Source organism: Arachis ipaensis, chromosome B8 (genome assembly GCF_059453495.1).
Source record: "Arachis ipaensis isolate K30076 ecotype BB chromosome B8, ASM5945349v1, whole genome shotgun sequence".
NCBI classification, from domain to species: Eukaryota; Viridiplantae; Streptophyta; class Magnoliopsida; order Fabales; family Fabaceae; genus Arachis; species Arachis ipaensis.
Window position 1 is genome coordinate 131,357,117 of NC_142443.1, and position 72,089 is coordinate 131,429,205.

At 37.0% G+C, this 72,089-nt stretch overlaps 3 protein-coding genes across 5 annotated transcripts; 1 reads left to right on the plus strand and 2 right to left on the minus strand.

Moving 5' to 3' along the window:
- Positions 1 to 5,281: 5,281 nt before the first annotated feature.
- LOC107613215 (RNA-binding (RRM/RBD/RNP motifs) family protein) lies at positions 5,282 to 13,066 on the plus strand. 3 transcript variants are annotated; one of them, XM_016315115.3, is made up of 19 exons: positions 5,282 to 5,426; positions 5,803 to 5,953; positions 6,034 to 6,094; positions 6,375 to 6,411; positions 6,847 to 6,977; positions 7,114 to 7,209; positions 7,313 to 7,421; positions 7,633 to 7,766; positions 8,478 to 8,617; positions 9,391 to 9,441; positions 9,526 to 9,608; positions 9,703 to 9,757; positions 9,836 to 9,941; positions 10,295 to 10,802; positions 10,892 to 11,099; positions 11,189 to 11,259; positions 11,750 to 11,918; positions 12,005 to 12,137; positions 12,217 to 13,066. In XM_016315115.3, the coding sequence occupies exons 2-19, from the start codon at positions 5,855 to 5,857 to the stop codon at positions 12,894 to 12,896; spliced, it is 2,871 nt and encodes a 956-aa protein (XP_016170601.1). In that variant the 5' UTR covers positions 5,282 to 5,426; positions 5,803 to 5,854; the 3' UTR covers positions 12,897 to 13,066. The 3 variants fall into 3 exon arrangements, with proteins under 3 accessions (XP_016170601.1, XP_016170602.1, XP_088352855.1); XM_016315116.3 differs by having other exon boundaries at positions 5,288 to 5,426; positions 5,845 to 5,953; XM_088496729.1 differs by lacking the exon at positions 6,375 to 6,411 and having other exon boundaries at positions 5,328 to 5,426; positions 5,845 to 5,953; positions 6,034 to 6,104; positions 6,825 to 6,977.
- Positions 13,067 to 23,812: 10,746 nt separating this feature from the next.
- On the minus strand, positions 23,813 to 60,462 carry LOC107614158 (uncharacterized). Its single transcript, XM_088495822.1, has 3 exons — positions 59,352 to 60,462; positions 24,183 to 24,771; positions 23,813 to 24,140 (listed from the first exon to the last, which is right to left on the minus strand). Exons 1-3 carry the CDS (start codon positions 60,460 to 60,462, stop codon positions 23,813 to 23,815), a joined length of 2,028 nt encoding a protein of 675 aa, XP_088351948.1.
- LOC107613637 (Transducin/WD40 repeat-like superfamily protein) lies at positions 32,283 to 40,787 on the minus strand. The gene is made up of 12 exons (XM_016315732.3): positions 40,399 to 40,787; positions 39,628 to 39,737; positions 39,040 to 39,109; positions 37,466 to 37,613; positions 37,229 to 37,366; positions 36,282 to 36,421; positions 34,689 to 34,736; positions 33,804 to 33,914; positions 33,541 to 33,722; positions 33,309 to 33,430; positions 32,832 to 32,908; positions 32,283 to 32,750 (listed from the first exon to the last, which is right to left on the minus strand). Exons 1-12 carry the CDS (start codon positions 40,651 to 40,653, stop codon positions 32,628 to 32,630), a joined length of 1,524 nt encoding a protein of 507 aa, XP_016171218.3. The 5' UTR covers positions 40,654 to 40,787; the 3' UTR covers positions 32,283 to 32,627.
- Positions 60,463 to 72,089: the final 11,627 nt, after the last annotated feature.

A 72,089-nucleotide genomic window follows, 5' to 3' on the forward strand; every position in this document is an offset into this window, starting at 1 on the left:
TAGTGCGTAACCATTTGGGAAAACTAAGCAATTGAAATCTGAATTGGCTCGACAAAAGAATGTCGAGTACTAGCTCAGAAAGGAGATACAGTGGCAAAAAGAGGCTGGCAAGAAGATTAAAAGAATGGAAATGGAGCTAAAGTAGAAAGGTAGTTGGGAAGCATTTGATGACTCCGATTACCACTATAGTGGAGAGGACCCATTTTCAAAGGTTATTTTGCGGGCAGAAGTTCCAAAAAAAATTCAAAAATTCTAAGATGGCTCTATATGATGAAACCATTAATCCAAAAAACTATCTCAGCAACTTCAAAATTTAGATGTACCTTGCAGGAGCATCTGATGCAACTTGGTGTAAAGCTTTCCTGATTACCCTCACTAAAGCGGCCCTCAAATGGTTTGACGGGTTACCTCCCAGGTCAATCACGTGTTTCAATGATTTAGCTCATGGATTTTTGACCTATTTTTCCATTCAGAAAGAAAAAAGTCCAGTACGCTTCAAGTTTACTTAGAATAAAATAAGAGGTCAGAGAATCACTACGAGCCTACATGGAGAAGTACAACAAGGCTTGCTTGGAAATCCAATTCTTATCCACTGAAGAAGCCATCATGGGCTGATAAATGGATTGATGGATGGACCATTCTCCCAATCCATCTCCAAACGCCATCCAACCTCCATGGCCGATGTACAAGTCAGAGCCAAAAAGTATATCAATATGGAAGAAACCACACATCTCAAAAGTCCACACCAAGGTCGATATAATAAGGAAACTCATGATGGCAACATGGACAAAGACTAGAAGAAGCAAAAGGAGGAGTCTTCTCGTAGCAAAAGGTTTCACTCTTAACCCCCCTTAGAGTTTTATTGGTGAAAATTTAGAAGGATAACTATAATATGGAGAAACTACCACCACCTCAGTCGATCAAAAGTAAGAATGGGAGAAACAAGGCGGAATACTACGAGTATCACTATATCTACCGGCATCACACTAACAATTGTTATGATCTCACAAATGTAATAAAAAAGTTGGCACATCATGGTCGGTTGGATAAATACATCGCTCCTTCTAGGTTGGAACAAAGGAGGAGGCAGGACACGGGAGACGAAAGAAGCTTTCGTGACAAACAAAAGTGAGGAAAGGAAAAAGACCCTGGAAAGACATATCCATGTCATAGCCAGGGGATTTGCAGTAGGAGGAACCTCCAAGTCTTCCAGGAAAAGGCATTTAAAGGAGATATATTAGATTAGAAAAGAAAATCGGAAATTTGCCATTTCTCGAGATTATCTTCACTAAGAAAGGTGCAAAGGAAGTTATACAGGACATGATGATCCATTTGTAATCACGATGGTATTAGCAAACACCAACCTACATTGAACCCTAATCAACTAAGGAAGCTCGGCAGATATTTTATTCAAGCCTGCTTTCGAAAAGCTAAGACTGAAAATCAAAGACCTGAGAGTCTATCCAGACACCATGTTTGAACTAGGAGAAACCCCAATTCAACCAATGGGGTACATCAGCCTCTACACCACATTTAGGAAGGGACCGAGAAGTAACACCTTAAAGGAGGAATATATAATTATCAATGCGTCCACAACATATAAAGCCCTAATAGATTGGAACACACTGAATCAACTTTTTGCCGTAGTTTCAACCCCTCATTTATGCATAAAATTTTCAACCAAAAATGGGATAGCTACAGTAAAAGATGATTAAGCATTAGGCCGAAGATGCTACAATGAAATCCAGAATCTCAGGGGACAAAAGGTCAGAGGATAGGTAACTATCCTTGAGCTTAAGCGACCTAAGGAAAAGGAACAACTCCGACCACAACCAAAAAGAAAATTAGAAGAAGTCCAGGTCAAGGACCTACCAGAAAAGACAAACCAGGTTCGAACAAAATTATAGAAAGGACTGAAAGAGGAACTCATTCAACTTCTGCGAGACAACACTGCCCTTTTTGCACGGAAGGCATTTGACATGCCAGGTATCAAACCTAAACTTATGAATCACAAGTTCATAGTGTTTCCAGTATCCATGCCCATTCAACAAAAAAGAAGGAAGCTAAGTAAGGAGCGGGCACGAGTTATCGAAGAACAAGTGCAAGCACTGTTAGAAGTTGGGTTCAATAGAGAAGTCGAGTGCCCGTTGTGGTTGGCTAATGTCGTTTTAGTAAAAAAACAAAATGGCAAGTGGAGAATGTGCTTAGATTACACGGATCTCAACAAATCTTACCCCAAGGATCTGTACCCACTTCCGAGTATCGACGCTCTAGTGGATTCGGCAGCTAGATATCAATATCTGACCTTCATGGAAGCCTACTCGGGATATAATCAAATTCTAGTGTATGGCCCTGGTGAGGAGAATACATCATTTATTACTCCCAAGGCAAACTACGGCTACGGGATTATGCCTTTCGGGTTGAAAAACACAAGAGCCACCTTTCAGTGCTTAATGAATAAGGTTTTTCAACCTCTCTTGGGAAACCTTATGGAAGTATATGTAGATGGCATGCTAGAGAAGACAACAAAAGCTTCCTTTTTAACGTCCAACCTTACGGAAGTATTCCCCACCATAAGGAAGCACGAGATGAGATTAAATTCCACCAAGTATGCATTTGCAGTGAAAGCTGAAAAATTTCTCGGGTTTATGCTAACACAACGAGGAATAGAAACAAATTAAAAAAATGTACAGAATAAATAAATAGGAACACAAAAAATGTAGAAGTAGGGGAAATAAAAGAGAAAATACCAACCTTAAAATATGAAGACAAAAAAGTATAAAGGAAACAGGCAAAGAAAATGCACAGTGAAAAAAGGACAAAAGTAGAATATGCAGAAAATGGGTGAAGTTGGGAGAGAATTCGAGCAAGAAAAAGATGAAATAAAAAAGAAATACTATTTATAGGCTACTAAGAGTAGGGGCATTAAGGTCAATTCAATGTTATTTTAAATATTTGTAAGCTGGCACAATAATTGATAAAAACTGAAAAGACACAAGAGATATTAAAGTGACACACGTCTCTTCAAAATCACATCGAGTATTAGTCTGACTACAACTCTGACGATGCGACTTTATCAAATGATCTACTATTTTACGGGAATGGATCTTCTCAATTGTTAAAAAAATTGAGTAAAGTATGATCTATAGCCCTTCAATGCTCTGTCTCTCATGTTTTCTCTTGGTCCTACTTATAAAAATTAATGGTGAGAGATTACACTTTACTCTCTCAATTGTTAAATAAAATTGAGAGGATCCATTCCCCTATTTAACCGACTTGTTACTCGAGCTCCGACCAGAGATCAAAACTCAGGTAGGGGTACTGTTTATACCTAGACCTACGCATTATAAGACCAACCCACTTTATTTTTAACATATAAGCTACACACAAAATTGGGCCTGCCAAGATCGGCCCAATTACTCCAAGACCATTACAGAAGGCCTAGTTTACCAAGGTTGAACTAGGTTAGATGCAGGTCTCTGAAACCTGAACCCAATCCGATTTGGGAAGCAAGTTAAACGTTCTCTCTACTATTTCGGTAATCACCTAGAATATGAGGGTTATTTCCCACACTGTAAGGGAGTAACCACCTATGATCTCCATGATTCATCTCCAAAAAATGACCAAGTCCTATACTTCTACTCTATAAATATCTCATCTCACAGGTACTTTTTGCAATCCAATCTCACTTAAACCTGCTCAATTTCTTGCTAACTTAAATATTAGAATCCTTTGCAAGTATCCCCCATTGTCCAGGTGAGGACATCGGACCAACCACTGTATTGGCATCTAGGTCGGAACCTACTCCAAAGGGCGTTTTGACCTCACGTATAGGGGGTGGAAATGGGTCGAGTTGAGCCAAATTTTGGCTTCGATGAGCTTGTCCCATGTTATAAATAGATGGCTCAAGTCTCTCATAGGCTTTTTTTCAAGTTCGAGCCTAGTCTGTTTAAAGCCCGACAAGCCCACGAGCCTATTTGAAAAGCCTATTTCATGAATTAAAGCTCAGAACAATACAGTTAAAAAAAAAACTAAATTGACATTAAATGCATTCTAAAATTTATAATTCATAAATTATAAAGCATAGTTTATTTATATATTAATAATTAGTTACACATAATAACCATATTTACAATCCACAAATTTTTCTTTTAACAAAAAACCTACAATCTTAACTGGTCTTGATTATTGATTATTTTTTTTGTTTTGTTTTGTGTTTAATATAAGTAAAATTAAAAATAATTTTTTTAAAAAAAAATATTTTGACGAGCCAATCCAACAAGTTTTGTAGGCTTCTTTCAAAGCATGTGACTTGATTTTTTTAACTAATAGACTTTTCAAAAAGTCCAAACCTAACCTGTTTAATAAAACAAGCCGAGCCGTGAGTCCCGTCGAGTAACCCGACCCAGTTTCATCCCTACTCACGTATAAAGCCAAAATTTACTTTAATTTCAGATAATACGTCGTAACAATATTTTTCTTATAGTATATAAAATATACTTTTTTTTACTTCTCATTTTATCAATCACTTTTAATTGTATGTAGATTTCTTTTCCCACAGATCTAACTTTCATGCATGTGCATTTGTAATTTTTTTTTAAAAAAATGTGTATTTTTCAAGTCTTCTATTTATATTATTTTGTTACTCTAGTTTCAGTTATATCATTAACAATTCTTAAAATTTTACAAAAAAAATAGATTTAATTACATAATGCCAATTTAAAGAGTTATTAAACGTAAAATATTTATAAATTAATGAAGAAAAATGCAATATAAAATAGTAGTACTAATAAAAAAATACAACTCTGTAAAAATATAATATACGTTTTTGGTCTGAATTATTTTATTTATTTGTATCTCTTTTTGGTCTTTTTTTAATAATTTTTTTAATTCAATAAGTTAGAGACCAATTTAACTCTATTTAAAAATTTGTTACTAACTCATGAGTTGTAAGACAGAATTCGAATATTAACACTAAATCAACTAATGAATTAATCACTAGAAGAACTGAGTTTGGTTTTTTGGTCTGCATTTTTATTTTTTATATGTTTTGGACGGGTGTCTGTAATTTTTTATGTTTGAAATCATATAATTTCTTTCGGGCTAGGCCCAACAAAAGTGCAGATAAAAGAAAGTAAAAGATAATTTTTTTTTTATGTTTACCTGAAAAAAAAAACGATAATATTTTGCCGGAAGAGAGAGAGAACCAAAAACCATAAAAAAATACGAGAGGAACCCCTAAAATCGCGTCCAAAAAAAAAAAACCCCTAAAACCATGTTTGGATGAATAACCCCTAAAACGTTTCTAACTGTCAAACTTTCTTCGCTTTCTCTCTTCTCTGATTCCGCCTCTCACTCTCTCTGGCCGGTGCTCTTACATTAGCATCAAACGCCTTTGCGCTTTTCCTCACACCTTTCACTCTTTGGTAACTGCCTCCATACTCAAGAGTCTTCCTGTAACTCTCTCTCTGTGCTACGTACCTTGCCGTTTAAGGCTGTGTTTGGTTTTGATTATTCAAAGAGTGCTTTTATAATTTGATGGTGTTCCATTTTGTTGGAAAAAGAAGATGAAAAACCAATTTAATTAAAAAGCTGCTTCTGTTTAGCTTTTTCAAAAATGTTGAAAATATATTGAGTTTTTGTTTATTTTATAAAAATTTATACAAATATGTGAAAACTCAATTTTCCAGTGAAAGAAAGCTGAACCAAATGCACCCCAAGTGAGGGTAGTTTTTTGTCTGAATTTCTAAGTCGCCAAGCTGTTTATTGATGAATCCTCAATGCATCGGTTACTTCTTTCAGATAGAAGAGTTTTGTGTTGAGATTGTATTTTCTTCGTTGAAGGTTTGCTGAGATGGGGAAGAAAAGTAAACTGAAGGAACATAGTGGCAAAGAGCATTGTCCCTCAACTCTTTTTGTATCCAACCTGCCATACTCTTTTTCCAACTCCCAGGTATTTAGTCTTGTTCATATGTATTCCACTTGTGAATACAAATATCTTTGTGACTTTGCTAAATTTTTCTTAAATATCAGCTTGAGGAGGCATTCAGTGAGATTGGACCTGTCAGGCGTTGCTTCATGGTCACTCAGAAGGGTAAGGAGCAGTGCATCTACCTTCTATTGTTTACCTGTGTATAACATTAGGATTTAGAACTGCCTGTTTCTATACTTTTGTGGGGAAGTTTACTTAATTTTGTGTTTATAAAATTGGGTGGATAAAATATGTCAGTTTCTGCTTAATACCTGTTTCAATGGATGGAATTACCAAGCAAGAATAAGAAATTCTGCCGCATGTGACCCAAGCTGAGTTGTACACTTGTTCTAATTTAACAAAACACTGACTTGTGATGCTATTTTTGATCAATTATCCACAGGGTCAACCCAACATCGTGGCTTTGGTTATGTTCAATTGTAAGTGTTTTAGCCTTTTAACTATTTAATGCTTCGTCTTCATTGTCACCGTCATCTGCTCGTTAAGTGTGAAATCTGATAAGAAGAGCCTTAGCTCAAATAGACAGATACAACTAAAAGTTTTTGCATTTGGAAAATAAGGATTCCATAATATCTCATTGCAGTATTTTTTGAGACACAGATATATACAAACACGCTGTATGTGTTTATATGGTGCCTGTGCTGTATAACCATGGTGTTATACTGTTATTAACTTTTAATTGGTAAATTAATCAATAACTATAACTTATCAGTTGACACTGTTTTTATGTACATAGGCAGACTCCTCCTTTTTCCGGTGTGTCATACATATTAGAAATTGAATTTGTTTCTTAGTTTTCTCTAGTCTAGTACCAAAGGTTTCTCTAGTTTAGTACTAAATGTTGCCATCTGTAGTGCTGTCGAGGAAGATGCTAACCGTGCTATTGAACTAAAGAATGGTTCATCTGTTGGTGGCCGGAAAATTGCAGTGAAGCATGCAATGCCACGTCCTCCCCGTGAAGAACGACAATCGAAACCAATTCAAGGTTGATCCACACTTTAATTCTGGTTCACTGTTCTGTGATAGTTTTGAATGATATGCATTTTGAAATATGAGCACACAATGTAATCATATTTTTATTTCTCTGGCTTATTTTCTCTCTCTATTCTGTCACCCAATAGTTGGTAAGACAGAAGATGACCCAAAGTCAAAAAATGATGATAAAGACAGCAAAGATTCTGGAGAAGAAAAAGCTGTTTCAATTTCAAAGGCAGAAGGTGGAGAATATGTTTATGGTTTTACTACACATGAAATTGTTTTTCTTAGTTGCTTACAATTTTATTTACTTGTTTATTTAGTATTATTTTTATTGTCTTTTAGAGGTACAAGTTTCAAATAAACAAAGAAGCTCAAAGAGGCCCATGGAAATGAGAAAAGCAACTCTTTGTAGTGATATAGCAGATGATGGAGGTGGCTCAGAAAAGCAGAGGTACTTACTCTTCTACTTTTATGTATTGTGCATAAGCTAATTATGCACTCCAGTTTGGAGGTGAATGATAATCCCTACAAACTGAATGTTACATGGTTGAGAATTGCGATTTAGTTGGTATGAGATAATCTGATCTGGACTTATGGTTGTTTCTTTTTTTATTTGTGGATGTATATTCCTAAAATGCTGGTCCTTGTATTGTGTTTGGCAGGGTCGCCAGAACTGTTATATTTGGTAGTCTCATAAATTCCGATATGGCTGAAGATGTTCACCGTCAAGCCAAAGAGATTGGCACTGTGTGTTCTATTAAGTACCCCCTTCCAAGGAAAGATATTGAACTGCAAGGTAACTGCACATTTGAGCTTTTTAGCCCATAGGATGTATAGTGCAGATGAGTTTTCTCCGCACTTGGTTTATTTAAACTGTGGTAAACCAGTTATATTAGAAAATGTAACATTGATACTTTACGGGGCTGTGTTCATGTTATTTTTGAGTCAGGACTTACCATTTTTTTTTCTATTTTATGTAAATTCATCACATTATTAAGGTGTGAAACAGATTAATGTGCAAGATTTGCTCCTGTCTATACCATTCTAAGTTCTAAGGGAGTTTAAATCTTATTATTCTACTATTAAGCTCCTTTGCACTAGGCAAACATTTAATTTGAGTACTGTTAGAAATCAGGTAGGATCATACCATATCAAAGAGTATCAAATATGACTTCTTAGGATTAGCATTAAAATTTATCGTTATACCATTAGTAGTGGTAGGGTTTTACTATTGTTATAAATAGATGCTAGTATTCCCCTCATTTAAGAGCTAAGACACATCACATAAATGTTATATATCCTTCCTCTCATCTGTCAAGTCACTATCTTACTCTATTATTTACCTGGTTAATCATGGATTTTAACAAGTACTGACAAGGACATCGAAGCTTGTTTGTCCATTCCCAAAGAGTTGGTTTTTCAGCTAGGATCTAAATATGTTTTATCAATTATTTGAGGTTATTGTTTGTTGCTTGGGATGTTAGTGGTCATTACACAATTTTTCCAGGTCTCCTGCAAGATGGCTGTGCTTTGGATGCTTCAGCTGTACTCTTTACAAGTGTAAAGTCAGCTCGAGCTGCTGTTATGGCATTACATAAAAAGGAGATCAAAGGGGGAACTGTTTGGGCACGGCAACTGGGTGGAGAGGTAAAGTGCTTGTGTCATATAACCCACAAAGTATAATATCATTTTATTACAGATAAGTATCTGCTTTATATGTGTCAAAATGATTATTATCCGCTAGACAGGCTTTATTGTTTTGCTTTCATAAAATGTAGCCTTTTCCAATGTCATAAAAATTAGATTCCATGGTATCATATTGAATGTGTTATTTATCTTCTGACTTCTGAAGATGAAAATACTATTCTCCTCAAATTTCTGTTATGAAATAAACCATCAACTATAAGTTTCTTTGTGCTCTGTTCACAACATATTCATTATGTTCATATTATAATTACATACTGGGACTTTGTGATATGTGATGCCTCAAAGCCTTGATAGGTTTTAGTTCTTTTAGTTTGGTTTTTGTTCTTTATCCAGTTTATATTTGTACTTTTGTAGAACAATTACTCTGATGTATTTCATTCTCTCATTTTATCCAATACCATGTGTCTGCTATGCGACAATCTGTTGAAATTAGAGTTGGTTTTGTCTACCATGCCCAACATTCGGGCTGAAAGACTATATACATGAAGAAAGCTTTCTGCTGGGCTTAGTGACTAGTTGTATTGGTTTTCTAGAATATATAATGTGTTTCTTGTCAGAATCATCAAATAATCTGTTAAGTGACAGAAGATCGATGCTTTGTTTCATGCTCTCTTGTATTGATCTTCAGTTGACCATGTAGATGTAGTTAACTTCTCTATAGGATTCCCTATAACTACTGGTTTCTTAATTCTTATCTTCTGTATGTGGGCCAGGGTTCCAAGACTCAGAAATGGAAGCTTATCGTCAGAAACCTTCCTTTCAAGGTTTGGTGCTTATAATTAGAAGACATGAAAATCATTATTATCTGGCAATATTGACTTTTGACTAGTTGATTAAACATGATACAGGCTGGTGAAAAGGAAATAAGGGATGTGTTTTCCTCTGCAGGGTATGTGTGGGACGTCTTTATTCCACACAAGTCAGATACAGGGTATATTCTTACTTGCCAGACTTAAACTGTTTTTAATATTGCATAAATATATAATGTCTTTTCAAGCTGGTTTTCTTTCCCTTTCCTATTTTAGGCTATCCAAGGGTTTTGGATTTGTGAAATTCACCTGCAAGCAAGATGCGGAAAATGTATGATCTGTTGCTAAAGTTTTACATTGAGTACCGTTTGTGTTCTAAAATAACCTGAAGCTTTTGCTTTTGATTCAGGCCATTCAAAAGTTTAATGGATCGAAATTTGCAAAACGGCTCATAGCTGTTGATTGGGCTGTTCCAAAAAAGATATTTAGTAGTGATTCAAATGCCACTGAAAAAGGTAAGCTTTATAATTGGTTGAAGTGATACTCCCACCAGCAATTATTATGTGTATGTGTATGTGTATTTGATGTGAGTAGGTCAAATAAAATAATGCTGTGGAAAGGTGTGTTCTTTACCCCAACTTGCTTATTTCCTGGAGGTAGATTACAATTGGATATTATTGTGAAGGAAAGTAATATCGTTTATAAGATCAGAAATTATATTTGTGGTTAATTGTCTCCTGTTTTTACTTCCTAAGATTAGTATGTGACGTAAATTTGTGATTCACTTTGAAAAACATTCTTCATATAGTTGAATACAAATGAGATAATTCATAGCTTGAGTAAGAAACTTCTTTTTATACTTATTTAGAACAAGAGACAAAAGATGGAGATAGTAGTGCCACTGACGACGATGTTGAGAACATTGGTGATGATAACTCTAGTGATGACGATGATAGTGATGAAGACAACCCTAGTCCCATGGAGAAGGAAGGTGTTCCTCCTGAAGTTGATTTTGATATGGAAGTAGACATTACTAGAAAGGTTCTTAACAACTTGATTGCATCCTCCACAAAAAGAGCATCAGCGCAGAATGATTCTATGTTGCCCAAAGAAAATGAAGAGCCAGAGTCAGAGTCAGCCGAAGATGTGGATAATAAAGGAAATAATGAGTCAGAAAAAGTTTCAGGTGTTTCTAATCCTGAAATTTCCAACATAAGCAATTTATCAAATCCTAAGCAAACAGAAGATGTTGATTTGCAGCGAACAGTTTTCATAAATAATCTTCCTTTTGATTGTGATAATGAGGAAGTGAAGGAACGATTCTCTGGATTTGGGGAAGTAGAATACTTTGTTCCAGTTTTACACCAAGTCACCAAGTATGCTCTGGTTCTTTATTTATTTATTTATTTTTTTGCATCTCTATATCACTCCAAACATTATTTATCATCCCGTTTTTGCTGTGCAGACGTCCAAGAGGAACTGGTTTTCTTAAGTTTAAAACCACAGAAGCAGCTAATGATGCAATTAAAGCATCAAATGCTGCTTCAGGTATTCTGCTGAAAGGTAGACCATTGAAAGTTTTGAAGGCTCTGGATAAGAAATCAGCCCATAGCAAGGAACTCGAGAAGGCAAAGAATGAGGTTAATGATCATCGCAATCTTTACCTGGCAAAGGTTTGTGTTCTCCTGTGTACCAGCACTATAGCAACTGATGTGCAATTGTACTAACATTTTTTGCTGCTACAATCTACATTATATGATAGGAAGGACTCATTCTGGAGGGAACTCCAGCAGCTGAAGGGGTTTCGGCCAGTGATATGTTAAAACGCCAACAGTGAGTAGTTTTTGGTTTCAAGTGCAAGTGCCATTGTAATTTTAACTAACATCTATCATTTGGTTCTAATTTTTGTGTGCTGTGATTGAGGTTGTCTTTTATCTCACATTTGCAATAAGGTTATGGCTATTGCATGTGGTACTTATGTCCTATTTAATATGTTCATGTTTATGTTACTTTGTTCAAGAGTGGTTTTCTTTCATGTTCACCTGATAATGGAACAATCCCTCGTTGGTCCTTGCAGCGTTTGCTCTCATCTGAACTTTTATAAACTGTTTCCCTTTTCATATTTGCTCATCTATTTGACATCAAAACAAGTGGGCAAGAGAAATCCAGTCTCTTGAAAATTAAATAACAACATATCTTATATACTATCTTGATTTCCGTATTTTGGGTCCTTTCATCTTCCATATTTGCCAGTGGTAAATATTCTCTAAGTATAATTTCTCTTGGTTTTTGTGATCTAACATTATTTGTTGAAATTTTTTAGGTTAGAAAAGAAAAAGAAGACAAAGCTTCAATCACCAAATTTTCATGTTTCAAGAACAAGACTTATCATCTACAATGTACCGAAGCCAATGTCTGAAAAAGAACTAAAGAAAGTTTGCATTGATGCAGTCATCTCTAGAGCTACCAAGCAAAAACCTGTGATTCGGCAGGTTGGTTAAATATGTTTTGATTTGGAGTCATCAAATAGGTTCTACACAATTTTATGAATTCAATTTTACGAACACTTACTGTGCAGATAAAGTTCTTGAAAGATGTTAAGAAAGGAGGAAAGGTTGTCCGTGAACATTTTTCACGTGGAGTTGCGTTTGTTGAATTTTCAGAGCATCAACATGCCCTTGTGGCTCTGAGAGTTCTAAACAATAATCCTGGTAACATCCTTCATTTCATTGTTAGATATGGGGAACGTTACTCTCGCTTCTCTTTAAACTGATGTTTCATTGATTACAGAAACTTTTGGTCCTGAACACCGGCCAATTGTGGAGTTCGCTCTTGATAATGTTCAAACACTGAAACTCCGGAAGACAAGGCTACAATTCCAAAAGCAAGCCTCTCGTGATGAAATCGAAGCTAGTGAAAATGGCGTATCCAGCAAAAACGAAGTTGACACACATGTGAAGGACAGGAAACGGATAACTCGGGAGAGTGGCAAACCAATGAATGATTCGGATAGAAATGGTGAATCAGGTGTTACAGTGGCAAATGGAAACACCCCAGAAGGACACAAATTCAAGAAACAGAAAGGCAAAAAAGGTAGAAAGGCTGAAGAACTACCAGAGAAAGAGAATTTGGATGCCTTGGCCATGAAACCAAAGAAAAACACACATGGCCGGAGCCGCGGTCGTGCACAACTTGAAGGTCAAAACCCTTCCATTGACACCAAGAAAACAACATCAGGAAACAAGGTAGATGTTGGATCAAGAAAAAGGAAGATGCAAAACGAACCAGGAGACCAAAAGGTTTCTAAGAAACGTCCAAAAAAGAATAAACAATCAGTTGGAAAAGACGTGGTAGACAAGCTTGACATGCTTATAGAACAATATAGATCGAAGTTCTCACACAAACGTTCCGAAGCGAACGACGGTGACAAAAAACCATCCAAACAGCTTAGAAAGTGGTTTGATGTATAGATATCACCATGCTAAGAAATTTTACTTGCAAAAAGTATTTTTGTTTTCCCTTTTTTCCTAAATTTTTTTTTCATTACCTGGTAGAGATGTGATGATGTAACTTTATACGTCACCTTGCGATTGTTTTATTATCATCTGATATAAATTTTGCTGCGTACTGCTTATTGCCATCATAGTTTGTATTTGGGGTTAAGCAAAGATTTTAAGAGTGAACAAAATGCTTAGTTTATTTTTTATACTAGCAAAAACTCTCATGGTGATTTGATGTGTAGTACGGATGGTTGCTAGTGTGTTGATATATTAGGGAGTAGGCATGCAATTATACCTCTATTCAGCAATCGCAGTGCGAACGTGAGGCTGAACTGGATTTGGATTTTTAGGCTGTATTTAGAAGAGAGACTAAGACAGATATTAGAAGATAAAAATGGAGAGATTAATATTAAATTAAATTTTTGTATTATATTTTGTGTAAAGTGTATAAGATTGAGTTATATTATAGTATTTTGTTTGATTTAAAATAAATATAAATATAAAATAAGAATATTTATTAAAATATTTTTAATTTTTAAAAAAAATAGTTAAAATTTTTATTTTTATTTCTAGAAATTTTAGTTTCCTTTTTGGAGATATTGAAAGAACTAAAATTTATGTCTTGGGAGATTATCAAATATAATATTAAGTTGATCTAATCTCCTAATTTAAGTTCTAATTTCTAGAAATAAATACTATCTTAAAAAACAAAGAATTTAGTTTTTACTTGCAACGTATTTTATATTTAGATCTGTTACAAATTCAAGCATTATTGTCATTCAAGTTCAACTAAGTAGATTCCACCAACAAAAATCGCTCATTAAAAGAGCGTGATTATACTAAGTAGATTCCACCAACAAAAATCACTCATTAAAAGAGCGTGATTATACGCACGCATGCCATTTTTCCAACCAAGTCATTTACGTTCACGCGCGGAGCTTTACGTGATCATCGTCGTCTTCTTCTTCCTTGCATTCCTTCTTCTTCGCATGTTTTCTCCCCATCGTCATTCTAATGTTGCTGTTGCTGCATTTTTTTTTCTTTTCCTCCTCCTTTCTTTGGTGATTTTGCAGCATTATAAAGAATTATAACAAAATGAAAAAAGAAGAAGATGAAAAAGAAAAAAAATGAAAAAGAAGAAGAAACAATAGAAGATGAGGAGGAAGAATTTTGAATTGTACAGAATAACGAGACTGAATGCACCTTAATTTGCTCAGAAATGAATCAAAATTACATTAAAAAAATCGAAAATTAAATTCTGAATTAACCGAAATTATTTAATGATGATGATACACAAACAAACTCGTTTCAAAACAAGCGCAGACCAAGTGCACCTTATTTAAATTCAGAAAGAACTGAAATTAATTAATGATTGCGTTCAAAAACAAGCCCACAAACAAAATTGAATGATCAGAAATTCAATAAAAAATGAACCGAAAGTTAAATTTCGAATGAACCGAAATTACTTAATGATGATACACAAATAAATTCGTTTCAAAACAAACACAAACCAAGTCAATTTTGAACAAAAACACATCCAAATCAATTTTAGATTAGACAATGTTATCAATATGGCAAAAATTTGATGATAACGATAACAATAACGACGATAACAATAACGATGATACGCATTATAAGAAGACGACAATGACAATAACGATGATGATGATGGAGGAGAGAAATTCTAATAAGAAAAGGAGAAAGAGGAGGAGGAGAAGGTGATGGTGGTGGTATTGGCGACGACAGTAACAAATTTAAAAAATAATGAAAAAAAAAGAAAAAAAGAAGACATAGCATTAGGGGTAAAGAAGAATATGCGTGCATAAATTTAAAAAAAGAAAAAAAAAGCATAAAAAAATGCGTGAATAAGCAGCAAATTTTCGTTGTTTAGTAATCAAATATCAAAGGAAATTCTTTTACGAAAGAGAAACTGGTATAACAAAACCCTAAAAAATCTAAGCCTAGCTTAAGATTATAATTATGTAGGAGTTAATACTCAAATTGGCCCCTAAAATTTGACCTCCGACTCAATTTAGCCCTTTTGGTTTCAATTGACTCAAATTGTACCCTGAAATTTTGACCCACGCCTCAAATTGGCCCTTTTGGCGTTTTCCATCACCGGAGAGCTGACCTGGCAATTTTAAATGACACCTGGCAGTATCAAAACGACGCCGTTTTACTATTGGCGCCGAAATGCTTAGAACGACGTCGTTGACATGAAAAAAAAGGGTTAAATGAAATCCAAACAGTAACCACTTTTGAAGTGAAACCCAATTGACCATTTCTCTTCCTTCTCTTCTCGTCGTATACGTTCCCTTCCCTTCAGAGAAGCACCATGGGTGTCTCAGTAATGGAGGTTTGAAAATTTTCTTACTTGGTTCGCTCTCCTTTGTGAAGATTAATTAACTGGAAGTCATCTTTTGAAAAACAGGTTAGTAACAAAAACGCTGCTCTCAACTTTCATGCTCTGTTTTTTCTCAAAATGTTGGTTGTGGGTTGATTTCAATTTTTTCAGTCCACTTCATCATTGTAACTTTGGGAGAATGTGGTTGATTATGGTTGTTGATGATAATAGAGTTTTTGTTTGTTAGGGTTTAATTTTTTTGCATGTGTGTGACTGTGATCAACTGAATCGTTCAGTTCTTTGTCTGTTTGGGCAGTCCTTGATTCTTCATATTCTATTTTAAAATAACAAATTTACTCCTTCATATCCCATTACTAATGAACACACCTGACAAGTTTGCTTTCATGTGTTTCCTTGTTTCTTCTTGTACTATTGTTTACAAGAGTACTGATATAGTGTAAAGAGAGTACTACATTATGTAATGATCATAACAAGAATATAATTTTGATTAAAAAATCCTATTTTTATACATGAACTTTAAAGGTGTGATTACTAGTTGGAATCTTTGAGGGAAGGAATGACTTACTAATTAAAGGAGTCTATTTTATTTATCAAGAATTCTTCCTTTAAAATAACAATTTTACTCCTTCATATTCCACTACTAATGAACACATCTGACAAGTTTGCTTTCATGTGTTTTCTTGTTCCTTCTTGTACTATTATTTACAAGAGTACTGATATAGTGGAAAGGGAGTACTGCATTATGTAATGATCATAACAAAAATATAATTTTGATAAAAAAAATCTTATTTTAATACAAGAACTTTGAAGGTGTAATTACTAGTTGGAATCTTTGAGGGAATGAATGACTTAATGATTAAAGTGTAGTCTATTTTATTTATCAAGAACCCTTCTCTTAAGCTGTTAAATGGGAAATGAAATTGATTTTTTTTTGCTTCTGGTGTCTGAATTACTCTGCCATTAATTATCCTTGTAAAAAGCATAATCCTTCATGTTTAGGTATTTCAGACACTTGTGACTGTTAGTTATGTAATTGATTGTGTGAAGATTTTAATTACTTTGTTCTATTTTGGCAATCAGTTGTGAAAAATATTTGCCCTTTTATTTTCTTGTCATTTTTTTAGATAGGACAATGAGTTTCTCTTATTTGCTTTTCTACTTAAAGATTGAAAATAATGTTCATTGGTTTTAACAATAATTAAAACACAGATGAAAATAGTATGTTTTGTTGATTATTTCTCTGTTTATTATTATTAGGGCTGGAAGTGAGTCAAGCCAACTCATGAGCCAGCTCGAGCTCGACTCGTTAACAGCTCGATAAGCTAAGCTCGTGAGCTGGTGAGCCAAGCTTGAGCCTGAAATTGAGCTCATAAATTAAATGAGTCGAGCTTGAGCTTGGATAAACTCAGCTCATTAGCTCGTGAGCTGGCTCGATTATATATATATATATATATATATATATATATATATATATATATATATATATATATATATATATATATATATATTATAACTTATTTAATATTTATATTTATTTTTACATATAATTTTAATATAGGACATAAATAAAAAATTTATAATTTATTGATAGATAAACAATATATAAAATTGATCTTTTCAAATATTTTTAAAAATATATAAGTTATAATTTATTGATATAAAATTATAGATTATGTATCTATGTTTCTCTTATTTGAGCCGGCTCGTGAGCTCGAGCTAGCTCGTGAGCTTTTGGTGAGCCGCGCTTGAGCTTAAGAAATAAGCTCGATTGTTAATAAGTCGAGCCGTGAGCCAAACTCAATTTTCGTGAGCCGAGCTTGAGCTTGGTCTAGCTCGACTCAGCTCGGCTCACTTCTAGCCCTAATTATTATTATTATTATTATTATTATTATTATTATTATTATTATTATTATTATTATTATGGTTAAAGATCTCTGGTCTCTTAGTCCTTATTCATTTTGGCCATTCATTTTTTTTGTGAGAATTTTGATTTTAGTACTTTGTACATAGTTTTGTTTTGACTAGGATGAGTAATTCTTTTGGTACCTGGTGTTTGACCGATTCTTCCAGTGAACCTTGTAAAACAGCTCTATATTATTCTTGTTGTGTTGTTATTATTTTAGTTTTACCTTGAATTTTGTGGAATGAAATGTTCTGATTATTGTTGTGTGGGTTTGTATGATTGTTGTATTCAATGTTCTTATTTTAATTTTGCCATTTCATTTGATTTCTTTTTTTTATTCCTTGGATTGTGTTACGGCCTGGCCCAAACTCACGCGGGTTAACCCGACCCGAGTTCCCGCCGGCCCAACAACGCGCCCTCCACCCGACCCGGACACGCGTCCCGTACGGCTTGCACACAGCCGTGGGACAGCGCCCTTGAGGGTATGGGCCTGACCGCTGGAGGGGCCCACTACTGACATGTATATAAGGGGGAGACTGGCTCTTCCCCCAAGGTACGTCACATTCTTACACCACCTCCTTTCCGCCTGCACATATTCTGACAAGAGCGTCGGAGTGTCTTTGCAGGTGGCACCCCCCCTCTACATACGAAGTGCTCGGGACCTCGCACACCCGGGACCAGGAAACCACGGCCAGACGAGCCTCTCCACCATCCCAAGCGTTGACTTCAGGGTCCTAACCCGAACCGTCCGGTACCCGACCTACCGAACATTGGCGCCGTCTGTGGGGATCACTCGTCCATGGATTTCGTGCTGGTCCAGACTGGGACAGGTTCCGAGGTAGCGCCTCCCGTGCTCGGGGGAGGCGCCGTCGCGACGGAATCCCGGCAACAGCAACGGTCGCCCCTGAGGGATGCAACACAGACTCACGAGAGACGCCCCTTCGGGGGGACAGGTGATAACCACGCCAGGATAATGCAAGAACTACGCCACAGAATACAGGACTTAGAGCGCAGGTTGGCAGAAAGAGAGCGCGACCAACGCTCCCCAGAGCGAAGCCCCACCCGTTCCCGTTCAAGGAGCCGCTCGAGGCGCACGCCGAGCCCCCAATACGAGTCGGAGAGCACTGGGGGCGGGTACGCCCCAGAAGAAGAAGTCGCGACCCCATTATCTACGCCCGACATGAAAGGTGGCGCGCGTCGAACAGGGGCGACGAGGAGGCTCACCGCGAGAACAACGAGTCGAGAAGAACTGCCCGAGGACCCGTCATAATAGGAGCGACTCCTTTCCACCGCTCCGTACTCGAGGTCCGACTACCGAAACACTTCGACAAGCCGTCAGACATGAAGTATGACGGAACGCAAGACCCCCTGGAACACTTGACGGCCTTTGAGGCCAGGATGAACCTAGAAGGGGTGGGAGACGAGGTCAGATGTCGCGCTTTCCCGGTCACCTTAGCGGGCCCGGCAATACGGTGGTTTAACAACCTCCCGCAAGGCTCGGTGACCCAATTTTCTGACATCAGCCACGCCTTCTTGGCTCAGTTCACAACTAGGATTGTCAAAGCCAAACACCCAATTAATTTGCTGGGGGTGACACAGAGACACGGAGAGCCGACCAGGAAGTACCTGGACCGTTTTAATGACGAGTGCTTGGAAATTGACGGTCTGACGGACTCAGTGGCAAGTTTGTGCTTAACGAACGGGCTCTCGAATGAGGACTTCAGGAAACACCTCACCACAAAGCCCGTCTGGACAACGCAAGAGATCCAGTGCGTGGCCAAAGAATACATTAATGACGAGGAAGTCAGCCGGGTTGTGGCTGCCAATAAACGGCAGCCGGCCTATAACCAAGCCCGGCACTTCGAAGCCAGAGAAAGACCAAAGGAACACGCCAGGGACGGCGGTCCGAGTAAACCACCCAAACCATTCCCCCGAGTTGGGAAGTTCACCAACTACACACCCCTCACGGCATCGATCACAGAAGTTTACCAACAGATAGCAGAAAAGGGGATACTGGCGAAGCCCCGACCACTGAAGGACAGGACGGGAGGAAACAAGAACCTCTACTGCGAGTATCACAAGGGTTATGGGCACAAGACCCAAGACTGCTTTGACCTAAAGGACGCCCTCGAGCAAGCTATCAGGGACGGCAAACTCGCCGATTTCTCCCACCTTATAAGGGAACCAAGGAGACGCAACCAAGACCACGACAGCGAAGATAGATCCCGGCCAACGAGGCGATGACAAGAACCAGAGGGTGACGACCACGGCCTCACGGTGGTAAACGTGGTAACGGCCAGAAATACCGCCCCGAAGTCGAAATCGGCACAGAAAAAAGATGCCAAGGTCCTAGCGATCTCCACCTCACCCGTTAGAAGTCTTAAGGGTCTCCCAACTATCTCTTTCGGCCCAGAGGATCAGTGGTTCGACGAGGCGCCGGAAAGTCCGCCCATGGTCATCACGGCTAGGGTCGGAACTGGCCTCGTCAAACGAATCCTGGTAGACACGGGGGCAGACTCAAATATCATGTTCCGAAACGTTTTCGATGCCTTGGGATTGAGAGATTCCGACCTGACGACCCACCAGCACGGTGTGGTAGGGTTAGGTGACCACTTCATCAAGCCGGACAGAATTATCACACTCCCGACCTCTGTGGGACAAGGGCAAAGACGGAGAACAGTCATGGCAGACTTTGTGGTATTACGAGATTCGACAGCTTATAACATCATCCTGGGGAGAAAGACCATTAACGGCTTGGGGGCAGCTATCAGTACGAAACTATTGGTGATGAAATTCATCACCGATGACGGATCCGTGGGATCCCTCAGGGGCGACTTGGAAACGGCGGTCGCTTGCGACCACGCCAGCCTTTCTCTCAGGAAAAAATCCAAGGAAGCGTCAGGGGTCTTCCTGGCCGACCTGGATGCCAGGGTAGACGACAAACCCAGACCAGAGCCAGAAGGAGACTTGGAAAAGTTTAGAGTCGGCGAGGAGGACGATAAATTCACATTCATAAACAGAAACCTCCCGCACGAGATAAAGGAGCCTTTGATGGAAATGATCAGGACCAATGCCGACCTCTTTGCCTGGACACCTGCCGACATGCCCGGGATAGATCCCCAGCTCATGTCGCATCACCTGGCCGTAAAGGCAGGAGCCAAACCAGTGGCCCAGAGAAGGAGAAAAATGTCGCAGGAAAGGGCGGATGAGGTGGCCAAGCAAACGGCCAGCCTCTTAGAAGCGGGATTCATCCGGGAACTGGACTACTCGACTTGGTTGTCGAATGTGGTTCTGGTTAAAAAACACAATGGGAGGTGGAGAATGTGCGTGGACTACTCTGACCTCAACAAGGCTTGTCCCAAGGACTGCTACCCCCTACCTAATATTGATGCACTCGTCGACGCAGCGGCAGGGTACAGATATCTGAGCTTCATGGACGCCTACTCAGGGTACAATCAGATACCGATGCACCGACCCGACGAGGAAAAAACGGCGTTCATAATGCCAGGGGGCATCTATTGTTACAAGGTAATGCCGTTTGGTCTAAAAAATGCCGGAGCCACATACCAAAAGTTGATGAATAAGATATTCATCGAACTCATGGGCAAAACAGTAGAAGTCTATGTGGATGACATACTCGCAAAGACCACACGACCTGACGATCTCCTGAGCGACCTTAACGGCGTTTTCTCGTCACTACCACAACACGACATGAGGCTTAATCCGCTCAAATGCGCGTTCGCCATGGAGGCCGGAAAGTTCCTGGGCTTCATGATCACTCAAAGAGGAGTGGAAGCCAATCCCGAAAAATACCAAGCGGTCCTTCAAATGAAGAGTCCGGGTTGTATCAAAGACGTCCAGAGACTTGCTGGGAGGTTGACAGCTTTGTCCCGTTTCCTCGGCGCATCGGCAGCAAGGGCCCTACCTTTCTTCAATTTAATGAGAAAGGGAATGACGTTCGAATGGACCCCAGCGTGCGAAGAGGCATTCAACCACTTCAAGGAAATCTTGGCGGCACCACCAGTCCTCGGGAAACCCAGAGCCGGAGAACCGCTCTACCTCTACCTGTCAGTAACCGAGGAAGCGCTTGCCGCGGTCCTCGTTACAGAAGAAGCAAAGACACAACAGCCCGTCTACTTCGTGAGCAGGGCACTCCAGGGACCAGAGCTGAGGTATAGCAAACTGGAAAGACTGGCGCTGGCACTCCTAGTGTCCTCCCGAAGGTTAAGACAATACTTCCAGAGTCACCGTATAGTTGTGAGGACAGATCAGGCGATTCGACAAATACTGCAAAAACCTGATTTGGCTGGTAGGATGATGACCTGGGCCATCGAGCTCTCACAATATGACCTACAATATGAACCCCGACACGCAATCAAGGCCCAGGCAATGGCAGACTTCTTGGTGGAGGTAACGGGCGACCCTCCCGAGGAAACGGGCACACGGTGGAGGCTTCATGTGGACGGAGCCTCCAACCAAACGTCCGGAGGAGCAGGGGTCATCTTGGAAAGTCCAGCAGGGGTCATCTATGAGCAATCGACCAAGTTCGAGTTCCCAGTGTCGAACAACCAAGCAGAATATGAGGCTTTCCTAGGCGGACTAATGCTGGCTCGGGAAGTCGGGGCGACGAGGGTCGAAGTATGCAGCGACTCCCAAATCATCACCTCACAGATAAACGGAAGCTACCAAGCCCGGGACCCCCTCCTCCAAAAATACTTGGAAAAGGTTAAGCAAATGACAAGCCAGTTCCAGGAGGTCATCGTCCAGCACGTTCCAAGAGAAAGGAACACACGAGCAGACCTCTTGTCGAAGCTTGCGAGCACAAAGCCAGGATCGGGTAACCGGTCGCTCATCCAAGGCATGGTGAAGGAACCAACGGTCGCCCTCCACTTGACGGAGTCAAGCCCCTCATGGCTGGACCCCATCACCAACTTCCTGGAACTCGGCAAGTTGCCCGAAGATGAGAAAGCAGCCAAAGCTTTAAGAAGGGAGGCGGCCAGATATGCAATCATACAGGGACAACTATTCAAAAAGGGACTTAGCCAGCCCCTATTGAAGTGTTTGCACCCCGACCAAATGGACTACGTGCTTAGAGAAGTCCATGAGGGGTGTTGCGGACACCACATCGGGGGCAAAGCCCTAGCAAGGAAGCTCATCCGAGCAGGATACTACTGGCCGACAATGATGAAGGACTCAAAGGAATTCGTCAGAAAATGCACGAAGTGTCAACAAAACGCCAACTTCCACAAGGCACCGGCCTCCGAGCTAAGCTCGCTAACGACTACACGACCTTTTGCACAATGGGGAGTCGACCTCCTGGGACCTTTCCCGGTCGGCCCAGGACAAGTCAAATACCTCATTGTAGCCATTGACTACTATACCAAATGGGTGGAGGCTGAACCACTAGCCACGATATCGTCCTCCAACTGCCGGAAGTTCATGTGGAGGCAGGTGATAACCCGTTTCGGTATCCCGGAGGTCGTTATCTCGAACAATGGGACCCAGTTCACCGACAAGAAGTTCATGGAATTCCTCTCTGGCCTGGGGATAAAGCAAAAGTTCTCCTCAATAGAACACCCCCAAACAAACGGGCAGGTAGAAGCCGCAAACAAAGTCGTCCTTCTTGGTCTAAAGAAGCGCCTAGACAGTAAGAAAGGAAACTGGGCTGACGAACTCCCCTCCGTCTTATGGTCCTACCGGACAATCGAGCAAAGCGCCACGGGGGAAACTCCCTTTCGCCTAACATACGGGGTCGATGCGGTAATACCAGTCGAAATCGGCGAACCAAGTCCCCGACTACTACTCGCGGGCATGAGCGAAGCGGTCGAGAAAGACCTGATTGAAGAAACAAGGGAGATGGCCCACCTAACAGAAGCGGCGCTGAAACAAAGAATAGTCCTGCGTTACAACGCAAAAACCCTCAAACGAGACTTCGAGAAAAGGGACCTCGTCCTGCGACGCAACGACATCGGCGTCCCGACCCCAGGAGAAGGTAAGCTGGAGGTAAATTGGGAAGGTCCCTACAGGGTAAGGGAGGTACTCGGCAAAGGCGCTTACAAACTCGAAAAACTCGACGGCAAGGAAATACCCAGAACATGGAACGCAGGTAACCTAAAGAGGTTCTACTCCTGACCCACCGGCCCGCCGACCAGGGAGCCTAACCAGATAGTTGATACTTGCCCTATCTACATGTTAATTCATCTTGTTTACTTACTTTGTCAAATACTTGCCCAACTGACGAGTAATTTTCACTTGTTCAAATTTTTTACTTATTAAAACTTTCTTACTTCACATCTGTTTCACATGACCAAAACCTAAAACGGCACCTCGGGATTGATCACCCCGGGAGCCATACGGCTCATAGGCCTCAACCAATTCGACGACGACGCGACCAAATCAGTCCGAACTATTGCCAAATGTGAAAACGGCGAGACGGGCACAAGAAATAAGCCCGCTCAGAATAAACGGTAACACGATAACGGCAACACGACAAAACAACGAAACAAGCACAAATCACAGCAATCAAACGACGATAACTTATAAAGCGTCAAAATATGGAACGGACAAGTAAATTGTTCAAAACAAACAAAACGACAAAATATCCTAAGTTACAAGACTTCACTTCCTCGGCATATCAACAATTTTTCCGTCCTGGATAGTCTTGAAAACGCCAATTGACGACGTCTCGAAATCAGGAGCAGCGATCCTCAGCTGAGCCTTCAGGGCATCTTCGGTCATCAAGATAGCATTCTTCCCTTGCTCCTTGGCCACCTTAAGCTTCTTCTTAAGCTCAGCGGCCTCTGCTTTAGCGGCCTTCGCCTCCGAGACGGCCTGCTCCCGCTCCTTTTCCAAGGCGACAACCCGACCCTGAGCGGCGTTCAGTTGACCCTCCAATGTCATCTCGCGCTCAAGAAGCCGGGCCACGGTCTCATCGGACGCCTTCAACCTCTCCGCAACAAACGACGACTTCTCCTCAGCAGCACTAAGCTTTCCCCCCATCTCGGACAGCTGACCCTGGAGGAGTTCAACTTGAGCCTTAAAGTCATTGTTCGCCTTAGCAGAGGACTCAAGCTTCCTCCGGAGCGCCTCCATACCGGATAACTCGAATTCGGCCTTCCGAGCTATCACGGCCCCACGAAGCAAGGTGCGATACATCCACCTCGCCTGCCCGGACAGTTCGGTCTCATGAAAATGCTCTTCTGTCCCGGGTATCAGTTGGGAGTCAATGAATTTGGTAGCATCAAAGTTCCTCTCCATTATGGTAAGGGCCCCTTCCGGGCTGGAAGACATCTTTCGCTTCTTGGGAGTATGGATAAGCTCCACGTCACTATCCGGATGAGGGGTGAGAGTCACATGCCCATCAGCGGGCCCTTCCTCGCGGGTAGGGGAAGCCTGACCCCCTGCGCCCTGTTTTCCCGACGCTTCGGTATCCCAGGTAGGGGAAGTCTGGCTCTCCTTCTCCCCTGAAGGACCCTCCGACTTACCGATGTCCTTCTCTTCGGCATTCTCGTCATCACTTGCCTCAAAAAAGGTCTTCATCAGATTCTCAAGACCGGTCACGGTGGCAGACATTTCCACTGCAACAAGCAACAGGCACGATTAGTCGTTAGATCGGAAAGAGAAAAACAACGACAAAGAAACATAGGCAAACAAAGAAGACAACTCACGAATATAGCTCCTGGCGGCCTCCCGCTCACCCATAAGAAGATGTGGGTTCACGGGATTCTTTTCAAAGATAGCAAGAAGGACGTCAGCTATCTGCTTATCTACAGCCGACAACCTTTTGTACGACACTTTGACGAAAGGATTCGACCCCGCGCCAAAACTCCAGTAAGTCTGGATAAGGCGCTCCCCCTCTAACGACAACCAGAAGGGGTGACGACCCTTGACGGGACGAACCTTGAAATACTTATCCTTAAAACCATGGTAGGAGTCCTCAAAAAGGCTAAAAATCTTCCTACCCTGGGCAGCACGGAAAGAAAGAAACCCTTTCCTCACCTTCCCCTGTTTGGAGGGGTTGGTAAGGTTGAAATAAAAAAGAAAAACGTCCACCGACATCGGCAGCTCCAAGTACTCGCAGACCATTTCGAAGCAGCGGATCGAAGCCCAGCTATTCGGATGAAGCTGAGACGGGGGGACGGATATCCGGTTCAGCAGCGCCATTTGAAATTCGGAGAACGGTATCCGAACGCCAACTTGCGTGAACATGGACTTATAAAACCAGATCCCATCAGGGACACGAGGGGAGTGAAAATTGAGCTCATAAATACGCTCATGGGGAGCAGGGACAATGGCCTCGTAGTTGGCCTCTTCGTCAGTCCCCCCACACAAGTAGCCGGCTTGCCGGAACTCCGTCAATTCCTCCAAACCCATCTGGTTGGGTGAGCTCCTTATATCGTCAGTCACCCAAGCATACGGGTCGTAAGCCGCACCAGATCCGGAAGACCGGGAGACAACGCGAGGCATACCTACAGCGGGGTACCACTCCGTTAGTTTATGAGGTCGGGAGCCCGAAAAAACTCAGAAACTACGCCTTTTCAACTCAATCATGACCAGACACGGCTAAAAACTACGCCTACCACACAAACCACCCAAAAAACCTATCCTGGAATGGTACCCCTTCCCTAACTCACCTACCCCAACATTGAAAAACCTTTCAACAAAAATAAACTAGCCATGCAACAAACGCAAGCAACAATCGCACAACAACAGGACATAACACAGATGCCAAAGGAAAGAAACCAGAAAATTACCTGGAACGATGAAGGAAACTTGGACTGAAAGTTGAAGCAGGAGGGAGTTCGCACTGGAAGCTTTGGATGTTAGGGAGAGAAGGAGTTGGAAATAGTAAGAGTGGGAGGTGGATAGGGAGAAAACTGTTTAAAAACCACCTCCAAAAGCGCAAAAGGAAGCAGGGGCAAGATAGTCTTTGCGCACAGATTTTTTTAAATCATTATGAGCATTAAATGCCCAGCGCGGAGAATGAAACGGCAAACAGATGCCACAGCAGATCAAGAGACACGCGCACAAGAGACGCGTCTCTCCCACGATCAGCCGACCCAACGACAACGTACGAACGTAGACATCACGCGCCACCAATGGCCCTCACGGCCATCGCTGACGCGTCGGGGGCACTGTTATGGCCTGGCCCAAACTCACGCGGGTTAACCCGACCCGAGTTCCCGCCAGCCCAACAACGCGCCCTCCACCCGACCCGGACACGCGTCCCGTACGGCTTGCACACAGCCGTGGGACAGCGCCCTTGAGGGTATGGGCCTGACCGCTGGAGGGGCCCACTACTGACATGTATATAAGGGGGAGACTGGCTCTTCCCCCAAGGTACATCACATTCTTACACCACCTCCTTTCCGCCTGCACATATTCTGACAAGAGCGTCGGAGTGTCTTTGCAGGTGGCACCCCCCCCTCTACATACGAAGTGCTTGGGACCTCGCACACCCGGGACCAGGAAACCACGGCCAGACGAGCCTCTCCACCATCCCAAGCGTTGACTTCAGGGTCCTAACCCGAACCGTCCGGTACCCGACCTACCGAACAGATTGTTTTTTAACTCTAAATTAAAGTGAAAATGCAGAACTTTAGTGTTTTCCAAATTATGGATGAATTTTATGGTGTGCCTGGTTTTGTAACTGCTCCATTACAATGGAGATGAGATAGTTTCAATGATGAGCCTATGATGTGTAATGGAAATTCTTAACGCGTGTGATTACTTGGCCAAGTTCGGGGTTTAATGCATTTTGAACAGCAAAGTTGTAATTGTATCTAAATATTGTTGATTTTACTTGTTTTATTCTTTCATGTTTAATGATTAAGTATTGTACGAGACAAATTGAAATTAAACCAGATATCTGTCTTTAATAAAATATTCATATTTTTTAATGGTAGCCAAAACACTTTTAATTGATTAACTTGTTTAACATATTAGAACTAAGCCCCAACTGAATTGTCTATAATCTTTTTTTATTATTTTCAATTTATTGAATTTAGTGTTGTTTTTAACCATTGTGTCTCCTGAATCTTATTTATAGATGGATGAAGGTATAACGATTGTGTATCATCATGGAGGCAGTTTTGTCACCAAACCAAATGGCAGTTTGGTTTATGACAATGATCACACTGATGAGTTGACTGGGCTGGATGAGGACGTATTAGATATACAGAGCTAAGCCAATAATCACCTTGTTAGAGAAGGTTCGGATGTTTGCGATGCGGTCCATTGCAAAAAACAAGGTTAAGTTATCCCACCATGTTGGTAAGCTCCCACCAATCCAACATAGTAGATTGCAGAAAATCCGAAAAGAATCTCAAAAATGGACACCGATTTGGAGTGGAGATGAAGAGTATCAAAGATTTGAGATCCACGATTGGCCTACCAACATGGCTGTTGACTTGGGAAAGAGCATATGCACCTGTAGGTTTTGGCAAATAACAGGTACTGAGGTCTACAATAATTTCTTATTTCTATATGTTTGTATCATTTTATTAAACATAGTTTAGATTAAATAGTGACTGCTTTGTATTCATTTAAGTGTTGTTATTTATTTTACTATTTTATTTGTCTCTGGTGATTGGTCTCTATTTAAATAGATTGTTGGATAATGTTTCACCACATCTGTCTTCGTAGGCATGCCATGTGTCCATGCATGTGCAGCCATCTCCAAGATAAATCGAAATTCTGAGGATTTTTGTCATCATTGGCTGACCATGGAAGCCTATAGAGATACTTACAAGCACTCTCTCAATCCAATACCAGGACAAGATCTTTGGGAGAGAAGTGAACAAAATAGGCCTCATCCACCTAAAATGAAGCGAAAGCCAGGGCCGATAATCCAAAAAAGACGGAAGGATGGTGATGAAGAGCCATCTAGTGTTAAGAAGTCAAAAACTGAAACCAAGTTGAAGAGGAAATACAAAGAATTCACATGTACTTACTGTGGTACGAGAGGGCATACAAAGAGAAGTTGCTCTCATAGGAAAGCTGATGACCTTGCTAGTGCCCTTGTTAGTGCAGCAGCGGCTGTAGTTGCAAAAGAAAAAGGTTCTAAGGCTGGAGAGACTAGAGATTCAGCAAATGCTGCTACTAGTAACACTCAAGCTGCTGAGATTAATGAAAATGCTCCATTAGCACCAAGGGAAGGTGTTGATGATGCAAATGCTTCAGAGATTGATCTCACCCAACCCACTTACTCACAACCAGAAAATCAAGAACAGGTAGTGATTGGTTTCTAATATTTGATTAACTGTTAACTGGTTTGTATTGGTTTATAATACATGAGTAAATGTTGGGTAGATCCAATTGATTGATACTATTTTAATAATATATTGACTGGTTTTTATTGGGCTGTATTGGTCACTAATTCTGTTAACAATTTTAACAGGTCCCTCCATCAGACCCACCTCCACCTCCACAACAGGTCACAAGGCCTGACAAGCTGCAATCGAAGAGGAAAAAAATTTTCAATGTGGACCCAATGCAAGGAGCAAGTTCTGGGACAGCTGCACGCTTGGCAGAGTTTATGACATTCGTCCCCACCCCGGGCTTCAAACCACCAACAACAAAATAGAAAACGATTTGCAATGTTGACTGGAAGTTGTGTAGAACATATTTTGTAAAGAGCATTTGATCAAACTATGCTCATTTGATATTTTATTACTATGTTATGTAGAGTAATCTGTTTTGGTTTAGGATATTTGAAACTATGTTATTTAAGGTATTTGAAGTATGATACAGATACTGCTATTGCTAATGCTGTGATATTGACAATGATTAATGACTTTGAATTGCTTAATGAATTACTTATTTCTGGATCCCCTGTCAAGTGCAAGAACCACAAAAGGTTCTATTAGATTTTCTTTTGTAACTAATGGAAGTGCATACTACATATATCATTATCAGAGCTAGCTCTTGATTTGTCTTCATATACAGATTCAAAACAATTTGACCAATTTGAACAAACTATGCTCTTCTGATACTTATTTGGTCATAAGTTATACCTCATCTTTTGTATAATCTCACTTTTAAAGAATTTTTACAAGATATATCATTACCAAGAGAACATAAAATTCCATTTCTATTTTGTCATTAAATACATAACAATGCTTCATTCACATAACTGACATCATAGTTACATATATTTCATCCCACCTAATCCATAAGCTACAATCACAATTCCAAAAATAATAACAAACACAGACAACATAATATTCCACATTTTTAATATTCTAATTTCAGCTTCAACTGCACTAATTTTCCATCCCAGAGATATTTTCCAATGGTCTTCACTAACTGAACTTTCATTTCTGCCAACTATGCCTTCTTCTTCTTCAACATCTGCCCATTTAAAAAAGCCACACCATCTCTTACCAGTAGTCTACAACACCAAAAATCCAAAAGAAAAAAAAATTGAGAGGAAGAACAACTACAAAACCAACAAGCATTTGAGAAATAAGACACACAATCAGCTTGCAACAATTTAACTAACTTACATTATAGTTAGAACATCCATAGAATGATCTTTTTGGATTGGAATCTGTCCCAGACCATCGAAGAATAGGACGCAACCCACAACCGCACCAATGCGGAACCTTTCCACCTCTGTCACCTCTGTCACCTCTGTCACGGTGTGCATTCTTCACCCACCCACCATGCGAACGAGCTCTACTAGAGCTACCTGAGCCTTGGCTGCTGCTTCCCAACATTCTTCTCAACTCTTCGAGACACTCTTGCGATTTGGAGAAATTGGGACTTCTAGGTTTTATTTAAAATTTTTAGGGGTTAAATTGATGCCTTCAAACATTTTGCCATGTCATCTAACTGCAAGGGTGCCAGGTGTCAACGAAAATTGACAGCTCAGCTTTCCGGTGACGGAAAACGCCAGAAGAGCCAATTTGAGGCGCGGGTCAAAATTTCAGGGTACAATTTGAGTCAATTGAAACCAAAAGGGCTAAATTGAGTCGGGGGTCAAATTTCAGGGGCCAATTTGAGTATTAACTCAACTATGTAGTTTCAAGTTTGATATATTATTATATTTAAGTAATTTTATTAACAAAATCTAACTAAGTTGTTATAACTTGTTTTATATTTATACACTATGTAACTGATTTTTAAACATAAACAACTTCTCATTTTTAACATAAACGACAAATTTTTTTCTTCTTCTTTTAAATTTGTGCACACTTTTTCGATATTGCGTCTTCTTCTTCCTTTTTTTTCGTTATCTTTCTCTTTCATTATCGTCATCACCCATAACACCAATATTTTGCAAACATTTTTATTGGTTTTGATTTTTTCTATGCCATCATTAAATAATTTCGGTTCAAATTTTAGTTTATTTCAGTTCATTTGTGTGTGAATTAAGGTTCATTTGATACTGCTGATAAGTATTGACCAAATTTTTTATTCTCTAAGTAATTTCGGTTCATTTCTTAGTTTAATTGAAGATCATTTGGATCCAAAAATGAATTCAATGTGTTTTTACTAATGATTGAGTCTTTTTGACTGTTTGTTCAAATCTGAACTAATTTCGGTTGGTGCTAATTGAGATTCACTTAATACTGCTGATAAGTATTGACCAAATTTTTTAGTAAAGAAAAATGAAATTAATCATTATCACTTTATTCAATTGCATTAGATTCCACTCCATTTCATTCAATTAATTCAGTTTTGAACAAGCAGTCAAAAAGACTCAAGCATCGACAAAAATACATTTATTTCTAAATACAAATAAATCTCAAATAAACTAAGAAATGAACCGAAATTACTTAAGAAATAAAAAATTTGGTCAATACTTATCAGCAGTATCATCTAAACCTCAATTAACATATAAATGAACCGAAATTAGTTCAATTTTGAACAAGCAGTCAAAAAGACTCAATCATCAACAAAAACATATACAATTTATTTCTAGATCCAAATAAATCTCAATTAAACTAAGAAATGAATCGAAATTACTAAGGAATAAAAAATTTGGTCAATATTTATCGGCAGCATCAAGTGAATCTCAATTAATTCACAAATGAACCGAAATTATTTCAATTTTGAACAAGCCATCAAAAAGACTCCATCATCAACAAAAACACATTGAATTCATTTTTGGATCCAAATGAATCTCAATTAAAAGGAGGAAAAGAAAACACGCAGCAATAAAAGAATGACAATTGAGAGAAAACACACGAAGAAGAAAAAGGAACGCGAAAAAGAAGAAGGAAGAATGCAAAAAAAGAAGGAAGAGCGCAAGGAAGGTATGTGTTACGTTATTAAAACGCGCGTGTGTACACGCTAGTGTAATGAAAATAGTTTTTGTTGAGTTTTGACCAATTTAATTAGATTTAATTACCAAAAACACTTGAATGTGTAACTGAACTCATTACCTATATCTGTAAATAAAATATATCTGTAAATAAAATAGATATTGTTAAGCTTTTTGTTTTATCAATTTGAATATATTAATTTATGGCCACCACTTATTGAGTTCTTAATATTTTGATTATTTTCTTTTCTTTTTCAGGAATGAAGCACACGTACATTGAGAGAGAGAAAATGAAAGAGAAAAAAAAATTAACTGCTTTACTTTAAAAAAAGGTTAGAGAAATTTTTAATTAACAAGAGTTAAATTAAATCTATTTAATAAAGTGTTTACCTAAAAATTAAAAAAGTAACTCTATTATGAAATTAATTAAATAATATTATTAGATTAAAAGACTAAATAAAGGCCGAAATTAAAAGGATGAGTAACATTTTTTCTCCAGATAAAAGTTTTAAATTTTAATCCAGCTTAAAAACCAAAAACATTTAACAAAAACTCATTCCATTTTACCTATACGTATACACCAAAATCAGCTATCAATATAAAATATATGTTAAAATATAAACATATATTTAAAATAAATTAAACCACACATATATTTATACACAAATACAAATAATATTTTTGTTAATAATAAGATGATATCAAGAGAAGCTACTCAAAGAATTTACAAAAACGAATTGATATCATTACAAATTACTTAACCACCACTTTCGTATATAGTATTAATCACATTAATTCATCATAACTCACATTTGCATCTTTATCTCTAGCTCCAAATATCTTATTCTTTAAATTGTCTAAATTACATGGGGCACAACGTCGATGCAATGTTTACAATACAAAATCCCAAATCTTGTTTCACTAATACATTATCTTCCTAAAAAAAGAAAAAGAAGGAATACACTTTCGGGATATGCTTTTTCTTGATAAGCTACGTACTATCAGTTGGTTAATTTCATTGATACAAAAATTTTAAAAATAATAATAATGAGTAAATAACACGAGATACCAAGGATTGAAAAAAAAAAAAAAAAAGAAGACGCAAAGCAAGGTATAGAAAACTAACTTCACAAGCCTTCAACTATATTCTTTGAACTTCTATTGCTATGTATTGTTTTCATGCGTTTTTGCTCTCTTCCAAACAATTACTATGCCATAAAAATCAGATGTAGCCAAAAAGTTTTCTCCATGGTTCCAAGCAATTCCGAGGACAGGAAACCGATGACCCTATATAATATAAATTCCAAGTTATATTGAGCTTCTTGATTTTTCATCACGTTGAAGAGTCCACTAAAATAGAAAACTAACCTGCAGCTTGTTTACACAAGTATGCTTTGGCCGCGTTAAATCATAGAAGTAGACATTTGAGTCTTCACTTCCAGCAACTTCACATGACAACAGGATAATATTAAAAAGATAGTAACTTAAATACTGCTATGTAATACAAGACACTCGGGAAAACTTATGGCCTTTTGGTTTTTGTTTTCATTTTAGTATCTTTCGTTTTCAAAATTTTGTTAAAAGAAAATATCAAAAGTGAAAAAGAAAAACCAACTAGGCCCTAACATGCTCGCAGAAAATTGGTCTCTAAGGCCTATCAACTATCAAGTCTCAATAGAGCATTATATATTTTATAGCAGTGTCAACAAAGCTTAATTATTGAGATATGGGTGCAAGTGCCAACAAAGCCAGATTTTGGGTCAAATTTACAAGAGCAACATAATTTAAATTTAAACTATGCAAAGAGGTCGTGGAGAAAAAGAGAAAGCAGTGACAATGATATACCTATGAACTCTCCTTTTTCTAAGGAAAGAAGGGGGCAGAAAGAAGCTTGAATTTTGTGTGTACGTGGGGCTAACTTGAGTGAGCATCGTATAGTTAAATAACCTTGTGTCTCCAAAGCCACACTACAACATAACAACTTCAGTGATCCAAAGAAAAATAAATAAACAAAGAATAAGAGTTTCACTAAAAAACAAGGAAATGCACTGAGGATTAACGGCAGTTCTTTATAAACCTGAAGAAAGACAGGTTTCCGTCCTGAGTACAGGTCAACAATACGGGTCCTCCAGCCAGTAAAGAAAAACTCCGATACTGCACTGTTGTTACAGGAGATTTGTGTCTGCTGCTACTTCGGTAACGATGAGCGCGGGATAACACACCTGTGTGGGAGTTCATATTTACTGAGTATATACATCCCTGCATACACAATCCAGTAAGTAAAGAAAATCAGATAAAACTGAAGAAGGATATACATATGCATGTATATTAGAGGCACACCTGTGCATCCCCACAAAATATGAGGTTTCCTGTATGATTAATGTCCATTGCGGTAACTTCACTGTCAAATACTGATGTATTAATTATCCTTCCAGTGCTAAAATTGAACACCTAGTACAAAATATAAAGTTTAAGAAAAGTGAATTGAAACAATTAAGTTACGATGACAGTTAACATATGGTAAGTGAAAATATATAGTAGCACAGAATTTTAGAGGAGAAATTATTCAAGGTAATAGAGTATCCACAAGTCACGAGTAGCTGATGGCAAGAATATTGACCGTATCATGAATTTACATGTTCATGAGAATAAATGACTCTCCTTGCTTCTTTTCCAATTCCACAAAAAAGAAAAAAAGAAAAGATTATTTCTTCTCACTTACATGGGGAAGTGACAAAGGGAATAATTCTACTTATCTGGGACTTATATGGCAGGGTATTGACATTGTTGATAGAACAAAGCATAGTTGTATTTGGGAGTTTTGGAGTGATTGGGATCTGCTGAGAGTCATTTACACTATGAATGGGTTCTCCCTCATAATAATGAGGATTATACCAAAAACATTTACATAGGCTATACTGAAATTTAACAATATGACAATTTGTAAGCCACATTACCCTTCCAATTGCTTAACTCAAATTATCCAAACACAAATCGGGTAACTCATTTCTGTTCCCTTTCTATCTTATGCCATTACTCCCCATTCCACCCCAGTCTCTCCAAATCTTTCCACGAATAACCTTGGATCCAAACTATAAATTCTTCACTATACTATGTGAAGAAAGAACATGATGCAATTCATGACATTTCAGAAAAGGATCTGTCATATATGATGCTTCCTTTTTGTTTTGAAAGAGTAAAAAGAGAAACAGGCAGCATATTTACATTGATTTCCCTGTGTGAATTGCCAACTGAAAGGAAGTTGTTATTTACCTGCACCATATAGAGAGAAACAGACTTCCATCACAACCAAAGATATATGGAAAGAATAAATTTATTACCCATATAAAAATAAAAATTATGCAAGCATATTAAATACAGAAAGTTGCTGAGAACATATCGTTTTTAAGATTAACCAATTGAAATATTTTGAAATTCACTAGGAGTGACCATGGTTTGAGTTACTGTAAGAAACAATCTGATTTAATATGATTTAGATTTTTAACCAGACTAGTTGAAAAACATTTGAACAGGTTCAGAATCAGATTGAAACTCATGGAATTGGTTTTGAACCGGTTTAGACTTTATCAAACCAGGTTGAGAAGCGTTGGTGATGGTCAAAGACAGTGTAGACACTATTGATCATAGGGAAATATCATTGTGGTCGATGGATGTCATGGAGGACAAAGTTTAAGAAAAAATAAATAAATCCTACTCACGCCACCAACCCCCCAACAGCAACTACTTTTCGACAAAACAAGAAAAAGAAACTTACAAATAACCCAACATATATTAGGAGGTAGTCCCAATTCTTTACCAAACTCAATGAAACAAACTGGCTATTGCCTTATCATTCTCTTCAAAATAAAAATTTTAAAAGTCAATCTATGCAACTACCAGGAAAAGGGAAAAACAAAAGAAAAAGAAAAAAAAGAAACACACAGACATAAGTAAATCAAAGCTTAAGGGCTTGACTTCCTCAAACTGTGAGGGATTCAAAACCACCCATGAAATATCTAGTCTTTAGTCTACAAGTCAATTTTATCACCTCTTTCATTAGTATAGGGTACGAGGAGAAGGAAGACAGAAGAGACTGAGGATCTAATACAACACATACAAAGTCATAGATACTTGGCATAGAATTTTAGGATTTCTTTGGTGTTAGATAATATTTCGTTTACAATGAAAAGTACATTAATTTTCATTCAATGTTCAATGGAACAGCTAAAAAAACTGAAACTTATAAAGATAAAAAAAAATCGATCTAAAAGTAAGATAGAAATAAAATAGAATAATATCTGTGGACCCTTGGGGTGGGTGTGATCATGAATTTGGTTTTGGAGAGGAGGAAAAGGCTTTGGAAGGTTAAATCTCGTTCATGGGTTTTGTTTTTGGAGGTCAAGGGTTTTGGAGGTATTAAATTTAATTTACCTTTTTATCCTTAATATATTATTATTTTAGAATTTATTACCATTTACTTTTATTATTTCTAATATTTAATAACGGATAAAATTGTAAACATATATAATAAGCCCTCCAAATCCCTATTCATTACATATTTTATATTTGTGAAACAAAAAAGGGCTTAAAAATATTAATCACTTCCCCCTTTCCTTTCTCTTGCAACTCGCAAACACACCCTTAGTTTTTTACCTAATTATAAAATCCAAGAAAAACTTAAGGAATTCGAACATTTTAAAATCTAGGATAAGTATTTTGCTATCCAGCTATCAATATCAAAGATAGCAATGCTATCAAGCTATCAACTCGGAAACAAGGTTAAGATACACTCATATATATGCAATATCTTGTACTCACAGGGTGAAAACGGATGCATAATTGCGAAGAAACTCCATATATCACCCGTATGCAAATGCCTTTTCCTATCTCCCATACTCTCACAGTTTTATCCAATGAAGATGACGCAACATACTGGTTGTTTGATGTAAAATCAAAATCTGTAAATAAACCATCAAAAAGAGAAAGCATTGATTGTAAAGGAACAAACTAAAATAAGGTAAACATAACAGTGAAAAATAACAATTATTTGGCATTGACCTTCTAATAATCATGCTACATGTACATCAAAAATCAATTACAAAATCAGCCACCCATATAAAATACATGTTGAAATAAAACTATACATTGAAAATGAGTTAAACAACACATGTATTTATACACAAATATATGGTGACTAATTTGGTGGCTGGTTTTTGGTGTGCACATAGTATTTTTTTATCCTTAATATATATAAATTGCAGCAAACTCTATTATAAAAGCAAAGTAACCATTAAGGTATGAACTTGGCCTAAAATTGTAGGATAGCCTATCATAGTCTATAGGTGAACTAGTTGATGATTAATCACAGGTTTATATTTGTCAAAATTCTTTCTTTGTAAAATCATAGTTGATAGAAAATAAATTTAGTTACAGATCTTAAAGAGGATGAAAACTCCTCTATAATATAGAAAACAGAGGGAGAGAAAAAAGGCAAGGCAATCAATAATAGCATATTAGATCTTGTCGTCTAAGTAATAAAACTTTGGCTGAATCACATGTTGAAAAATGGTTAACCAATAGCAAAGCTATTTTTCCTGAAATGTCACAACTTTCCTCTACAATACGAAATATGCAAAACACAATTTTTTCAAGCATAATCCACATTAAAAATAATACATTGATGATATTGCCTTAGTGAACTTATAATAATACATGTGATACAAGATGAAATAAAAGACTGAAAAAAAAATACCAGTCTATCCAACCTGTAACATCTTTGGAGTGCCCATTTAACTGTTTGATGACCGTAGGTGTCTCAGAAACACTGCAAACAGTCAAGGTTCCATCTGATGCTCCATAAGCTAGTAGATCAGAACTCATGTGTCCAAACTTTATCACAGTAACTACACATAAAGGATTTAGGCATTATTCCTTCCAAACCAAGTGGACTAGATATAAATCAGTGGCATAATGGAAAGAAAACCAAGAGCTCTAGATATTACCAGCAGCTTTGCACTGATCAAAGATGCAATGCATGCCAATAAAAGAATAGCCAGGCTCAACCCCCCGATGCCGTGGACGATCAGAATCACTTACACTTGAACCAAAACTTGCTCTATTATTGGATGCTGGATTTGGAGTTTGCACATCCTAGAATTAAACGAACACATGATTTGGTCATGACATGTCAAAAGGTTAAAGATCAAGAAAATTAAACCACCATTTGAAGTTTTATAGAAAAATTTAACGAACCTCCTCCAATTTAAAAAACTGAACACTGCATGTTTCAAGCAAAACCACGTTTCTTTTACATTCATTAACTGTAACTATCTAATATACATGTCGCTATCCTATTGCATTACCATAGTTTCCTTTAATAATTTGAAACCTGAAACACAAGGTCCGGTAAGGTTTTCCAAAATCTAGAAAAGACGGTTGGGAGATACTTCAACTTTTGCCCATTGTAATTTCGGCTAGAGAAGCATTGAACTTGCTAATGTTACATACAAAATCTATTCATGTGCTTTCACTTAATTATTAGAATTTGTGGAAAAGATGGTTCACAATATGATATCAGTCCCGCCAATTCAGTGGGGCACAATTGGATCTCTGTAACCTCATTCTTCTAATGAAAAGTTATATTCCCATGCAAGATAGGATAGATCAAAATATTATCTATCCTTCAAATCCAGAGGACTCTTGCATGAGAGGAGGGTCAGTTTGTATTGGCATTTGAAAAAAGTACTTATTTTTTTCATCTTTTTAAAAAAGATCTTTTTTAACAGACAAAATTATTTTACATTTGGATAGGCTTTTTAAAAAGAGTTTTCAAGTATGAAAAACGTCTTTTGCTTTTGCTTTTTTTAAAAGCAAAGTATTGTTAGCTTTTAGAAAAAGCAAATAATTTGCTTTTTTAAATAAAAGTACTTTTTCTAAAAGACGTATCCAAATACGTTTTAAATTGAATAAAAGTACTTTATTTTTTAAGAAAAGTATTTTTTTCACTCAAAAAAGCCAATCCAAACTAGCACATATTAGATATAAAATCATTTGTGTGAGTTTAATATTTACTTTTCATCCTTTCGCTAGCATGTTTGGTTGAACATTTTGAAAGTTTGAAGCTATATACTATAGCCTTTTAAGAATTAAAACGGAAAGGATTCTTCCAAACAAAAAAGCTGCTTAAAGATACAGCAAACTAAATATTAGATTCTTTTTTTTTCCCTTTAAAAAAAGATATTTTAAAAGAATATATAAAAGGAAAAGAATATAAGACCTTTGAGAAGCTCCAATTATTGTGAAGTCTAGGATAGTTAGATAAACAAGCATGCATCCTGAGAAGTTTCAGTAAACAGAGCCTTACGGTCCAGACCAAGAACTTATCTAGTAATTTTTCCTAATATACCTAATTCAATTGCTTAAGGATTTCTTCTGACATTCCCTTTCTAAAAGAACAAATAACAAAATAAACCTAGGTATCCTACATCCTCAGGGGTGCTTCGCAACTACAATCTTTCTTCAATGACAGCACACTCAATGCAAGTTTATCACAACATCTATAGGGAACTAAACATACCCGACTAGAAGTCCAGCTGTCTGCCTCAGACCAGCGGGAGAAGGGATTTGGAGATGACATCCATCGACCACTGATGCATCAACCAGTAAATTATCCTGATGTCAGAATTGTACCGAAACAAATTTAAGCTAGCACAATATATGAGAAAGCTGCATTGGCAAAATATTTGGTCATATTTGACTAAAAGTAAAGAATTAACCACAAAGAAGTACATATGAATATCAAAACAGAAGGATGGCAATTGAATTGGGAAAGAGAAAGGTCTTATAACAACATTTTATTATAAGATGTGATATCATTTTTAACCTAGAAAATAATAGAAAAGGATTGGTGAAGAAAAATACACCAGATTAAAAGAGCTCCCGGTTCTTTCAGCCAAAAAGTCTGAGATATTTTAATACATATGAATAATGTCTGAGAGATATTAATGTATCTAACTATATATCCGGATCATTTGAACTGAAACTCCATTTACAACCATGCCTATCTTTAGGTCTTCAAATTTTGTCACCCTTTTGATGAGTTGAAAATCATGGAGTTCAACATCAAACATCTATGCTCATAACTTCAAGTAAAAAATTCCAAAACCTGTTTCCTGGAGTACTCTGCAGACTTGGGACACGTGAACTTTCCCAGTTCTTGGGCCTAGATATATAATTCCTGTATGCCACATAAGTTTTTCCATTGCATCTCCAATCCTTCAACACAAATATTCCAACGTCAAAAATGTGCTGAACTTCATCCAAAACAACACAATTGAGAAGAGCATAAAAGACAGCCTACAAACAAAACTGAGTAGAAAATTCGTGGAAAAGCAACCAAATTGTAATCGATTAGGTGACATTCATCCTATTGTGAATCATATGTAAATCATTTTTTATTCCTCTCTTTTTTTTCTTTTTTTTTCCACCAATAGGTTGTTTTCTTTTTCCTCTATCTTTAGTCATCGAAAAGGTAGTTTCCACACATGACCAGATTCTATCATACTTTTCACGGTACTTCTACCTTGCTTTACAATTTTCTCTCAAATCTATTGCTTACAGAGCACTGTAACAACACGCGAATCAATGACCGAACTGCAAAATCATTCCAAAACTCCAAAAGTAACAGCACCAACTCCAAGAGGAAAAATCATATATATATGATTTTAAACCAAAATTCAAATCTAGCACGATTGATCTGAGCAAACATGAAGTTCCAAAGAAACCAAATGGAAAAACAGAATAGAATGAGATTAACAAAGAAATCGCATAGAGAATTTAGAAGCAGCGAACACTGTAACAATGTGATTTTTCAGATTTGTGCGATAAATTTGAAACTATGAATCGATGAAGCGCAAATTTTCAAAATGGAACGTACTCTGCGGCTGAGAAGTCCGGCCTCGGCCTTCCGGTGAAGGAGGAGGCGGCGGATGCCGATGTATTCGGGATCGCCTTCGGCGGTTGCGGGTTGCAACAAGCAGCAGAACAAGTCTGGATCTGAGCTGCTCTTCTTCTTGTTGCCGCCGTCGGCGTTGTTGGTTTCGATTTTGTTGTTGCTGTTGCTGTTTTGGTGTTCGTTCTGTTTGAGCTCTGGTTCGCGGTCGTTCATGGCGGCGCTGCTCTGCTCCGCCATCGTTCCTATGAATCCTTCATCGGAGAGCGGTGGCCGAGCTCGATTCTCCGGCGTGGTTGACCGTTTTGGAATGAGAGGAGAAGAAAGAGAAGAAGATAAATAAATGGAAACCGTACTAGCCGGTGATCGTGGGAGAAATCGAGGAATAATAATAATAATAATAATAATAATAATAATAATAATAATAATAATAATAATAAATAAAAATGTCAAAAATGTTTTTTTTAAATATTTTTTAAAAATTAAAATTTAACATATATAATCAATTAATCTTTGTTATTTTTATTAATCTTTATTATTTTTATTAAAATTAGACCGGATAAATCAGTTTAGCCAAAACTATATATATATATATATATATAAATTTTAAAAATTTTAAATTTTAACTCTATTACCACAGAGAAGAAAAGAGTTAGAATTTAGGATTCTCAAAACTAATATATATGATAAGAATATTTTAATCATTTTCTATAATAGGAGTATTGTAGTCATTTTTTATAAAAAGTAATATTAATTTAGATCGATTTAAAATTTAATTATCATTTTTCAGTCAAATTAATTTGTCTGGCCTAATTTTGACAAAAATAACACGATTTAATCGATTATGTATTAAATTTTAATTATTAAAAATATATTTTTTCCTTCTTTGTTTGATATTCTCCTCCCAAAAAGAATTATGAGAATATAAAATAAGAAGATGAAGAAGAAGAAACAGCAAAAGAAGAGGAGGAGGAAGATGAAGAGTTCTGAATTATGCAGAACTTATCAGAATAAAAATACACCCAAATATTTTCGTTTTACACCCAAATTTGCTATAAATACAGAAATGAGTTATGCTACGTGTACACTAAAATCAGCCACCAAAGTATACTGGAATACAAATATACATTGAAAATAAATTAAGCACACATGTATTTATACACAAATACATTGGTAGCTGATTTTAGTGTACAAATACCATTTTTGAAAGAAAAATATTTTTTCTAATGCTGCATTTTTTTCTTCTTCTTCTTTTTCTTATTTCTTTCTTTTTTTTAGCTAAATGAATGTAAATTTATCCTCTTCCAAATAATTTTACAGCATTATGTGTTTCTTCTTCTTCTTTGTTTGATTTTTTTGTTTTTATTCTTGTTAAGAGAGTAAAATAAGAAAAAACTTAAGAAGGTAAAACAAAAAAAGAAGATGAATAAAAGAAAAAAGAAGAAAAAGATAATGATGATGATGAAAAAAAAAAGAAGTAGAAGATGAGGAAGAGGAAGAGGAAGAGTTTTAAGTCATGCAGAACTTATCATAATAAAAATACACCCAAAATTCTTATAAATACACCCAAATATCTTTGTCTTACATACAAATATCTTCGTGTTACACCCAAATTTGTTGCAAATATAGAAAAATATTTCCTCTAATACTATATTTTTTTCTTCTAAATTGAACCACACCTCAATCACTTGATGTGGACTTAAAACAATAAAAAATATTTCGATTTTCTTACTTCAAATCCAGCTGAGGGATTTGTCTTCTCAGTCGGAGATATTTTCAATTTCCATTTTCCTTCTATGCTACATGTAATCAATTGATTCTTAATTTCGTTTCTCTTTTTATTTGTGCTCCGAACTCTTGTAGAAAAACCTGCAGCCTTCGCATAATCTTTGTAGAATTTTGCAGCATCTTCAAGGGTGTTAAAGGTCATCCCAAGCTTGGATACAAACTGCTCATCAACACCACAGATTTGCTGCAAAATACACCCAAAATACACCATATTAAAATAAGCATAAATTATAGAATGCAAATACAACTATAAAACCATTATAAAAAATAATAAAAATCAAATTCATGAATTATCAATAAACAAAAACTAAAGCAATTCAATTAAAACAATAAGACAATTCACCCTCAATGAGATGAAATGTCATAAACTGTAAATACACCCAAACTTTCCTGAAATACACCAAAATATTCTTGATTTACACCCCTGATATAAAATGCAGAAAATTCATCAGAATTAGTACATTAGATTCAATTCAAACAAGAAACAATGAACAGCAAATTTCACAGACAAGGTTCACATATTATTCAGTTACATAATCATAAACTACTAATTGGATTCAAATTCAGATTCAATTATTAATTGGAATTAAATCACACCTCAGAAACTTCATTGAATTTAAATTTAAAATCTACTTCGTTCTGGTTCAGTTGATAATCTGAAGTTGAATCATCCATTATCTTCAAAACGATTTCAGAACTTGATTTTAGAAACAATGGAAACGAAAAAAACGAAGAAAGAGAACAGAGAGAAAACTTATGTAAACAGCGAAGGAAAAGGGAGAGAGAAACGCACGAAAGAGATCGAAGAGAGAAGGTAAGAAAACGCAAAAGAAATTCAAAAAAGGAAACGAAATCTTTTCAAAAAAAGAAGTTATATATTCGCGCGTTAATTGATTAGAAAATCTGTTAAGGAGGCGCGTGAAACATACGTGTCATAAGAGGCGCGTTCTAGGAATTAGGAATTTTCAGGACTTGTATATCTTGTATAATGAAAAACTTGTATGTAGAGATTAATTCTTACTTTTACATGAGATAAGAAAAACGTTAGGGTTGAATACTAAATATACTATATCTACTCTTTTATTATAATTAATTAACAAGGCAAAAAAATGAGCTTTGTAGACTTAATACAAATATCTTTTTCATCGATGTAAGGCTCATTAAAGACTTTTTGGCCCAACAAGAAAAAGAACAAATAAAAATCACACGTCCAATGGGGACTCGAACTCTCAATTGCCTGATTAGAAGTCAAACACCTTCAAGTCCAAAAAAAAAAAGAGAAGTCAAACACCTTATACAGTAGGCCATGGGCGCTTTTCGATGCTTGCTTTCATGAAATATTTATGAGAGTAATTGACATAAAATGTTTTCACATAATATAACACGTGTGATATTTACACTTATTATGTTAAGTGATTTAATAAAATATGTCTAATTATTTAGTAATTTTTATCTGTTATTTTTATGTGAATACTCACTAATATTTAGTAATTTTATTCAATAATATAATTTGGATAATAAAAATTTAGTTGCGCCCTAAATATATAAGTGTACTAGATAAACATCTTTTAAAATATGAGAGTTAATAAAGTAATAAAATAAAAAATTAATCACTCTTAAATTAAAATAATAAAATTTATATATGATAAAAATTATAAATTTAATGATAATTAATCACTTATTTTATCATTTTATTTATTTTTTTTTTTACAAATTTAAGTGTAATAACCTCTCATTTTACTAATTTTATCACCCTTTTTTTTTGCTTTCTTTACTTTGGTCAAACAGTCTTGATATTTTTATTGGACTCTTAAGGGGGAGGGTTTTACATGGTCCAGAGAATTTATTTTTTACGTACAAATCACATCCGTTCTTTTGTATGATTATTCACGCAATTAATATAAAAAAAAGGACAAGTTATCGAAATAAATTATTTGAAAAATAATATTATCATAATACAACATATGAATAATGAAGATGCAAATACAACTTTTATAATTCTATAGAAATACGGGAGAGATATAGCGAATTAGAGATTGCACGTAAACTGTTAGAAGGTACAACGATTTACGTTAAAACACGTGCAAGTAGAAACCGCTATATCCTATAGTAATTTCTGAAAGAGCTGAACAAAGAAGAAACCGCGGCACTCCTACAGCAATTTCTTCGCATATATCATTTCAATTCAATCTATATCTTTTATTTGATCATCATATTATCCTATATACTATATAAAATATATTATTATCATTATTCTATAATATCATCACTATTATATAATAAATTTATATTATTTATTTTATCCCTTTTTTTATACATTATTCATGTTCCAATTTAATATATTCTTAGTTTTGTGTTTCTTTCTTCTTTTTGATAATCATTTTATTATATATCATAAAAAGTATTTCAAGTATTATAGTAATTTTAATTATTAATCTCAATTATAATATATATAATATATAATTAAAACCAATAGTTAAAATTACTAAAATGATTAAAACATCAGAGTACTCAAAATATTTTTTATATAGTAATATAATATATCAATATATATACAAATTATTTCGTATGGTTTTAGACTTAGTTTCTCTTCAATGCATGATTTATTTTATCCGAAAGAATTTATAAAATTTAAGGAATATTTTTTTAAGAGTATATAAAGAATAGCTTTTTGAGTTTTTGTTCGAATATTCTTTTAATTATCTTACCTATATAAAGAATTTATAAATATTTATTTTAAGAGTATATGATAAGATTATTATTATTATAATAAACATGTTTTAGTTTTTTTTAATAAATACAAAATATATTAGAAACTTAAATTTTGTACATTGAAGTACATGCTGGCTAAACCTTTTTTATAAATGCAACTAATATTTTGATTTCAATCAAATGAAAAATTTTATAATTAATGAAAATTCAATTGAGGCATTTGAATTTTTTAGTATTTGAAATTTTGTGAAATTTAGAAATATATACCTTATTTGTTTGTTTTTTTTTATTGTAATTTATGTTCATTTATCTTATTCAAATAATAACGTTGTTGTATACAAATATTAAAGTTGATCTAGAAAAAATATATTTTTAAATTTAATTAAATTTAAAAAAAAATAAAACTTGTGCAATATAATGAAATTATAAATTCTTTTTATTGGTGTATGTTATATATATGGTAGTATTAATTATAGAGGCACATGTAAACCGTTAGCGGAATGTCACGATTTTCTCATTGTTGTATTTGTGAAAAAACCGCTACAAAGGCACCGCAGTTTCTTTTTTGTTCAGCAACTGCTATAGGATGTCCGCTATACCCCTCTCACGATTTCTATAGTTGCGTCTTCATTGTTCAAATGTTGTATTTTGGTAATATTGGTTTTCAAACAATTTATTTCGATAACTTGTCCTAAAAAATAGTTATTTTTGCACGTGTAATAATTTAATTTTCTTATTTCGATCGCCTATTTTATTTAGTTTTGAACACCCCTATTTACTATTATTTAAATTTTTTAAAAGAAATTAAAAGTCTTAAAATTTCAATCAATTGTTTGACGAACTCAAAAAATGCCTTGTAAATGTTGTGATAAACACAAAGGATATGGATGCCCATTAATATCATGGGTGACTCGTATTCATGTTACCAAGAAAGAATTTACATTTAATGAAGGTTGAAAATATGAACCCTATACATATATAAATAGGGGATATGATACGAGATAATACACAGAGCAATATTAACAACAAATATTCTCTCTCTCTTTCTTATACAATAAAACACTTCTTTACTTTCTCTCTTCGTATACTACGAATATAATATTAATATATTATCTTTATAGTAGTATAATAATATTGGTAAATACTGATAGTAGTATTTTTCTATTTATACTTTATTTTATTACCTCTTCCTTATTTATTTATTTAGTTATTTTATAACACGTTATCAACACGAAACTCTAACGATATTTTAGGAAGACTTCAGGTAACAAATTTTTATTATATCGAAGTTCTTTCATCTTGAATATAATGCTTTTGATATATCTGGAAACAATTATTTATCATGGATACTATATGCTAAAGTCCATCTTGATTCAATGGATTTTGGAGATACCATTAAGGCTGAAAATAATACATCCCAGAAGGATAAAGCCAAAATTATGATTTTCCTTCATCGTCATCTTGACGTATGATTAAAAAATGAATATCTCACATTAAAAGATCCTGCAGATCTGTGGAAAGGCCTTAAAGAAAGGTATAATCATCAAAAGACGGTGATATTTCCTCAAACCCGATATGTTATAGAAAACTTTCTCGACCTTTCATGCCTCGAATGTGCTCCTGCAGTAGCAATCGAGAAAAAAGGATTTAAAAAATATTCTGAGTTAATTTCTTGATTTCTTGTTGCTGAACGCAACAATGAGTTGCTCTTAAGAAATCATGAAGCGCGCCTAGCTGGGGCCGCCCCATTTCCTGAAGCAAATGCGGCAACTTATAACCCCAGAAGAGGTAAATGACAAGATTTTGATAACAAGAAAAATTATGGAAGGAAAAGAAATTATGTTCACAAGAAAGGATCTCACCAGAAGTGGGATAAAGAAAGAAATATTGGGCAAAATAAATCAACAGAAGATAAGTGTTTCCGTTGTGGTGGAAAGGGTCATTGGTCATGTACCTGTCGTACCCTAAGGCACCTAGTCGATCTTTACCAGGCATCTTTGAAAAAGGATGACAAAGGAAATGAATCAAATGTTGTTTCAAATGATGCTGAAAATTCCACCACTCATTATGATGTATCTGACTTCTTTAAGGATTCTGAAAAAAATATTGGCTATTTGATCAATGATGGAATAGTTTGATATGTGTATGTGTTTGTTAAGTATTCACGTGAATAATTTTACTGTGCATGTACTTCCACTCATTTTATTATTATTATCATTTGTCTTTGAAGAAAAATGGCAAGGACATATTCTGAAGATATTTGTCTTGCGGATAGTGCAAGTTCGCACACTATTCTTAACAGTGATATATATTTTACCAATCTTGTGCCAAAAGAAGAATATGTTAATACTATTATTGGCTCAAGCAATGTGATAGAAGGCTTCAGAAGAGCTATAATTTTATTTTCTGGAGGAACAAAATTTATAATAAATAATGCACTATTATCTACCAAGTCTTTGAGGAACTTGTTTAGTTTCAAAGATATTCGCCGAAATGGATATCATATTGAAACAATGAATGAGGAAAATCATGAGTATTTATGTATTACAACTCATGATTTAAATAAAAAGGTTATATTAGAAAAGTTACCCTCACTTTCATCTGGGTTGTATTATACCAAGATTAGTGCAATTGAATCACATGCCATTGTAAACCAGAAGTTTACTAGCACAAATGAATTCATAACTTGGCATGACCGATTGGGTCATCCGGAAACAACCATGATGCAGAGAATTATTGAAAACTCCCATGAACATTTACTAAAGAACCAGAAGATTCTTAAAACTAGTGAATTTTGTTGTGCTGCATGTTCTCAGGGAAAGTTAATTTTAAGGCCATCACCAGTAAAGATTGGATTTGAGTCCCTTGAATTACTAGAAAGGATTCAAGGAGATATATGTGGACCTATTCATCCATCGTGTAGATCTTTTAGATATTTTATGGTCCTAATAGACGTATCTTTGAGATTGTCACATGTGTGCTTATTATCTTCTTGCAACCTGGCGTCTGCGAGATTACTGGCTCAAATTATTCGATTAAAAGCACAATTCCCAGAAAATCCAATCAAAGCAATTCGTCTTAATAATTCTGGTGAATTTACTTTCCAAGCTTTTGATACTTATTGTATGGCTAATGGAATAAGTGTTGAACATCCAGTAGCTTATGTTCACACACAAAATGGGTTAGCAGAATCACTTATTAAACGCCTCCAATTAATTGCTAGACCTTTACTTATGAGAACAAATCTCCCAACCTCGGTTTGGGGGCATGCTATTTTACATGCCGCAACACTTATTTGTTTGAGGCCAACGAGTTACCATAAATTCTCTCTTATGCAATTAACTTTTGGCCAGCAGCCAAATGTTTCCCATTTAAGAATATTTGGGTGTGCGATATATGTTCCCATTACACCACCTAATCGCACCAAAATGGAACCCCAAAAAAAATTGGGAAAATATATTGGATATGACTCTCCCTCTATAGTGAGGTATCTTGAGATACAAACTAGAGATGTATTTAAAGCCCGATTTGCAGATTGTCATTTTGATGAATCAAAATTTTCAACATTAGGAGGGAGAGAATAAGTTTCCTGAAAAGGAACTTAATTGGAATGCATCATCGTTGATGCATTTAGATCCTCGATCAGAGCAATGTGAACTAGAAGTTTAAAAGATTATACATTTGCAGAGAATAGCAAATGAATTGCCTGATGCATTTTCCGATACAAAGAGGATAACCAAATCTTATATACCAGCGAAAAATACCCCAATTCGAATTGATGTCCCAGTAGGACAAGTAGCCACTGAAGCAAATTCACGCCAGAAGCGTGGCAGGCCTGTCGGTTCCAAAAACAAAAATCCTCAAAAGCGAAAAGAGGTGAATACTATTCCTGTTGAAAAAGACATAGTAAAGACACCTGCAGTTGTCCAAAATTCTGATATAGTTTTAACGCCAGAAGACATTCAGATACCTGAAATTTGTGAAAATGACGAGATTTCGATAAATTATGTCTTTATCCGAGAAAAATGGGACTGAAATAAGACAATTGTCAATGAAATATTTGCATATAATGTGACATTAAATATCATGCATGAAAGTAAGGATCTTGAACCAAGATCAGTCGAAGAATGTCGACAAAGAAATGATTGGCCAAAATGGGGAGAAGCCATGAAGGCTGAATTAGACTCACTTGCAGAACGTGAAGTCTTTGGGCTTGTAGTCCGTACACCAGAAGATGTAAAACATGTTGGATACCGATAGGTATTTGTGAGAAAACGAAATGAGAAAAATGAAATTGTGTGCTATAAAGCCCGACTTGTGGCACAAGGTTTTTTACAAAGGCCCGGTATCGATTATGAAGAAACGTATTCCCCTGTAGTGGATGCGATAACATTGCGTTATTTGGTCAGTTTATCTACATATCATAAACTGCATATGCATTTAATGAATGTGGTAACAACCTACTTATACGGCTCATTAGATCGGGATATCTATATGAAAAGTCCCTGAAGGACTAAAGATATCTAAATCATCCAATGAATATTCACAAGGGTTATACTCAGTCAAATTGCAAAGATCTTTATATGGTCTGAAGCAATCTAGACGAATGTGGTATAATCGTCATACTGAGTATCTGGCCAAAAGTGAATTCAAGAATGATGATATCTGTCCATATGTTTTCATAAAGAAATCTGCATCTGAATTTATTATAATTGTTGTGTACATTGATGATTTAAATATCATTGGGACTCCTGAAGAGATTCCAACAATTATAAAAACTCTAAAAGAAGAGTTTGAGATGAAAGATCTTGGAAGAACTAAATTTTGTCTCGGCCTGCAGATCGAACATATAAAAAATGGGATCTTTATTCATCAAACAACATACACAGAGAAAATCTTGAAAAGATTTTATATGGATAAGTCACATCCCTTGAGTACCCCAATGATCGTAAGATCTTTGGATGTGGAAAATGATCAATTCCATCTTCCATCCTAAAGAAGAAAATGAAGATATCCTTGATCCTGAAGTACCATATCTTAGTGCCATTGGAGCGCTAATGTATCTTGCAAATAATACACGACCTGATATATCATTTGCTGTGAATTTACAAGCAAGATATAGTTTCTCTCCAACCAGAAGATATTGGAGTGGAATCAAACAGATCTTTCGATATCTTCATGGAACGGTTGATATAGGATTGTTTTATCCCTATTGATCCAAATCACAATTAGTTGGCTATGCAGATGTTGGATACTTGTCTGATCCACACAAAGGAAGATCTCAAACAGGATACCTGTTCACATATGGTGGTACAGCTATATCATAGAGGTCCACGAAATAGACGATAATAACAACCTCCTCTAATCATGCTGAAATACTAGCAATACATGAAGCTAGTCGCAAGTGTTTTCCAATATATTATGTCATCATGTGGACTGATTGATCATAAGATAGCTCCAACTATCTTGTTTGAAAATAATACAGCATGCATTGCTCAAGGCGGATACATCAAAGGTGATAGAACAAAGTATATTTCTCCCAAATTCTTCTTCACTCATGATCTTCAAAATCAAGGGACAATTGATATCAAACAGATCCGCTCAAGTGACAATCTAGCAAATTTATTCACAAAGTCACTCCCAAAATTCTCATTTGAAAGATTGGTGTATGAGATTGGGATGCGTCGATTTCGAGACATTAAATGATGTTGATAAGACGGGAAGATTGTACTCTTTTTCCCTTGGTCAAGTTTTTTTTCCCATTGGATTTTTCTTGACAAAGTTTTTAATGAGGCAGTCCCCATCACAAAGGATATTGTACTCTTTTTCCTTCACTAAGGTTTTTTTTCTATTGGATTTTTTTTAGTAAGGTTTTAACGAGACAATAATCCTAAATAGTCATACAAGGGGGAGTGTTGTGATAAACACAGGATATAGATGCCCATTAATATCATAGGTGACTTAGTATTCATGTTACCAAGAAAAAATTTACATTTAATGAAGGTTGAAAATATGAATCCTATACATGTATAAATGGGGATATGATACCAGACAATACACACAGCAATATTAACAACAAATATTCTCTCTCTCTTTCTTATACAATAAAGTACTTCTTTACTTTCTCTATTCGTATTGTCACAGTAAATTTTAGAAGGTTAAATTTAACAGTGTTTGTAGAGTTTTCTAGAGTATTTGAGAATGCTCTAGATGGTTCTGGAACGTTCTAGAATGTCCTAGAAGTTCCTGGAATATCCTAGAAGGTTCTAGAAGACTCTAGAAGATCATAGAGTATTCTAGAAGAGTGTAGATGTATATAGAAGTATAAAGAGTGGTATGGAATAATCTAGAAACAATTGAAAAGTTGTGGTAGGATAGATATTTGTAAAGAAAGTTCTGGAGGATTAATCTGGACCGTTGATTAGATTTGATCTTAACCATCCATTGAGGAGGTGGATGGCTATAAATAGGAGATAAGAGTTAGTGTAAGGTGTGTGAATCATTTGTAACCACACTTAAGCAATAAAGTGTTCTTCCACCAAAGCTTCCTTTCTCTTGTGTTCTCTTGTATTCTTAGCCTTCTTGCTAAGTATTGAGGGTTAGGCTGACTTGGTCTTAGCTCAAGAGGTTGAGTAAGTCCGAGTGCCGGCACGGTAGCGTTGGAGTGTGTCCAAGGCCGTGACAATTTGGTATCTGAGCAAGGTTCGAGAGGGAGCACAAGTCGCTTGTGGGTATGGCTTCTAGTATCACCATGGAGCATGTTGAGTCTCAAAGGGGAAGGGATACTATTCCTTCTCAATGGGGAGGCAAGAAGGGCCGTTCTTCAAGTGAGCCTAGAGGTAAGGACTCTAACTTCTTAGAAGAAAGAGTTTCTATGTTGGAAAATGTTCTATCCTCTATGGATGAGCGGTTCCAAAGGATAGAACATGACAAGGAGACCCTCGAGGCTCACGTGTTAGGAGAACTAGATGCTTTCAAAGAAAGCATGCTCCAAATCGAAGAGAAGCTTGAGAATTCCTTGAAGCTATTTGAGGAAGTTCGAGTTTGGTTCGAGGAGGCGAAATCTCGACCAACCATTATAAGGGAGACGACAAAGATTGATCTCCCCAAGCCAAAGGAGTTCAAGGGCGTAAGGGACGCTCGCGAGGTGGAGAACTTCCTATGGCAAATGGAGAGGTACTTCGAAGGCCAAGGGGTGGTCGAAGAAGCAATAAAGGTACGCACTGCAGCTCTCTACCTTTCTGATAATGCTACTTTGTGGTGGAGGAGAAAGTGCGTAGATATGGAAAAGGGTACTTGCAACATAGTCACATGGGAAGATTTCAAAAGGGAATTGAAAAGACAATTCTTTCCTGAGAATGTGGTTTATGAAGCAAGGAAGAAGTTGAGGGAGTTGAAGCACAAGAGTACGATTAGCGACTACGTAAAGGACTTTACTACTCTCACGCTTCAAATCCCCAACTTAGCATCAGAGGATGCATTGTTCTTCTTCATTGATGGACTCCAACCTTGGGCAAAGCAAGAACTACAAAGAAGGAATGTTAAGGATGTCGATGAGGCCATCGTGGTGGCCGAATCACTCACTGAGTATCATAGGGGAGACTCTAAACCCAAGTCTTCCTCCAAGCCTAGTTCTGCTAAAGGTGGGGGAGACAAGGGGAAGAGTTTCTCAACCAAGAAGGAAGGAAAATACTCTTCAAAGAAAGAGTACGAAGAAAAGAAGAAGGCTTTCGTGCCCAAAGGAGGATGCTTCGTGTGCAAGGGACCACACCAAATGAAGGATTGTCCCAAGCTAGGGACTTTGGCATCTATCGCCGAGGAACGAGAAGCTCAAACTCAAGTAACTGAGTGTGTTGGATCTATCCAACACATAAATGCTGTGAAGAGCAAAGAGGCAAGCACTGTAGAAAAGAAAGGCTTGATGTATGTCAAAGCCTTTATCAATGAAAAACCTGTCATGGCTATGATCGACATTGGTGCTACACACAACTTCATCACGCCTGATGAAGCAAGGAGGCTTGGGTTGAAGATCACCGAAAAGAATGGTTGGTTCAAACCCGTAAATACCAAGGGTGAACCCCTTAAGGGAGTAGCAAAAGGGGTTGAGATGACTCTTGGTTCTTGGAAGGGCCTTGTAGATTTCTCAGTAGCACCCATGGATGATTTTAAAATAGTCATCGGGCTCGATTTGCAAAGGAAGGCAAATATAATACCTATGCCATACTACGACGTAGTATGTGTCATGGAGAAAGGGTCTCCATGCATGATCCCTACAGTCTCTAAAGTTGGAGGACCACCGATACTCTCTGCTATGCAACTCAAGAAAGGGTTCAAGAAGGGAGAGATTACATATTTGGCTCTATTACAAGAGGAGTCAACATCTGAAAGAGAAGACGTCCCTCCCAAAATCAAGGAAGTCCTTGAAGAAAATAAGGATGTGATGCCTCCCGAGTTGCCAAAACAACTACCCCCTAGGAGGAAGGTGGACCACAAGATTGAATTGGAGTCAGGAGCAAAGCCGCCCGCCTCAACACCTTATAGGATGGCACCGCCAGAACTTGAGGAGTTGAAGAAGCAACTCAAGGATTTGCTAGATGCTGGGTTCATCCGTCCATCGAAGGCACCTTATGGCGCACCAGTCTTATTCCAAAAGAAGCATGATGGTTCATTGAGGCTATGCATCGACTATCGAGCACTTAACAAGGTAACCATCAAGAACAAATACCCCATTCCTTTGATAGCCGATTTGTTTGATCAACTTGGTAGAGCCAAGTGGTTCTCAAAGCTAGATTTGAGGTCAGGATATCACCAAGTGAGAATTGCCGATGGTGATGAGCCTAAGACCACGTGTGTCACGAGGTATGGATCGTATGAGTGGTTGGTGATGCCTTTTGGCTTGACCAACGCTCCTGCGACCTTCTGTACCTTGATGAATGAGATCTTTCGACCTTACCTTGATCGGTTTGTAGTGGTCTACTTGGATGACATTGTTGTCTATAGCAATACTTTGGAGGAACATGTAGAACACTTACAAACCGTGTTCAAGATCTTGCGAGAGAATAACCTATATGTGAAGAAGGAAAAGTGTTCCTTTGCAAGGGACGAAGTCCACTTCTTGGGACACATCATTAAGGGTGGAACTCTCTGCATGGATCAAGGAAAGGTGAAGGCTATCAAAGAGTGGGAGCCGCCAAACAAGGTATCTGAATTGAGGTCATTCCTTGGGTTGGCTAATTACTATCGGAGGTTTATCAAGGGATACTCCACTAAGGCTGCACCATTAACTGATCTTCTCAAGAAGAATCACTCTTGGGAATGGTCAAAGGAGTGTCAAAAGGCCTTTGATGAGTTGAAGGCTGCTATCACAGAAAGACCAGTACTAGCACTACCCGACTACTCAAAGGTATTTGAAGTCCACACTGATGCTTCTGACTACGCTATTGGAGGAGTTCTGATGCAAGAAGGACATCCTATTGCCTTTGAGAGTCGCAAGTTGAATGATACAGAGAGGCGATACACTGTCCAAGAGAAGGAGATGACTGCGGTGGTGCATTGTCTGAGAACTTGGCGTCACTACTTGCTTGGTTCACACTTCATCGTCAAGACAGACAATGTGGCTACAAGCTACTTCCAAACTCAAAAGAAGTTAAGCCCCAAACAAGCTAGGTGGCAAGACTTCTTGGCTGAGTTTGATTTCGAATTCGAATACAAGTCAGGCAAGACTAATGTGGTAGCAGATGCGTTGAGTCGCAAGGCTGAGTTGGCGGCCATTTCTATGGTTGAAGGAGATATTGTGCATACCATCAAGGAAGGGTTGCATCACGATCCATTAGCCAAGAAGTTGGTGGAGTTGGCTAGAGAAGGTAAGACCAAAAGATTTTGGCTAGAAAACGACCTTCTCTACACTAAAGGGAGAAGACTATACGTCCCTAAATGGAAAAATCTAAGAAGAAAATTAGTGAGAGAATGCCACGACACCAAGTGGGCTGGTCACCAAGGTCAGCGAAGGACCTTGGCACTCATTGAATCTTCTTATTATTGGCCCCAAATGAGAGATGAAGTGGAGAGCTATGTGAAGACTTGTCTTGTGTGCCAACAAGATAAGATTGAAAATAAGACACCAAGTGGGTTGTTGGAACATCTGCCTTCTTCGGAGCGACCATGGGAAAGTGTCTCTCTAGATTTCATCTCTGCCTTACCAAAGTCCGAGGGGTTTGGATCTATTCTTGTGGTAGTAGATCGATTTTCGAAGTATGCTACCTTTATACCCGCCCCTACTGATTGCACTGCAGAAGAGGCAGCACGACTATTCTTCAAGAATGTGGTGAAATATTGGGGATTGCCTAAAAGCATCATTAGTGATCGAGATCCACGCTTCACAGGACGACTATGGACAGAGTTGTTCAAACTCCTTGGGTCAGAGCTTCATTTTTCAACAAGCTTCCATCCTCAAACCGATGGGCAGACTGAGAGAGTGAATGCCTTACTCGAGTGTTACTTGAGGCATTTTGTAAGCGCTAATCAGAAAGATTGGACAAAACTCCTCGACATTGCTCAGTTCTCATACAATTTGCAAAGGAGTGAGTCTACAGGAAAGAGTCCGTTCGAGATTGTGACTGGACAACAGCCGCTTACGCCTCACTCTCTTTCTTCCTCTTACTCAGGGAAGAGCCCTGGAGCCTATCATATGATTAAGTCATGGGAAGAACAAGCAGATGTTACTCGTTCTTACCTCGACAAAGCTGCAAAGAGGATGAAGAAATGGGCAGATAAGAAGAGGAGGCATGCAAGCTATCAAGTGGGAGGTAATGATTAAACTTCTGCCACAACAATTCAAAGCCTTTCGCAAGGTTCATAAGGGTTTAATCCGCAAATACGAAGGACCATTTGAGATCATTGGACGTGTTGGGGAGGTTGCTTATAAAGTACAACTCCCTCCCTCTATGAAGATTCACCCGGTCTTCCATGTGAGTATGCTTAAACCATATCATGAAGACCAAGATGAACCGAGTAGAGGTAACTCGAGTCGTGCTCCACCCGTGGTAATTAGATCATTTGATAAAGAAATTGAAGAGATCCTAGCTAATCGCATCGTGCGACGAAGAGGGGTGCCACCAAGTATCCAATACTTGATCAAGTGGAAAGGACTCCCGATAACCGAAGCTAGCTGGGAAACTCGCGAAGATCTGTGGCAATTCCAAGAACACCTAGAGCGCTATCATGAACAGAACGCGACGAGGACGTCTGCGCATTAGGTGGGAGAGAATGTCACAGTAAATTTTAGAAGGTTAAATTTAACAATGTTTGTAGAGTTTTCTAGAGTATTTGAGAATGCTCTAGATGGTTCTGGAACGTTCTAGAATGTCCTAGAAGTTCCTGGAATATCCTAGAAGGTTCTAGAAGACTCTAGAAGATCATAGAGTATTCTAGAAGAGTGTAGATGTATATAGAAGTATAAAGAGTGGTATGGAATAATCTAGAAACAATTGGAAAGTTGTGGTAGGATAGATATTTGTAAAGAAGGTTCTGGAGGATTAATCTGGACCGTTGATTAGATTTGATCTTAACCATCCATTGAGGAGGTGGATGGCTATAAATAGGAAATAAGAGTTAGTGTAAGGTGTGTGAATCATTTGTAACCACACTTAAGCAATAAAGTGTTCTTCCACCAAAGCTTCCTTTCTCTTGTGTTCTCTTGTATTCTTAGCCTTCTTGCTAAGTATTGAGGGTTAGGCTGACTTGGTCTTAGCTCAAGAGGTTGAGTAAGTCCGAGTGCCAGTACGGTAGCGTTGGAGTGTGTCCAAGGCCGTGACAGTATACTACTAATATAATATTAATATATTATCTATATAGTAATATAATAGTATTGGTAAATACTGATAGTAGTATTTTTCTATTTATACTTTATTTTATTACCTCTTCTTTATTTATTTATTTAGTTATTTTATAATAGTAAATGAATAGTCGACCTCATTTTCAAGGTTAATTAGTCCTGGCTAAAGCCTATTAGGTTAATTAGTCCTGGCTAAAACCACTGACCGTAATGAATAATAATATTGAGCCATCAACAATATAGGATGTTGGGGAGCTGCTGGAATTTAAGCTACTGCTGATTAGGATCACGAATAACATACCACTAATGCTTTCATAAGTGAAATAATAAAGCCTTTAGAAGTTAGAACAATAGCAAGTGAAATCATCATAGAAAGACCCGTAACACATAGATATCTCGTATCATGAATATTTTATTGTGTTTTTTTATTGAATAGGAGAGACAAAACCATTCAAAATATAAAAATTTTAATGTACATAAATATATTTCTGCACATTTTCGTCAAAAATCCGAGATTTATAGCCAGATAGGGCAAGTATGCACTTAATTAATTCCAAGTTCCAACTATTTTAACATAACAAACAAAAAGAATTTTCCTAAGAAATGTGAAACTCTACTTAAGGATTGAAATCTCATGCAACGTAGGACATCTCTTTTTAATGCTTAACTAACAAATGTCCTAGGTAGCATATATATAATCTGCAGCAATAACTAAGGAACTGTAATTCACAAACACAGATGAAATTCAACCATAAGCATATCATCATGCACTCGAATTATTCCTGAGATTACTAAACCCAAACCAAAACCTGGGAAAATATAATGGACTCCAGCTAGCAAATATTGCACGACCCTTTTTGGTTCTGGGAGGGGGAAGGGTAGCAGATCTTTACCTTATGTACCATTTTGACATTATCGCAACCACCGTCTATCTAACCTGGAAAATGTTGCAGGTTAACAGAACAATTCCAACCATTGATAATATAAAAATTATTGCTGAAAAGGATGTTATGTAAAATAGTCGACATCTCTATATCTAATTTTCTTTTAAAAGTCTTATATCCATAGATTTGACAAGCAGAAGCTACTACTACCAGAACTATTCTTCATAAAAATCATCAAATCCAACCAATACCGCACTAAGAAAATTTCAATGTACTATTATATTCAACCACGCCTTCGGTATCCCTTCATTATTCACCAGAAGATTTGATCCCTTGATATCCCAGTACATCACACCCCTAGCATGACAATGTCCGAGAATCGACAACAACTGCTTCATATAACACTTAATCTGCAGACCAAAAATAACCTCCTCTGTCAAATTCAAATTTTGCTGTGATCTCCGTTAACTATCATTCATTCATCTAGATTTAGAAATAACACAAACAATAAATCTCATGACATATATAATTAAATAAGCCAGAGAAACAAATCACCAAAAAACAAATGAGAAAGAGCATAATTTGTTGAATAAACTAAATGAATTCTAAGATAATTAGACAACAGCAACATCTCCTTCCCCACAAGACCCTACCATATCTTGGCATTCACCCTTTAAGTGTCAACAGGCCCCTACTGTAACCTTGGCTTTCAATCTTCCTTTAACCATAGCTTTGAAATAATGATTCAATAACTAATAGCATTTTAACCAAAAGAAATTCTAAAACCAAGGAAAAAAAGCTCAAAATTTTTACAAAGAAAAAGACTATCAAAGGCTTAAAAAGAGCAAAAGTGTCAACTGCGTTGGAAATTTGGAATCACATATTTTTCTCTATCAATAAAGGCTTATATAAATTATAATCAACATGGTACCAATAATTTATGAAATTTAAAAATTATACAGAAACGAATTTGAATGTTTGCCGATCATATATCATTTTATAAATGCCACAATAAAATTAGGAAAAGATCAAGACATCAACAAAGGTAAAATCTATCTCAAATTCCAAACACCTTATGTGAAAATTCTTAACTTAAAAAAAAAAGTAAAAATATAAAATTCAGAAAAGTAAAATATTAAAATATCAAAAAGAAAGAAGAGTGAAAGAAAGAGAAAGAGGAATAAGCCACAAGTTAAATAGATACATCACTTATTCCTCTTGACTCATATGCTCTTATTGATTCATCTATTATCTTTGACTAAAACTTGATATTTTCTCAATTTTGTGAATGAAAAAGATTATAACCTAAAAAAGTACAAAATGATTATATGAACATTGAAATCCTACTAACATGTCTAACATTATTTAATAGCGGAATAAACACATCAGTATTCAAAATCTGATCGCCAATGAAAAACAAGTAATCATAGCAGAGGGAACAACAATAAAACAAAGCATACATGAACAGGTTGAAGTTAGTCATTCTTGTTCGAATGCTGTTGTTGGGTTGCTTGGATTCGTCCCACCAGCTAGCTTGGGCTCTTTCCTTGGAGAGATGCAATCTGTAACGTAATTTTGTTCTCAAGTCTTAAGAATAACAAGTCTTTTAAAAAATAAAGAAAATTTATTCACCAAATCCCTAACAATGTTTTTGATGGATATAATTTAATGGTAACTCTTACAGAATAACAAGAAGCATGCTGACAAAAGCAACATTATACCTTGGGAATATGGATGTTTGCGAGGCATTCCCTTTCTGAGGGAGAAAAGAAAGGAGGTGTAGAGCACTTGAACAACGCGGTCATCTAAGAAATAAGGCCTCGTATCTAAGACTCGATTCACGAGTACACGCACAGATAAGAACCTTTGCTGCTCCTCCTCTTGTACCAACCTTAATTCAACTACTAAAATGCAAAAGGATGGAATGCCTTCTGCGAGACCAGAGATGGTAACACATACTTTGTTGTTGCCAAGGTCAACCAAGTTGAGATTGGAGGAAAAATCATCAAAGAAGGATGGTTGGATCGCCTCACACAACTCATCAAGGCATTGCTGGCGAAGAATGCAATAATCTTTATTATCCACCAGCAAAGCGTGTATGTCATATTTCACACCACGTATGGGAAGACCCTTCAGCTTCCATGTCAGCACCACACTGCCATCGCCTACATCCCCAAGGGACCGCACACGCAGGAAAAGATCATAACCAGGAAGAGAAAATGTGCGCTCCAGTTTAATCCATGCTTTAGGTTGGGGATCGTAGAGATATGCAATTCCTGGTGCGGACAGGCGATGCAAAAAGAATTTATCATTTAGCACAAAACAAAGAGGAGAATTATAATTATCAGAGTTGACTTCGGTTGGAGGAGCGGGCGCGGAATGCCAGTTCGGGGGACGGGGATTGGGACATAAAACCCATAACCCCGTCTTTCTTCCTAACAGTGGTACCGCACCAAGCTCCAACAAGTAAACGTCATCTTTAATGTTTGCAAGGAAAAGGAAGTCTTCGGTCGGTAGCGGAGGGATTGCGCCCGTCTCTACTGCCTCAGATATGCCCAACGTGTTGCCGCCGACATAGGAGATTTGGTAGATCTTGGTTCCAGACTCGGTTTGCTTACCGACTAAGAAAATTTTCGAGTCGAAAATAAAGTGATCCAACATGCAGGACTCTGGAAGATTCAAACAGAAATCAAACGGAGCCTGCTCAAGATGGGATTTCCAATCCCTATCCTCATTCTTCCCCAATTTTTCTAACTTCTCAAAGCGGATGCCAAAGATGTAGTCGTTTGTAACCATCCACAGGCATGCTCCTGTTTCCGCCGACTCCATCATCAAAAACCAATTCAAGAAAAAAAAAAAAAGTCAACAAATAACGAAAATATTTAGGATTTCTTTTAAATAAAATAAAAATTTATTATTTTCTTAAATCCAATTTTTTAATTTTAACCCGGCGAATTTCAACCAAATTTTTAAAATCCAATTCAATTCTGTTACGTTATCAATAGTATTTTTGTCAATTTCTACCAAGAACAACTCTTGTTTATGACTGTGTTTAATGAAAGTGTCTTTGTGAATGTGTCTAATAAAAATATTTTTTTTATAATTGTATTTAATAGAAGTGTCTTTATATATATATTTTTGGATGTGTCTCCTTATACATGTGTTTAAAATATAATAATTAATTATTTTTAACAATAAGTTGGCAGACAAGAAATTGGTACCCTATACTTTTCCAATCCAATTTTATAAACCATTATCATCATCTCTAAACAATATATAGGTCTCCAAACAGTACATAGGAGTATATAAAAATACACAAACAACAAGCATGACTTTTTCAATATGGCCGAGCTAATGACAACCATTATTATGGTTTCCAAAAATATACAGGTACATAGGAATAAGCTATATATAACAAGGATTTTTTTTTTAATTTAAATCACTATTTTCTTAAAAAAAATACGACTTATTCCTGTTTACCTTTGTGTACTTCTATGTATTCTGAAAACAATGATAATAGTTACCATTGATAACCATCTAACTTTTTTTTCTTCACCTAATCTCATATTTATGAAAAAAGCATATTAAAATTTATAAAGAATAAAAACAGCTCAACATCCAAGAAACAAGAATAGACTCATTCAAATTTAGTTACTATGTAATAGTTTTTTTTATCCCAAAATCAGATAATTCCATTCATGAAATGAAAGAAACATATAAGTGTCCATATATGGGACAAATAAAAGAAATGGGGGATTCCCAACGCTCTACTATAGAGGTAACATCATATAATAATCTAATAAGAGAGATAAAAAAGTAAAGTGCTCATCAATTAAGAAGTGGGAATTTGTTAAAACTCTTCCTGCAGCTTCAAAACCGACTCCATTATCTCTTCTACACTAGTTAATACATTATCAAAGATGAACTTGTTCCTAGCCTTCCATAAGGACCAGCTCAAAATTACCATCATCATTCTCTGAGAGGAGCTATTAGGTTGGGTACGCAAGACTCCCATTCTCAAGTTCCACTCAACATAGAAATCAAAGTCTTCGGTGCTCCTTCTAGTAGCTAGTAAGTCCATTTTTTTTTACCAAATTTCCTTTGATTCTACACAATGGAAGATGCAATGATTGATTGTTTCTAGAAATTGTAGGCATTTTCGGCAGATAGGTTGAATCGATGGGATGCGATGATAAAGCTTTTGTAGCACAAGAAGCTTTTCATGGAAGCCCCTCCAGAGAAAAATCTTAATCTTTCCTGAGATTTTCAGCTTTCACAGTTCTCGCCACAAATTTTGTTGTCTCATAATCTCTGGGCAAAATTCAATGGGAGGAAGCGAGAACCCATAAGCCACACAGTACTCAGTACTCACTTCATACAAACCACTTTTATTAAGGGCCCAATAAATTTTATCTTCTCCACCCCCTAATTGTTGTTGCTAGCACAGGCTGACTAGTGTCCTCAGAAAAAATACTTCTAATTAAAGTTTGATTCTACTGACCATTAGAAAGTATTAAGTCTTTGACCATCAATAGTAGTTGATTTTGTAGATTAGAAGTTTCAGATGAAGAAACAACATAAGGATGTGGAGGTGCAAGCCAAGGATCATTGAAGATTTGGATACTGGATCCATCACCAACTCACCAAACCAACCCCTTTTCAACAACCTTACGCCCTTCCAATATACTACGCCACCCCCACGAAGGTACGGTTTCAATCTCTGCATTCATTATAGAACTGTATCGAAAATATTTATTTTTGAGGAGTCTAGATAGGAGTGATTGTGGCTGAGAGACAACTTTCCAATATTATTTTGCTAATAGCGCCAAATCTGAGCCACTAGGTCCTTAAAACCTAGTCCACCTTCCAATTTCGGTCTTGTCATAGTATCCCAACTAACCCATGCCATTTTTTGCTCTGTACCTTTTTGACCCACCAAAATCGAGAGTATATTGTGAATCTCCCTAATTAAAGTGTCAGGAAGACGAAAACATGATAATGAATAAATTGGGATAGCCTCCCCAATAGATTTGATTAGAACATGCCTGCCTGCAGAGAAGAGAAGTTTTCTTTTCCACCCTTCAACTCGCTTCCTCACCTTGTTCTTGATTTCTCTGAAGGTGGCCCCTTTTTTTTATTTTTGGACTGTAGATGGAAGACCCAAATATTTATCCTGTGCACCAATTTGATCAATTTTCAATTTTCAAGCCAGTAGTAATCGAGCAGTGGGAGGAGTATTATTACTAAAGAATAGAACTGATTTATGCAAATTAACTTTTTGGCTATTGAACCCCTTGTATGACTGGAGAAGATTGAGAATATTTTTACAACTGTTTTTCTGACGCTTTGCAAAAAAAGATTGAATCATCCACAAATAATAAATGATTAACAGTAGGACATCTTTGGTTGATCTGAATATCTTCAATGAGATCGTTTTGCTCTGCCTTGTTTAGCAAAAAGGATAATCCTTCTGCACAGAAAAGAAAAAGATATGGAGATAGAGGGTCTCCTTGATGGATACCTCTATTTGGTTTAAAAAAATCAAAAGGTTGACCTTCAACAACGATAGAGTAAGAAACTATAGTCACCACCTCCTGTATCCAACCAATCCACCAAGATTCAAATCCCAGCTTCTCCAAAATGAATCAAAGAAAATGTCACTCAACATGATAATAGGCTTTGTTCATATCCAATTTAACAATCATTTCACTCGATAGGCCCCTCTTCTTTGTCTTTAGATAGTGCATACATTCATGAGCGACTAGGACATTGTCTGAAATCAATCTACCCTTAATGAAGGCACTTTGATTAGGGCTGATCAGCGAAGTCATAAATTTCTGTAGCCGATGGACTAGTACTTTAGAAATAATCTTTATACACAACTGAGGAAAGGTTGATGGGTCTAACCTGTGCCATATCCTTTGCATCAGAAATCTTAGGAATGAGACAGATTTGTGTATGGTTGAAACTCTTTAGTAGTCTACCACTGACAAAGAAATTGAAGACAACCTTAAAAATATCCTCCCCTACTAAACTCCAGTAGAAATGAAAGAATTTAGCCATAAATCCATCATTACCAGGGGCGCTCTGGGGGTGAACACTAAAGAGCGCATACTTTACCTCATCAAAACTGACCGGTCTAGTTAATTTTCTGTTCATGGTTGCTGAAACTTTGGTTTCAAAATCTTCGAATGCATGTGCTGGATTAGCTTGGTTAATCGATGTGAAGATATCCTTGAAGTATGTTTCAGCTACTTGTGCAATTTTCTCACAGATGGTAGCATACGTACCATCATTCTTTTCCAGTTTCCAAATTTTATTTCTCCGGATTCTGGATTGGAATGATTGGTGAAAGAAACTTGTATTTATGTCCCTTTCTTTTAGCCACTTTATACAAGATTTCTCCTTCCAATAGCTTCCCTCCCTAAAGTAAGCATCCTCAAGTTTATTTTTCAAGGCTTCAACCTGTTCTCCCCCTGTAATATCCTCCTCTCTGAGAATTTCAAGTTTAAATGTGAGTTCACCAATGTTCTTCTTCGAATTAGATTTGTTCTGCTGCTGCCATTGAACAATATAGTGCCTACGATGCTTCAATTTTTGAGTCAAAACAAACATTGCTGAGCCATCGACCCATTCCTTCCAAGATTCAGTGATAATTACCCGAATTTCTTCTAAACCACACTATCTCTCCTAAAACTTAAACCTCCGATTAGATTTTTCTATGACCGGATTTGTACCAAGGAGGATAGGTGCATGATCTGAACCGTTTTCTGCGAGTTGAGACAGCGAGGCTGATGGAAAACAATCCATCCACTCACCGTTTGCAAGTGCATGGTCAAGCCGCTCCCTGATTTGGTCCTGCCCTCGTTGCCTATTAGTCTAGGTGAATCTTCTCCCAATCATACCCAAGTCTTTCAGTCCACCACCATCAATAAAATTCACAAATTCAAAAAACCAATCTCTCTCTCTCTCTCTCTCTCTCTCTCTCTCTATATATATATATATATATATAATTTTAACCCCCCTCCTTCCTTCTCATCGAGACTCACTATAGCATTAAAATCACTCATAATTATAACTTTTCCAAAGAAACCTTGTACAAAAGAGGAAAGCTCTGTGTATTGGGTAGACCAAATCCCATCCAAGCTATTTAAATGTACCCTAATCAACCCCCAAGAACAGTTCAAAGCATGATCTGTAGTCGATGGACTAGTACTTTAGAAATAATCTTATACACAACTGAGGAAAGGTTGATGGGTCTAACCTGTGTCATATCCTTTGCATCATAGATCTTAGGAATGAGACAGATTTGTGTATGGTTGAAACTCTTTAGTAGTCTACCACTGACAAAGAAATTGAAGACAACCTTAAAAATATCCTCCCCTACTAAACTCCAGTAGAAATGAAAGAATTTAGCCGTAAATCCATCATCACCAGGGGCGCTCTGGGGGTGAACACTAAAGAGCGCATGTTTTACCTCATCAAAACTGACCGGTCTAGTTAATTTTCTGTTCATGGTTGCTGAAACTTTGGTTTCAAAATCTTCGAATGCATGTGCTGGATTAGCTTGGTTAATCGATGTGAAGATATCCTTGAAGTATGTTTCAGCTACTTGTGCAATTTCCTCACAGATGGTAGCATACGTACCATCATTATTTTCCAGTTTCCAAATTTTATTTCTCCGGATTCTGGATTGGAATGATTGGTGAAAGAAACTTGTATTTATGTCCCTTTCTTTTAGCCACTTTATACAAGATTTCTCCTTCCAATAGCTTCCCTCCCTAAAGTAAGCATCCTCAAGTTTATTTTCCAAGGCTTCAACCTGTTCTCCCCCTGTAATATCTTCCTCTCTGAGAATTTCAAGTTTAAATGTGAGTTCACCAATGTTCTTCTTCGAATTAGATTTGTTCTGCTGCTGCCATTGAATAATACAGTGCCTACGATGCTTCAATTTTTGAGTCAAAACAAACATTGCTGAGCCATCGACCCATTCCTTCCAAGCTTCAGTGATAATTACCCGAATTTCTTCTAAACCACACTATCTCTCCTAAAACTTAAACTTCCGATTAGATTTTTCTATGACCGGATTTGTACCAAGGAAGATAGGCGCATGATCTGAACCATTTTCTGCGAGTTGAGACAGCGAGGCTGATGGAAAACAATCCATCCACTCACTGTTTGCAAGTGCACGGTCAAGCCGCTCCCTGATTTGGTCCTGCCCTCGTTGCCTATTAGTCTAGGTGAACCTTCTCCCAATCATACCCAAGTCTTTCAGTCCACCACCATCAATAAAATTTACAAATTCAAAAAACCAATCTCTCTCTCTCTCTCTCTATATATATATATAGATATAATTTTAACCCCCCTCCTTCCTTCTCATCGAGACTCACTATAGCATTAAAATCACTCATAATTATAACTTTTCCAAAGAAACCTTGTACAAAAGAGGAAAGCTCTGTGTATTGGGTAGACCGAATCCCATCCAAACTATTTAAATGTACCCCAATCAACCGCCAAGAATAGTTCAAAGCATGATCAGTTACCTTGGCAGCTATGAAAAACTCTTTTTCAGCAAGAATCTCAACCGTTGTGCCCTCCTTCCATGCTAAAGCCAATCCACCAGATGTACCTGTCGGACTAACAATCCAGCAATCCATAAAATGGCAAGATCTCAACTTACTTTTTACCAGACGAGATTGGTTTTTTGTTTCACATAGAAATACAATCTCGGGGGAGTGGGATTGACGCATCCCTTTAATAAGGTTATGAACTGTTAGGGGTCTTTCCAAACCGTGACAATTCCATGAAAGAACTCTCATGGCGAATTAAAGGAAATGAATAAAGAAGGGAATAAAGAAAGGATTAAAGAAAGGAATTGACAAAATCAAACATTGACCTAGATGGCACAAAAATTCTGTTTTGGGAAAAACCCTAGCAGAGCGAGTTGAAGGAGTATGTACTCCTCACGTGAAAAAACCTAAACAGCGTTGGATAAGTTAGATTAGGCTACTCTATGAACCTCATATTACTATCTAATAGTTTTCTGTTACCAAACTTTAACTATAAAATAGCAGTACATTGTTCTCTCTATGTTACACACTTAATAGAATATACAAATACTCAGTCTATGTCACTCTCTTTTTCTCTCTGTTCCTGATTTTCTATTTCTCTCTAGAACCTTCATTGCTTGGTTCTTCATCATATTCATTCTTCTTGAATATTCTTGATATGGTATTAGGAGCCCTTAGGTTAAACCATGGCTATGATCCTGTCTAATGCTTCTACAACCAAATACCTTCTACCAGTAATTATTGATAAACTTGATGACAATAATTTTGTTACATGGAAACAAGTTGCGATTGTTACGGTTGAAAGTCAGAGTCTTGAAGGTCATTTCAAGAAGGAAAACATACCTACTAAAATGGTAGATTCTGGAGATGCTACAAAGCCATCACAAACTGAATCTGAAACCTATAAGGAGTGGAAGCTCCAAGATAAGTCACTGATTACATGGCTTATAGCTTCAATATCAACAAGCTTCAAGAACAAAGTTGTGCACTGTAAGTACTTCTATCAAATGTGGGATACCATCATTGAATATTTTACTGCATCGTCAAGAGCAAGAATTCAAACTCTTCGATCTTAATTGAGATCAGTAAGGCTTACAACTATAGTTGCGGATTATCTCTCCAACATTCGTCAAATTGTAGATTCTCTAATTGCTTTAGATTCTCCAGTCTCTCAAGATGAACATGTTCAAACAATTCTTGATGGAGTCACTGAGGAGTATCAAGGATTTATTGGTACTGTCATGGCAAAAATGGGCAAATTCACAGTGGTTAAAACAGAATCTTATTTGGTGGCATATGAAAACATGTTAAATCGGTTCAAGAAACCTTCTCAATCGATTCCTTTAGCTAATCTATCACAATCTTCAAATGCAAATAATCAAAATTTTCAAAGAAACAATAATTTTAGAGGAAGAGGAAGAGGAGGTAGGTTCATAAGAGGAGGAAGGTCCAATAATTCCTCATCAAGATTGTTCTGCCAAATCTGCAATAGACCCGGACATGCTGCATGGAGCTGCTATTACAGGTTTGACCCACAATTTTCATCACCAAATGCATCCAATTTCACATAATCAACTCAACCACTTGCACCACCTCCCTCTTTTCATCAGCCAAGAGCCTTCTTCTCAGCACCACCTTCTATCCATGAATCCTCTTGGTATCCTGATAGTGGTGCTAGCCATTATGTATCTGCAGACAACAATAATCTCCTTTAAGCTGCTGAGAGTCAAACAAGCTCAAATCAACTCTATATAGGTAATGGTCAAGGTATCCAAATTACTAACTCAGGTTCCTCATATCTTTGTGATACTCAAACTGATCTTTCTTTAAATTGAATTATTTGTTGATTGTTCCTCAAATAACTCAGAATTTACTTAGTGTCTCAAAGTTTGCAGCAGATAATTGTGTATTTTTTTAGTTTTGGCCTTATCATTGTGTGGTTCGTAATCAGGCTACCAGGAGACAGCTTTTGCAAGGGATAACTAAGAATAGAATTTATGTTTTTCCTAGTCTCTATGTACCTAGACATCTTTCTACATCTAATTCTTCTATACATACAAAGACAGCCACGAATGTATCACATAATCTAGTGACTTCTATTGATACATGGCATAAACGATTAGGCTATCCTTCAAGGAAAACTGTTTTACAAGTTCTTAATACAAATCAGATTACTCATTCAAAATTGTCTACTCCTTTGTCTGTATGTGGATTTGTACTATGGCTAAACTACATCAATTACCATTTTCTGATTCTAATTCTATATATTCATAGCCTCTAGAATTAGTATATGTTGATATTTGGGGGCCTTCGCCTACTATTTCTCGGTACGGATATAGGTATTATATTAGTTTTGTAGATGCACATACAAGATACACATCGATCTCTCTTCTTGTTAGTAAATCAGAAGCTTTTACTGCATTTAAACAATTTAAAACCCTCTTTGAAAATCAAACTAGTTTCAAACTCAAAGCACTACAAACTGATCATGGTCTTGAATTTTTATTTAATGATTTTAAGACTTTTTTTGCTCAACACGGTATCATTCATAGAATGTCTTGTCCCTATACTCATTAACAACAAGGCACTGCGGAAAGAAAGCATAGATACCTAACTGAGGTAGGTCTTGCTCTCTTAGCCACTGCTACCTTGCCATTACAATTTTGGGATGATAGATTACTTGCTGCAGCTTACTTGATTAACAGATTGCACTCCTATTTTACAAAATCAATCTCCTTTTGAGAAGATGTATCATCAACAACCAGATTATAATTTTTTAAGGATATTTGGGTATACTTGCTATCCTCTTTTACGACCTTACAACAAATACAAGTTTGATTATAGATCACATCTATGTTTATTTTTGGGATATGATCCTCAACATAAAGGCTACAAATGTCTTTCCCTGATGGTAAGCTCTATTTATCTCGTAATGTTGTTTTTGATGAAGGTAAGTTTCCATACTCAACTCATTTTACTAAAACTATTGCTAAATCTACTTCTGATTCTTTTAGAGATACTTACTCTAATCACCAATTTGTTGTTGTTCCAAGCTTTCAATCAGACTCACCTATCTCATCTTCACTTCTTACATCTTTTATACCAGCACCTACTCCTCTCATTCCTCTCATTACAATAGCTACAAATACACCATCAGCGTCACAACAATCTCACACTTTATCTTCTGGACAGATCCCTATATCTAACACTGAAATCCAACTCCCTTTTCACCCACTGCCTCCTCCTCCACCACCGAAATTTTATTCTCATCCAATGACTACAAGATCAAAATCCACACACTCTAACCCATTTGCTAATCTCACTCACTTGTTAGACTCTAAAGAGGATCCCTCTTTTCTTCATCATCCACCTAAAACTGTACAACAAGCTCTTCAACATCAACATTGGAGAATAGCAATAGAATTTGAGTATACAGCTTTAACCAGATGCAAAACTTGAGAATTAGTATTGCCACCGTCAAATGCTACTATCATCGATAGTAAATGGGTGTTTACTGTCAAGAAGAATCCACAAGGCCACCCAATTAGATATAAAGCCAGGTTAGTGGCAAAATATTTTCTTCAAAGAGAAGGGGTAGATTTTGATCAAACCTTTTCCCCTGTGATTAAGCCACAAACTATTAGAGTTGTAATTTCTTTAGCACTATCCAAGGGTTGGCAAATGCGCCAGTTTGACTTTGATAATGCATTTCTCAATGGAGAATTGCATGAAATAGTCCTGATGGAACAACCTCAAGGTTTCTCAGCATCTAACACTCAACTAGTTTGTAGCCTTAAGAAAGCTATATATGGTCTCAAATAAGCACCAAGATCTTGGTTTCTAACCTTATCCTCCACCTTGCAACAGTTTGGTTTTCCCAATACTAAAACAGATCCCTCATTATTTGTGAGACATGCATCAAACTCTATTACTCTACTATGTGCTTATGTTGATGACATTTTATTAACAGGGAATAATCCTCAAGAGTTACAGTTTCTCATTGACAAATTAAACTTTATTTTTTCTCTCAAGGATCTTGGTCAATTTAGTTATTTTCCTGGCTTAGAAGCTATATTTATTAATAGCCAGGAACTTCTTTTAACACAAAAAAGTATATTATTGATCTTTTAGCTCGTACTAACATGTTAATAGCTAATGTAGTACCAACCCCAATGGTATCCTCTTCAAAACTAAGTTTACATGATTCTAACCCATTTGATGATCCCAAGTTGTATAGGTCCATAGCTAGAGTATTATAATACTTGACTCTTACAAGACCAGATCTCACATATTCAGTGAGTAAGGTCTGCCAGTATATGCATAACCCAAATATCAATCATTGGAGAGCTATCAAACGAATCCTTAGATACATAAAAGGTACAGTTGATCAAGGCTTAGTGTTTAACAGTTGTACTAACTTTAGACTTCTCTCCTTTGCTGATGCAGATTGGGGAGTAGATTGTGATGACAGAAAATTAATCACTGACTATTGTATTTATTTAGACAATAATATGATAGCATGGAAAAGCAACAAACAGCACGCGGTCAGTCGATCCAGCACAGAAGCAGAATTTCGAGCATTAGCTGCAGCACAATTTGAACTTGCTTGGCTTCAAAACCTGTTAAAAGAGTTATTCATACCAATCCAGTTCCTCCTACCATTTATTGTGATAATTAAAGTGCTTGCTTGCTTGCAGCCAATCCTATCTTGCATAGCAAATCCAAGCACTTTGAGCTAGATCTTCATTTTGTAAGAGACCAAGTGACTGCTGGGAAGCTATTTGTCTCCAATTTTCCCACCATAGACCAAGTAGCTGATATCTTCACTAAAGCTCTCTCAATCACTCAGTTTTCCAAGTTTCGTGACAAATTGAAAGTGGCTTTAAAGCCCTCTCTCATTTTGAGGGGACATGTAAAGAATAATAACAGCTCAGCATCTAGGGATGGCAAAACTCCCCGAGACACGGGGATCCCTGCGGGGACTGCTCCGAATGGGGATCCGACTGTGGAGAATTTTTCTCGCGGGGATGGGGATGGGGGACAAAATTTTCCTGAGACAAGCGCGGGGACCCAAGCAGGGGTCCCTGCCCTATCCCCGCTAATCCCCGAAATTTATAAATTTATTGAATTGTCATTAATAGTTTATTTCTCATATATGTGTTTTAGTCATTTCACATATATAGATATATAGAAACCCAAAACTCTTAATCCTCATTTGTATAACCCTTCTTCAATTCAGAGATCCCTAACGCTGTCCATACTCCATCCAACCTCTCTGCAGCCACTCCCTCGCCACCCTCCCTTCTCACTGCACCGTGCTCTCTATTTGTGGCATCCCTTTCCGTAACTATGTCGTCGTATCCAATTTTTTCTCTATTATCGCATCTCCCACCTCGTCTACTGCTCTGTCCTCTAGTTTGCCATTGTGTCCCCCCACTACGTCATTTTGAAAGAAGTCATCATCTTGTCGTTTAGATTTTTTGCATAAAATCTTCCTATTTTGTATAGGATAGACACTTACAGCTCTATTCATATAGAAATTAATAATCAGTTAGAACTATCAGATAAATGGGGAATGGGGTCCCGCGGGGAATTGAGTCCTGTGGGAAATGGGGATGGGGAGCAATATTTCCCCACGGCAAGGAACGAGGACGGGGACGGAGAGCAAATCTGGGAGCGGGGATGGGGAGCAGGGAGGCATCCCCGTCCCCCGCCCTACCCCGTTGACATCCCTATCAGCATCCAAGAAATAAGAATTGACTCATTCAAATTCAGTTACTATCTAATAGTTTTCTATTACCAAAATTTAGCTATAAAATAGCGGTACATTGTTCTCTCTATATTACACACTTAATAGAATATACAAATACTCAGTCTATATCACTCTCT

Bases quoted from the DNA above. Each gene is read 5' to 3' on its own strand.
- LOC107613215 (XM_016315115.3), top strand. From the start codon at position 5,855: ATGGGGAAGAAAAGTAAACTGAAGGAACATAGTGGCAAAGAGCATTGT. The intron at 9,758-9,835 runs GTATGATCTGTT...CTTTTGATTCAG, and splicing joins GCAAGCAAGATGCGGAAAAT to GCCATTCAAAAGTTTAATGG. The intron at 11,100-11,188 runs GTTTGTGTTCTC...ATTATATGATAG, and splicing joins GCAATCTTTACCTGGCAAAG to GAAGGACTCATTCTGGAGGG.
- LOC107613637 (XM_016315732.3), bottom strand. From the start codon at position 40,653: ATGGCGGAGCAGAGCAGCGCCGCCATGAACGACCGCGAACCAGAGCTC. The intron at 39,110-39,627 runs GTTTTGGAATTT...TTGATGCATCAG, and splicing joins CAGAGTACTCCAGGAAACAG to TGGTCGATGGATGTCATCTC. The intron at 33,915-34,688 runs GTAAATATGCTG...ATTTTGTACTAG, and splicing joins ATTCACACAGGGAAATCAAT to GTGTTCAATTTTAGCACTGG.
- LOC107614158 (XM_088495822.1), bottom strand. From the start codon at position 60,462: ATGATGGAGTCGGCGGAAACAGGAGCATGCCTGTGGATGGTTACAAAC. The intron at 24,772-59,351 runs GTATAATGTTGC...TGCTTGTTGCAG, and splicing joins CAAACATCCATATTCCCAAG to TGGAAATGTCTGCCACCGTG. The intron at 24,141-24,182 runs GCTTAGTGCTGC...TGTTGCGGAGAG, and splicing joins CTGTCCGAGATGGGGGGAAA to GTTGAAGGCGTCCGATGAGA.